Here is a 72,089-nt window from a genome sequence, read left to right as displayed (position 1 = left end):
TATACACACCTTACCCATGCCCTACTATACTATATACACACCTTACCCATGCCCTACTTTACTATATACACACCTTACCCATGCCCTACTTTACTATATACACACACACCTTACCCATGCCCTACTTTACTATATACACACCTTACCCATGCCCTACTATACTATATACACACCTTACCCATGCCCTACTATACTATATACACACCTTACCCATGCCCTACTATACTATACACACCTTACCCATGCCCTACTATACTATACACACCTTACCCATGCCCTACTATACTATACACACCTTACCCATGCCCTACTATACTATATACACACCTTACCCATGCCCTACTATACTATACACACCTTACCCATGCCCTACTATACTATAACACACCTTACCCATGCCCTACTATACTATATACACACCTTACCCATGCCCTACTATACTATATACACACCTTACCCATGCCCTACTATACTATATACACACCTTTACCCATGCCCTACTATACTATACACACCTTACCCATGCCCTACTATACTATATACACACCTTACCCATGCCCTACTATACTATATCACACCTTACCCATGCCCTACTATACTATATACACACCTTACCCATGCCCTACTTTACTATATACACACTTACCCATGCCCTACTATACTATATACACACCTTACCCATGCCCTACTATACTATATACACACCTTACCCATGCCCTACTTTACTATATACACACCTTACCCATGCCCTACTATACTATACACACACCTTACCCATGCCCTACTATACTATACACACCTTACCCATGCCCTACTATACTATATACACACCTTACCCATGCCCTACTATACTATACACACCTTACCCATGCCCTACTATACTATATACACACCTTACCCATGCCCTACTATACTATATACACACCTTACCCATGCCCTACTATACTATATACACACCTTACCCATGCCCTACTATACTATATACACACCTTACCCATGCCCTACTATACTATACACACCTTACCCATGCCCTACTATACTATAACACACCTTACCCATGCCCTACTATACTATATACACACCTTACCCATGCCCTACTATACTATATACACACCTTACCCATGCCCTACTATACTATATACACACCTTACCCATGCCCTACTTTACTATACACACCTTACCCATGCCCTACTATACTATATACACACCTTACCCATGCCCTACTATACTATACACACCTTACCCATGCCCTACTATACTATATACACCTTACCCATGCCCTACTATACTATACACACCTTACCCATGCCCTACTTTACTATACACACCTTACCCATGCCCTACTATACTATACACACCTTACCCATGCCCTACTATACTATACACACCTTACCCATGCCCTACTATACTATACACACCTTACCCATGCCCTACTATACTATATACACACCTTACCCATGCCCTACTTTACTATATACACACACCTTACCCATGCCCTACTTTACTATATACACACCTTTACCCATGCCCTACTATACTATATACACACCTTACCCATGCCCTACTATACTATATACACCTTACCCATGCCCTACTATACTATAACACACCTTACCCATGCCCTACTTTACTATACACACCTTACCCATGCCCTACTTTACTATACACACCTTACCCATGCCCTACTATACTATACACACCTTACCCATGCCCTACTTTACTATACACACCTTACCCATGCCCTACTATACTATATACACCTTACCCATGCCCTACTATACTATATACACACCTTACCCATGCCCTACTATACTATATACACACCTTACCCATGCCCTACTTTACTATATACACCTTACCCATGCCCTACTTTACTATACACACCTTACCCATGCCCTACTATACTATATACACACACCTTACCCATACCCTACTATACTATATACACACCTTACCCATGCCCTACTATACTATATACACCTTACCCATGCCCTACTTTACTATACACACCTTACCCATGCCCTACTATACTATATACACACTTACCCATGCCCTACTATACTATATACACACCTTTACCCATGCCCTACTATACTATATACACACCTTACCCATGCCCTACTTTACTATATACACACCTTACCCATGCCCTACTTTACTATATACACACCTTACCCATGCCCTACTATACTATATACACACCTTACCCATGCCCTACTATACTATACACACACCTTACCCATGCCCTACTTTACTATATACACACCTTACCCATGCCCTACTATACTATATACACACCTTACCCATGCCCTACTATACTATATACACACCTTACCCATGCCCTACTTTACTATACACACCTTACCCATGCCCTACTTTACTATAACACACTTTACCCATGCCCTACTTACTATATACACCCTTACCCATGCCCTACTATACTATATACACACCTTACCCATGCCCTACTTTACTATACACACCTTACCCATGCCCTACTATACTATACACACACCTTACCCATGCCCTACTTTACTATATACACACCTTACCCATGCCCTACTATACTATATACACCTTACCCATGCCCTACTTTACTATATACACACCTTACCCATGCCCTACTTTACTATATACACACCTTACCCATGCCCTACTTTACTATATACACCTTACCCATGCCCTACTTTACTATACACACCTTACCCATGCCCTACTTTACTATATACACACCTTACCCATGCCCTACTATACTATACACACCTTACCCATGCCCTACTATACTATACACACCTTACCCATGCCCTACTATACTATATACACCTTACCCATGCCCTACTTTACTATAACACACCTTACCCATGCCCTACTATACTATATACACACCCTTACCCATGCCCTACTATACTATATACACACCTTACCCATGCCCTACTTTACTATACACACACTTACCCATGCCCTACTATACTATATACACCTTTACCCATGCCCTACTATACTATAACACAACCTACCCATGCCCTACTATACTATATACACACCTTACCCATGCCCTACTTTACTATACACACACCTTACCCATGCCCTACTATACTATATACACACCTTACCCATGCCCTACTTTACTATACACACACCTTACCCATGCCCTACTATACTATATACACACCTTACCCATGCCCTACTATACTATATACACACCTTACCCATGCCCTACTATACTATACACACACCTTACCCATGCCCTACTTTACTATACACACCTTTACCCATGCCCTACTTTACTATATACACACACACCTTACCCATGCCCTACTTTACTATATACACACCTTACCCATGCCCTACTTTTACTATATACACACACCCTTACCCATGCCCTACTATACTATACACACCTTACCCATGCCCTACTATACTATATACACACCTTACCCATGCCCTACTTTACTATATACACACCTTACCCATGCCCTACTTTACTATACACACACCTTACCCATGCCCTACTTTACTATATACACACCTTACCCATGCCCTACTTTACTATATACACACCTTACCCATGCCCTACTTTACTATATACACACCTTACCCATGCCCTACTATACTATATACACACCTTACCCATGCCCTACTATACTATATACACACCTTACCCATGCCCTACTTTACTATAACACACACCTTACCCATGCCCTACTACTATATACACACCTTACCCATGCCCTACTATACTATACACACCTTACCCATGCCCTACTATACTATACACACCTTACCCATGCCCTACTATACTATATACACACCTTACCCATGCCCTACTTTACTATATACACACCTTTACCCATGCCCTACTTTACTATACACACACCTTACCCATGCCCTACTATACTATATACACACCTTACCCATGCCCTACTTTACTATATACACACCTTACCCATGCCCTACTATACTATATACACCTTACCCATGCCCTACTATACTATACACACCTTACCCATGCCCTACTATACTATATACACACCTTACCCATGCCCTACTATACTATATACACCTTACCCATGCCCTACTTTACTATACACACCTTACCCATGCCCTACTTTACTATATACACACCTTACCCATGCCCTACTATACTATACACACCTTACCCATGCCCTACTATACTATATACACCTTACCCATGCCCTACTATACTATATACACACCTTACCCATGCCCTACTATACTATACACACCTTACCCATGCCCTACTATACTATACACACCTTACCCATGCCCTACTATACTATACACACCTTACCCATGCCCTACTATACTATATACACACCTTACCCATGCCCTACTATACTATATACACACCTTACCCATGCCCTACTTTACTATACACACCTTACCCATGCCCTACTATACTATATACACACCTTACCCATGCCCTACTTTACTATATACACACCTTACCCATGCCCTACTATACTATACACACCTTACCCATGCCCTACTATACTATACACACCTTACCCATGCCCTACTTACTATATAACACCTTACCCATGCCCTACTATACTATATACACACCTACCCATGCCCTACTATACTATAACACACCTTACCTATGCCCTACTATACTATACACACCTTACCCATGCCCTACTTTACTATATACACACCTTTACCCATGCCCTACTTTACTATATACACACCTTACCCATGCCCTACTATACTATACACACCTTACCCATGCCCTACTTTACTATACACACCTTACCCATGCCCTACTTTACTATACACACCTTACCCATGCCCTACTTTACTATATACACACCTTACCCATGCCCTACTATACTATATACACCTTACCCATGCCCTACTATACTATATACACACCTTACCCATGCCCTACTTTACTATAACACACCTTTACCCATGCCCTACTTTACTATACACACACCTTACCCATGCCCTACTATACTATACACACCTTACCCATGCCCTACTATACTATATACACACCTTACCCATGCCCTACTATACTATACACACCTTACCCATGCCCTACTTTACTATATACACACCTTACCCATGCCCTACTTTACTATACACACACCTTACCCATGCCCTACTTTACTATACACACCTTACCCATGCCCTACTTTACTATATACACACCTTACCCATGCCCTACTTTACTATATACACCTTACCCATGCCCTACTTTACTATACACACCTTACCCATGCCCTACTTTACTATATACACACCTTACCCATGCCCTACTATACTATACACACCTTTACCCATGCCCTACTATACTATATACACACCTTACCCATGCCCTACTTTACTATAACACACCTTACCCATGCCCTACTATACTATACACACCTTACCCATGCCCTACTTTACTATATACACACCTTACCCATGCCCTACTATACTATACACACCTTACCCATGCCCTACTATACTATACACACCTTACCCATGCCCTACTATACTATATACACACCTTACCCATGCCCTACTTTACTATATACACACCTTACCCATGCCCTACTTTACTATATACACACCTTACCCATGCCCTACTTTACTATACACACCTTACCCATGCCCTACTTTACTATATACACACCTTACCCATGCCCTACTATACTATATACACACCTTACCCATGCCCTACTATACTATATACACACCTTACCCATGCCCTACTATACTATACACACCTTACCCATGCCCTACTATACTATACACACCTTACCCATGCCCTACTATACTATATACACACCTTACCCATGCCCTACTATACTATATACACACCTTACCCATGCCCTACTTTACTATATACACACCTTACCCATGCCCTACTTTACTATATACACACCTTACCCATGCCCTACTTTACTATACACACCTTACCCATGCCCTACTTTACTATATACACACCTTACCCATGCCCTACTTTACTATATACACCTTACCCATGCCCTACTTTACTATATACACACCTTTACCCATGCCCTACTATACTATATACACACCTTACCCATGCCCTACTATACTATATACACCTTACCCATGCCCTACTATACTATACACACCTTACCCATGCCCTACTATACTATACACACCTTACCCATGCCCTACTATACTATATACACACCTTACCCATGCCCTACTATACTATATACACACCTTACCCATGCCCTACTATACTATACACACACCTTACCCATGCCCTACTTTACTATATACACACCTTACCCATGCCCTACTTTACTATATCACACCTTACCCATGCCCTACTATACTATATACACCTTACCCATGCCCTACTTTACTATATACACACCTTACCCATGCCCTACTTTACTATATACACACCTTACCCATGCCCTACTATACTATATACACCTTACCCATGCCCTACTATACTATATACACACCTTACCCATGCCCTACTATACTATATACACACCTTACCCATGCCCTACTATACTATATACACACCTTACCCATGCCCTACTTTACTATATACACCTTACCCATGCCCTACTATACTATATACACACCTTACCCATGCCCTACTTTACTATATACACACCTTACCCATGCCCTACTTTACTATATACACACCTTACCCATGCCCTACTTTACTATAACACACCTTACCCATGCCCTACTATACTATATACACACCTTACCCATGCCCTACTATACTATATACACACCTTACCCATGCCCTACTATACTATACACACCTTACCCATGCCCTACTTTACTATATACACACCTTACCCATGCCCTACTTTACTATATACACACCTTACCCATGCCCTACTTTACTATACACACCTTACCCATGCCCTACTATACTATATACACACCTTACCCATGCCCTACTATACTATATACACCTTACCCATGCCCTACTATACTATATACACACCTTACCCATGCCCTACTATACTATATACACACCTTACCCATGCCCTACTATACTATACACACCTTACCCATGCCCTACTATACTATATACACACCTTACCCATGCCCTACTTTACTATATACACACCTTACCCATGCCCTACTTTACTATACACACCTTACCCATGCCCTACTATACTATACACACCTTACCCATGCCCTACTATACTATATACACACCTTACCCATGCCCTACTATACTATATACACACCTTACCCATGCCCTACTATACTATACACACCTTACCCATGCCCTACTTTACTATACACACCTTACCCATGCCCTACTTTACTATATACACACCTTACCCATGCCCTACTATACTATACACACCTTACCCATGCCCTACTATACTATATACACACCTTACCCATGCCCTACTATACTATATACACCTTACCCATGCCCTACTTTACTATATACACACCTTACCCATGCCCTACTTTACTATATACACACCTTACCCATGCCCTACTATACTATATACACACCTTACCCATGCCCTACTATACTATAACACACCTTACCCATGCCCTACTATACTATAACACACCTTACCCATGCCCTACTATACTATATACACACTTTACCCATGCCCTACTATACTATATACACACCCTTACCCATGCCCTACTTTACTATATACACACCTTACCCATGCCCTACTATACTATATACACACCTTACCCATGCCCTACTATACTATACACACCTTACCCATGCCCTACTATACTATATACACCTTACCCATGCCCTACTATACTATATCACACCTTACCCATGCCCTACTTTACTATATACACACCTTACCCATGCCCTACTTTACTATATACACACCCTTACCCATGCCCTACTTTACTATATACACACACCTTACCCATGCCCTACTATACTATACACACCTTACCCATGCCCTACTATACTATATACACACCTTACCCATGCCCTACTATACTATATACACACCTTACCCATGCCCTACTATACTATATACACACCTTACCCATGCCCTACTATACTATATACACACCTTTACCCATGCCCTACTATACTATACACACCTTACCCATGCCCTACTATACTATATACACACCTTACCCATGCCCTACTTTACTATATACACACCTTACCCATGCCCTACTATACTATATACACACCTTACCCATGCCCTACTATACTATATACACACCTTACCCATGCCCCTACTATACTATACACACCTTACCCATGCCCTACTATACTATATACACACCTTACCCATGCCCTACTATACTATATACACACCTTACCCATGCCCTACTTTACTATATACACACCTTACCCATGCCCTACTATACTATATACACACCTTACCCATGCCCTACTATACTATAACACACCTTACCCATGCCCTACTATACTATATACACACCTTACCCATGCCCTACTATACTATATACACACCTTACCCATGCCCTACTATACTATATACACACCTTACCCATGCCCTACTATACTATATACACACCTTACCCATGCCCTACTATACTATATACACACCTTACCCATGCCCTACTATACTATATACACACCTTACCCATGCCCTACTATACTATACACACCTTACCCATGCCCTACTATACTATATACACCCTTACCCATGCCCTACTATACTATATACACACCTTACCCATGCCCTACTATACTATATACACACCTTTACCCATGCCCTACTATACTATATACACACCTTACCCATGCCCTACTATACTATACACACCTTACCCATGCCCTACTATACTATATACACACCTTACCCATGCCCTACTATACTATATACACACCTTACCCATGCCCTACTATACTATATACACACCTTACCCATGCCCTACTATACTATATACACACCTTACCCATGCCCTACTATACTATATACACACCTTACCCATGCCCTACTATACTATACACACACCTTACCCATGCCCTACTATACTATATACACACCTTACCCATGCCCTACTATACTATATACACACCTTTACCCATGCTCCTACTATACTATATACACACCTTACCCATGCCCTACTATACTATATACACACCCTTACCCATGCCCTACTATACTATATACACCTTACCCATGCCCTACTATACTATATACACACCTTACCCATGCCCTACTATACTATACACACCTTACCCATGCCCTACTATACTATATACACACCTTACCCATGCCCTACTATACTATATACACACCTTACCCATGCCCTACTATACTATAACACACCTTACCCATGCCCTACTATACTATATACACACCTTACCCATGCCCTACTATACTATATACACACCTTACCCATGCCCTACTATACTATATCACACCTTACCCATGCCCTACTATACTATATACACACTTACCCATGCCCTACTTTACTATATACACACCTTACCCATGCCCTACTATACTATATACACACCTTACCCATGCCCTACTATACTATATACACACCTTACCCATGCCCTACTATACTATACACACCTTACCCATGCCCTACTATACTATAACACACCTTACCCATGCCCTACTTTACTATATACACACCTTACCCATGCCCTACTATACTATATCACACCTTACCCATGCCCTACTATACTATATACACACCTTACCCATGCCCTACTATACTATATACACACCTTACCCATGCCCTACTATACTATATACACACCTTACCCATGCCCTACTATACTATATACACACCTTACCCATGCCCTACTATACTATATACACACCTTACCCATGCCCTACTATACTATATACACACCTTACCCATGCCCTACTTTACTATACACACCTTACCCATGCCCTACTTTACTATATACACACCTTACCCATGCCCTACTTTACTATACACACCTTACCCATGCCCTACTTTACTATATACACACCTTACCCATGCCCTACTATACTATATACACACCTTACCCATGCCCTACTTTACTATACACACCTTACCCATGCCCTACTTTACTATATACACACCTTACCCATGCCCTACTATACTATATACACACCTTACCCATGCCCTACTATACTATATACACACCTTACCCATGCCCTACTATACTATATATACACACCTTACCCATGCCCTACTATACTATATACACCTTACCCATGCCCTACTATACTATACACACCTTACCCATGCCCTACTATACTATATACACACCTTACCCATGCCCTACTATACTATATACACCTTACCCATGCCCTACTATACTATATACACACCTTACCCATGCCCTACTATACTATATACACACCTTACCCATGCCCTACTATACTATATACACACCTACCCATGCCCTACTATACTATATACACACCTTACCCATGCCCTACTATACTATATACACACCTTACCCATGCCCTACTTTACTATAACACCTTTACCCATGCCCTACTTTACTATATACACACCTTTACCCATGCCCTACTATACTATATACACACCTTTACCCATGCCCTACTATACTAATACACACCTTACCCATGCCCTACTTTACTATATACACACCTTACCCATGCCCTACTATACTATACACACCTTACCCATGCCCTACTATACTATATACACACCTTACCCATGCCCTACTATACTATATACACACCTTACCCATGCCCTACTATACTATATACACCTTACCCATGCCCTACTTTACTATATACACACCTTACCCATGCCCTACTATACTATACACACCTTACCCATGCCCTACTATACTATACACACACCTTACCCATGCCCTACTATACTATATACACACCTTACCCATGCCCTACTATACTATATACACACCTTACCCATGCCCTACTTTACTATATACACACCTTACCCATGCCCTACTTTACTATATACACACCTTACCCATGCCCTACTATACTATATACACACCTTACCCATGCCCTACTTTACTATATACACACCTTACCCATGCCCTACTATACTATATACACACCTTACCCATGTTCCTACTATACTATATACACACCTTACCCATGCCCTACTATACTATATACACACCTTACCCATGCCCTACTATACTATATACACACCTTACCCATGCCCTACTATACTATAACACACCTTACCCATGCCCTACTATACTATATACACACACTTACCCATGCCCTACTATACTATACACACCTTACCCATGCCCTACTATACTATATACACACCTTACCCATGCCCTACTATACTATACACACCTTACCCATGCCCTACTATACTATATACACACCTTACCCATGCCCTACTATACTATATACACACCTTACCCATGCCCTACTATACTATATACACACCTTACCCATGCCCTACTTTACTATATACACACCTTACCCATGCCCTACTATACTATATACACACCTTACCCATGCCCTACTATACTATATACACACCTTACCCATGCCCTACTATACTATACACACCTTACCCATGCCCTACTTTACTATATACACACCTACCCATGCCCTACTATACTATATCACACCTTACCCATGCCCTACTTTACTATATACACACACCTTACCCATGCCCTACTATACTATATACACACCTTACCCATGCCCTACTATACTATATACACACCTTACCCATGCCCTACTATACTATATACACACCTTACCCATGCCCTACTATACTATATACACCTTACCCATGCCCTACTATACTATATACACACCTTACCCATGCCCTACTATACTATACACACCTTACCCATGCCCTACTTTACTATATACACACCTTACCCATGCCCTACTATACTATATACACACCTTACCCATGCCCTACTATACTATATACACACCTTACCCATGCCCTACTTTACTATACACACACTTTACCCATGCCCTACTATACTATAACACACCTTACCCATGCCCTACTATACTATATACACACCTTACCCATGCCCTACTATACTATATACACCTTTACCCATGCCCTACTATACTATATACACACCTTACCCATGCCCTACTTTACTATATACACACCTTACCCATGCCCTACTATACTATATACACACCTTACCCATGCCCTACTTTACTATATACACACCTTACCCATGCCCTACTATACTATACCACACCTTTACCCATGCCCTACTATACTATACACACCTTACCCATGCCCTACTATACTATATACACACCTTACCCATGCCCTACTTTACTATACACACCTTACCCATGCCCTACTATACTATATACACACCTTTACCCATGCCCTACTATACTATACACACTTACCCATGCCCTACTATACTATATACACACCTTACCCATGCCCTACTATACTATATACACACCTTACCCATGCCCTACTATACTATATACACACCTTACCCATGCCCTACTATACTATACACCTTTACCCATGCCCTACTATACTATACACACCTTACCCATGCCCTACTATACTATATACACACCTTACCCATGCCCTACTTTACTATACACACCTTACCCATGCCCTACTATACTATATCACACCTTACCCATGCCCTACTTTACTATATACACACCTTACCCATGCCCTACTATACTATACACACACTTACCCATGCCCTGCTATACTATATACACACCTTACCCATGCCCCTACTATACTATATACACACCTTACCCATGCCCTACTTTACTATATACACACCTTACCCATGCCCTACTATACTATATACACACCTTACCCATGCCCTACTTTACTATATACACACCTTACCCATGCCCTACTATACTATATACACACCTTACCCATGCCCTACTATACTATACACACACCTTACCCATGCCCTACTATACTATATACACACCTTACCCATGCCCTACTATACTATATACACACCTTACCCATGCCCTACTATACTATATACACACTTACCCATGCCCTACTATACTATATACACACCTTACCCATGCCCTACTTTACTATATACACACCTTACCCATGCCCTACTATACTATATACACACCTTACCCATGCCTTACTATACTATACACACACCTTACCCATGCCCTACTATACTATATACACCTTACCCATGCCCTACTATACTATATACACACCTTACCCATGCCCTACTATACTATATACACACCTTACCCATGCCCTACTATACTATATACACACTTACCCATGCCCTACTATACTATACACACCTTACCCATGCCCTGCTATACTATATACACACCTTACCCATGCCCTACTATACTATACACACCTTACCCATGCCCCTACTATACTATATACACACCTTACCCATGCCCTACTATACTATATACACACCTTACCCATGCCCTACTATACTATACACACCTTACCCATGCCCTACTATACTATATACACACCTTACCCATGCCCTACTATACTATAGCACACCTTTACCCATGCCCTACTATACTATACACACCTTACCCATGCCCTACTATACTATATCACACCTTACCCATGCCCTACTTTACTATATACACACCTTACCCATGCCCCTACTATACTATAACACACCTTACCCATGCCCTACTTTACTATAACACACCTTACCCATGCCCTACTTTACTATATACACACCTTACCCATGCCCTACTATACTATATACACACCTTACCCATGCCCTACTATACTATACACACCTTACCCATGCCCTACTATACTATATACACACCTACCCATGCCCTACTATACTATATACACACCTTACCCATGCCCTACTATACTATATACACCTTACCCATGCCCTACTATACTATATACACACCTTACCCATGCCCTACTATACTATATACACACCTTACCCATGCCCTACTACTATATCACACCTTACCCATGCCCTACTATACTATACACACCTTACCCATGCCCTGCTATACTATATACACACCTTACCCATGCCCTACTATACTATAACACACCTTACCATGCCCTACTATACTATACACACCTTACCCATGCCCTACTTTACTATATACACACCTTACCCATGCCCTACTATACTATACACACCTTACCCATGCCCTACTATACTATATACACACCTTACCCATGCCCTACTTTACTAATACACACACCTTACCCATGCCCTACTATACTATATACACACCTTACCCATGCCCTACTATACTATATACACACCTTACCCATGCCCTACTATACTATATACACACCTTACCCATGCCCTACTATACTATATACACACCTTACCCATGCCCTACTATACTATACACACCTTACCCATGCCCTACTATACTATACACACCTTACCCATGCCCTACTATACTATATACACACCTTACCCATGCCCTACTATACTATACACACCTTACCCATGCCCTACTTTACTATATACACACCTTACCCATGCCCTACTTTACTATACACACACCTTACCCATGCCCTACTTTACTATATACACACACCTTACCCATGCCCTACTATACTATAACACACCTTACCCATGCCCTACTATACTATATACACACCTTACCCATGCCCTACTATACTATACACACCTTACCCATGCCCTACTATACTATACACACACCTTACCCATGCCCTACTATACTATACACACCTTACCCATGCCCTACTATACTATATACACACCTTACCCATGCCCTCTACTATACACACCTTCATGCCCTACTATACTATACACCTTACCCATGCCCTACTATACTATACACACCTTACCCATGCCCTACTATACTATATACACACCTTACCCATGCCCTACTATACTATACACACCTTACCCATGCCCTACTATACTATATACACACCTTACCCATGCCCTACTATACTATACACACACCTTACCCATGCCCTACTATACTATATACACACCTTACCCATGCCCTACTATACTATATACACACCTTACTCATGCCCTACTATACTATAAACACACCTTACCCATGCCCTACTATACTATAACACACCTTACCCATGCCCTACTATACTATACACACCTTACTCCCATGCCCTACTTTACTATACACACCTTACCCATGCCCTACTATACTATACACACCTTACCTATGCCCTACTATTACTATACACACCTTACCCATGCCCTACTATACTATATACACACCTTACCCATGCCCTACTATACTATATACACACCTTACCCATGCCCTACTATACTATATCACACCTTACCCATGCCCTACTATACTTATACACACCTTACCCATGCCCTACTATACTATACACACCTTACCCATGCCCTACTATACTATACACACACCTTACCCAAGCCCTACTATACTATATACACACCTTACCCATGCCCTACTATACACACCTTACCCATGCCCTACTTTACTATATACACACCTTACCCATGCCCTACTATACTATATACACACCTTACCCATGCCCTACTATACTATACACACCTTACCCATGCCCTACTATACTATACACACCTTACCCATGCCCTACTATACTATACACACCTTACCCATGCCCTACTATACTATACACACCTTACCCATGCCCTACTATACTATACACACCTTACCCATGCCCTACTTTACTATATACACACCTTACCCATGCCCTACTATACTATACACACCTTACCCATGCCCTACTATACTATACACACCTTACCCATGCCCTACTATACTATATACACACCTTACCCATGCCCTGCTATACTATACACACCTTTACCCATGCCCTACTATACTATATACACACTTACCCATGCCCCACTATACTATATACACCTTACCCATGCCCTACTTTACTATCACCTTACCCATGCCCTACTATACTATATCACACCTTACCCATGCCCTACTATACTATATACACACCTTACCCATGCCCTACTATACTATACACACACCTTACCCATGCCCTACTATACTATACACACCTTACCCATGCCCTACTATACTATACACACCTTACCCATGCCCTACTATACTATACACACCTTACCCATGCCCTACTATACTATACACACCTTACCCATGCCCTACTATACTATATACACACCTTACCCATGCCCTACTATACTATACACACCTTACCCATGCCCTACTATACTATACACACCTTACCCATGCCCTACTATACTATATACACACCTTACCCATGCCCTACTATACTATATACACACCTTACCCATGCCCTACTATACTATACACACCTTACCCATACCCTACTATACTATACACACCTTACCCATGCCCTACTATACTATACACACCTTACCCATGCCCTACTATACTATATACACACCTTACCCATGCCCTACTATACTATATACACACCTTACCCATGCCCTACTATACTATATACACACCTTACCCATGCCCTACTATACTATACACACCTTACCCATGCCCTACTATACTATATACACACCTTACCCATGCCCTACTATACTATACACACCTTACCCATGCCCTACTATACTATATACACACCTTACCCATGCCCTACTATACTATACACACCTTACCCATGCCCTACTATACTATACACACCTTACCCATGCCCTACTATACTATACACACCTTACCCATGCCCTACTATACTATACACACCTTACCCATGCCCTACTATACTATAACACACCTTACCCATGCCCTACTATACTATACACACCTTACCCATGCCCTACTATACTATACACACCTTACCCATGCCCTACTATACTATACACACCTTACCCATGCCCTACTTTACTATATACACCTTACCCATGCCCTACTATACTATATACACACCTTACCCATGCCCTACTATACTATATACACACCTTACCCATGCCCTACTATACTATACACACCTTACCCATGCCCTACTTTACTATATACACACCTTACCCATGCCCTACTATACTATACACACACCTTACCCATGCCCTACTATACTATATACACACCTTACCCATGCCCTACTATACTATATACACACCTTACCCATGCCCTACTATACTATATACACACCTTACCCATGCCCTACTTTACTATACACACCTTACCCATGCCCTACTATACTATATACACCTTACCCATGCCCTACTATACTATACACACCTTACCCATGCCCTACTATACTATATACACACCTTACCCATGCCCTACTTTACTATACACACTTTACCCATGCCCTACTATACTATACACACCTTACCCATGCCCTACTATACTATATACACACCTTACCCATGCCCTACTATACTATACACACCCTTACCCATGCCCTACTATACTATACACACCTTACCCATGCCCTACTATACTATACACACCTTACCCATGCCCTACTTTACTATACACACCTTACCCATGCCCTACTATACTATATACACACCTTACCCATGCCCTACTATACTATATACACACCTTACCCATGCCCTACTATACTATATACACCTTACCCATGCCCTACTATACTATATACACACCTTACCCATGCCCTACTATACTATATACACACCTTACCCATGCCCTACTATACTATACACACCTTACCCATGCCCTACTATACTATATACACACCTTACCCATGCCCTACTATACTATACACACCTTACCCATGCCCTACTATACTATATACACACCTTACCCATGCCCTACTATACTATATACACACCTTACCCATGCCCTACTATACTATATACACACCTTACCCATGCCCTACTATACTATACACACCTTACCCATGCCCTACTATACTATACACACCTTTACCCATGCCCTACTTTACTATACTACACCCTTACCCATGCCCTACTATACTATATACACACTTACCCATGCCCTACTATACTATACACACTTTACCCATGCCCTACTATACTATATACACACCTTACCCATGCCCTACTATACTATACACACCTTACCCATGCCCTTACTATACTATATACACCCTTACCCATGCCCTACTATACTATATACACACCTTACCCATGCCCTACTATACTATACACACCTTACCCATGCCCTACTATACTATACACACCTTACCCATGCCCTACTATACTATATACACACCTTACCCATGCCCTACTATACTATATACACACCTTACCCATGCCCTACTATACTATATACACACCTTACCCATGCCCTACTACTATACTATACACACACCTTACCCATGCCCTACTATACTATATACACACCTTACCCATGCCCTACTATACTATATACACACACTTACCCATGCCCTACTATACTATACACACCTTACCCATGCCCTACTATACTATATACACACCTTACCCATGCCCTACTATACTATATACACAACTTTACCCATGCCCTACTTTACTATATACACACCTTACCCATGCCCTACTATACTATACACACCTTACCCATGCCCTACTATACTATACACACACTTACCCATGCCCTACTATACTATATACACACCTTACCCATGCCCTACTATACTATATACACACCCTTACCCATGCCCTACTTTACTATACACACACCTTACCCATGCCCTACTATACTATATACACACCTTACCCATGCCCTACTATACTATACACACCTTACCCATGCCCTACTATACTATACACACACCTTACCCATGCCCTACTATACTATATACACACCTTACCCATGCCCTACTATACTATATACACACCTTTACCCATGCCCTACTTTACTATATACACCTTACCCATGCCCTACTATACTATATACACACCTTTACCCATGCCCTACTATACTATACACACACCTTACCCATGCCCTACTATACTATATACACCTTACCCATGCCCTACTATACTATACACACCTTACCCATGCCCTACTATACTATATACACACCTTACCCATGCCCTACTTTACTATATACACCTTACCCATGCCCTACTATACTATACACACACCTTACCCATGCCCTACTATTACTATACACACCTTACCCATGCCCTACTATACTATACACACACTTACCCATGCCCTACTATACTATATACACACCTTACCCATGCCCTACTATACTATATACACACCTTACCCATGCCCTACTATACTATATACACACCTTACCCATGCCCTACTATACTATATGCACACCTTACCCATGCCCTACTATACTATATACACACCTTACCCATGCCCTACTATACTATACACACCTTACCCATGCCCTACTATACTATATACACACCTTACCCATGCCCTACTATACTATATACACACCTTACCCATGCCCTACTATACTATATACACACCTTACCCATGCCCTACTATACTATACACACCTTACCCATGCCCTACTATACTATATACACACCTTACCCATGCCCTACTATACTATATACACACCTTACCCATGCCCTACTATACTATATACACACCTTACCCATGCCCTACTATACTATATACACACCTTACCCATGCCCTACTATACTATATACACACCTTACCCATGCCCTACTTTACTATACACACCTTACCCATGCCCTACTATACTATATACACACCTTACCCATGCCCTACTATACTATATACACCTTACCCATGCCCTATTATACTATACACACCTTACCCATGCCCTACTATACTATACACACCTTACCCATGCCCTACTATACTATATACACACCTTACCCATGCCCTACTATACTATACACACCTTACCCATGCCCTACTATACTATACACACCTTACCATGCCCTACTTTTACACACCTCCCATGCCCTACTATACTATAACACACCTTACCCATGCCCTACTATACTATATACACACTACCCATGCCCTACTCTACTATATACACACCTTACCCATGCCCTACTATACTATATACACACCTTACCCATGCCCTACTTTACTATATACACACCTTACCCCCACCAGTTCCTGCTGAACACGTGGCCTATCAGGGCCAAGAGAAACCACAGCCTCCACCACCCTGTGAAATGTTCAGTAGGGAACAAAACATTTTCCACCGCTAACTGTAATCTGATCCTGACAGACCACAGAAAACTAACGCTGTTATTAACTGAACAGAATAAAGGAACTGAGTTAAACAATGTCTTTATTTCAACTTTAAAAACAACTTGAACAACAAGTATAGTGACATTGACTTGAAGATAGTGGTGATCTCAGCAGGCTGCTGGTATGCTGATAGCTTCAGTCTTCCCACTGCTCTGCTCCACACAGCTCACATGGAGAGATCCGTCCCTGAAACACAGGTTAGACCCAGTAAACACACAGACACGCCACGCTCAGACCAGTCACACAGACACCAGGTCCAGTCCACCACAGGTCAGACCCAGTAAACACACAGACACCAGGTCCAGTCCACCACAGGTCAGACCCAGTAAACACAGACACCAGGTCCAGTCCACCACAGGTCAGACCCAGTAAACACACAGACACCAGGTCCAGTCCACAGCTGGTTAGACCCAGTAAACACACAGACACCAGGTCCAGTCCACAGCAGGTTAGACCCAGTAAACACACAGACACCAGGTCCAGTCCACAGCTGGTTAGACCCAGTAAACACACAGACACCAGGTCCAGTCCACCACAGGTCAGACCCAGTAAACACACAGACACCAGGTCCAGTCCACCACAGGTCAGACCCAGTAAACACACAGACACCAGGTCCAGTCCACAGCAGGTCAGACCCAGTAAACACACAGACACCAGGTCCAGTCCACAGCAGGTCAGACCCAGTAAACACACAGACACCAGGTCCAGTCCACCACAGGTCAGACCCAGTAAACACACAGACACCAGGTCCAGTCCACAGCAGGTCAGACCCAGTAAACACACAGACACCAGGTCCAGTCCACAGCAGGTCAGACCCAGTAAACACACAGACACCAGGTCCAGTCCACCACAGGTCAGACCCAGTAAACACACAGACACCAGGTCCAGTCCACAGCTGGTTAGACCCAGTAAACACACAGACACCAGGTCCAGTCCACAGCTGGTTAGACCCAGTAAACACACAGACACCAGGTCCAGTCCACCACAGGTCAGACCCAGTAAACACACAGACACCAGGTCCAGTCCACAGCAGGTCAGACCCAGTAAACACACAGACACCAGGTCCAGTCCACAGCTGGTCAGACCCAGTAAACACACAGACACCAGGTCCAGTCCACAGCTGGTTAGACCCAGTAAACACACAGACACCAGGTCCAGTCCACCACAGGTCAGACCCAGTAAACACACAGACACCAGGTCCAGTCCACCACAGGTCAGACCCAGTAAACACACAGACACCAGGTCCAGTCCACCACAGGTCAGACCCAGTAAACACACAGACACCAGGTCCAGTCCACAGCAGGTCAGACCCAGTAAACACACAGACACCAGGTCCAGTCCACCACAGGTCAGACCCAGTAAACACACAGACACCAGGTCCAGTCCACCACAGGTCAGACCCAGTAAACACACAGACACCAGGTCCAGTCCACCACAGGTCAGACCCAGTAAACACACAGACACCGGGTCCAGTCCACCACAGGTTAGACCCAGTAAACACACAGACACCAGGTCCAGTCCACAGCTGGTCAGACCCAGTAAACACACAGACACCAGGTCCAGTCCACAGCTGGTTAGACCCAGTAAACACACAGACACCAGGTCCAGTCCACAGCAGGTCAGACCCAGTAAACACACAGACACCAGGTCCAGTCCACCACAGGTCAGACCCAGTAAACACACAGACACCAGGTCCAGTCCACAGCAGGTCAGACCCAGTAAACACACAGACACCAGGTCCAGTCCACAGCAGGTCAGACCCAGTAAACACACAGACACCAGGTCCAGTCCACAGCTGGTTAGACCCAGTAAACACACAGACACCAGGTCCAGTCCACAGCAGGTTAGACCCAGTAAACACACAGACACCAGGTCCAGTCCACCACAGGTTAGACCCAGTAAACACACAGACACCAGGTCCAGTCCACCACAGGTTAGACCCAGTAAACACACAGACACCAGGTCCAGTCCACCACAGGTCAGACCCAGTAAACACACAGACACCAGGTCCAGTCCACAGCAGGTCAGACCCAGTAAACACACAGACACCAGGTCCAGTCCACCACAGGTCAGACCCAGTAAACACACAGACACCAGGTCCAGTCCACCACAGGTCAGACCCAGTAAACACACAGACACCAGGTCCAGTCCACCACAGGTCAGACCCAGTAAACACACAGACACCAGGTCCAGTCCACCACAGGTTAGACCCAGTAAACACACAGACACCAGGTCCAGTCCACCACAGGTTAGACCCAGTAAACACACAGACACCAGGTCCAGTCCACAGCTGGAAGCAGTGTGCTGCTGGGCGTTACCTCTTCATGGTTACCACGGCATCAATGTCATGGTTGTCCTCTTTGGTCTCCAGGTCTCTCAGAACAATCTGCAGACAAGAGGGAGACCTGTTGGTTCTCTGGTGGAGGGGTGTGGGTGCGTGTGCGCGTGCGCGTGCGTGTGTGTGTGCGTGTGCGCGTGCGTGCGTGTGTGCGTGTGTGTGTGTGTGTGTGCGTGTACGTGCGTGTGTGTGTGTGTGTACGTGGGTGTGTGTGTGTGTGTGTGTGTGGGTGTGTGTACGTGCGTGTGTGTGTGTGTGTGTGTGTGTGCGTGTGTGTGTGTGTACGTGCGTGTGTGTGTGTGTGCGTGTGTGTGTGTGCGTGTGTGTGTGTGTGCGTGCGTGCGTGTGTGTGTGTATGCGTGCGTGCGCGTGCGTGTGTGTGTGTGCGTGTACGTGCGTGCGTGTGCGTGTGCGTGTGCGGGTGCGGGTGCGGGTGTGTGCGTGTACGTGCGTGCGTGTGCGTGTGCGGGTGCGGGTGCGTGTGTGTGTGTGGGTGTGTGCGGGTGTGTGGGTGTGCGTGTGTGTGCGTGTGTGTGCGGGTGTGTGCGGGTGTGTGCGGGTGCGTGTGCGGGTGCGTGTGCGGGTGCGTGTGCGGGTGCGTGCGTGTGTGTGCGGGTGTGTGTGTGTGTGGGTGTGTGTGTGTGGGTGCGTGCGTGTGCGGGTGCGGGTGCGTGTGTGTGGGTGTGTGCGGGTGTGTGTGCGTGCGTGTGGGTGTGTGTGTGCGTGCGTGTGGGTGTGCGGGTGTGTGCGGGTGTGTGCGGGTGCGTGTGCGGGTGCGTGTGCGGGTGCGTGTGCGGGTGCGTGTGCGGGTGCGTGTGCGGGTGCGTGCGTGTGTGTGCGGGTGTGTGTGTGTGGGTGTGTGTGTGTGGGTGCGTGCGTGTGCGTGCGTGCGCGTGGGTGCGTGTGGGCGTGTGTGGGTGTGTGTGTGGGTGTGTGTGTGTGGGTGTGTGTGTGGGTGTGTGTGTGGGTGTGCGCGTGGGTGTGCGCGTGGGTGCGTGGGTGTGTGTGTGTGTGTGTGTGTGTGTGTGTGTGTGTGTGTGTGTGTGTGTGTGTGTGTGTGTGTGTGTGTGTGTGTGTGTGTGTGTGTGTGTGGGTGTGGGTGTATGTGTATGTGTGTGTGTGTGTGTATGTGTGTGTGTGTGTGTGTGGGTGTGTGTGTGTACCTTGGCCAGTCTCTCTGGCTGCTCTGTGGTTTTCTGGTAAAGCTCCAGACAGAGGGATGCCAGGCGGCCGGGACCGGACAGGATGTGATGTCGCCGAGCAGGAAGGGGCGTGCCCGAGGGGAGGAGCACAGAGAACACCTCAGCCCCAGTTTCATCCACCTCCTGTCAATCACAAAGATTAGCCAATCAGAAGCTACTCTACTAGTCACTGATCTCTCTGTGTGTGTGTGTGTGTGTGTGTGTGTGTGTGTGTGTGTACCTTGAGCAGAATGTCAGAGACACAGGCTTCCACGGTAACAGACTCGGGGGAGGAGCCAATCTCCCGGCCAACTAGAAGGCCCGCCTCCATCGCTGCGCCGACAGCAATGACCTCATCAGGAGGGGCGGAGCTGAGCAGCTCCACGTCAGCGAACAGATCTTTGATCATCTGCTGCAGCCGAGGAATCCTCGCAGATCCCCCGCATAGAACCACCTAGAACACACACAATTAAAACCCCTGCATAGAACCACCTAGAACACACACAATTAAAACCCCTGCATAGAACCACCTAGAACACACAGAATCCCCACATAGAACCACCTAGAATCCCCACATAAGCAGTTGACACCCAGTTTGGACACTCATCGGTACAACACACAGAACAAAAATATAAACGCAACATGTAAAGTGTTGGTCCCATGTTTCATGAGCTGAAATAAAAGATCCCAGAAATGTTCCATACCCACAAAAAGCTTATTTCTCTACAGTTTTGTGCACAAATTTGTTTACATCTGGCAAAGCACATGATAAAACATGCCAGTGTTTCTTGCTGGTCCCATGATAAAACATGCCAGTGTTTCTTGCTGGTCCCATGATAAAACATGCCAGTGTTTCTTGCTGGTCCCATGATAAAACATGCCAGTGTTTCTTGCTGGTCCCATGATAAAACATGCCAGTGTTTCTTGCTGGTCCCATGATAAAACATGCCAGTGCTTCTTGACAGCATCTCCCACGTTGCGCCAGTTCAAAGTCTATGTGGTTTATATTAACCCTAACCCAGTTCAAAGTCTATGTGGTGGTGAACATTCCAGTGTTCATCTCTTGTTTTCCCTAGTGCCATATTAAAGAGCTTCATCCACACATTGTGGAGGGTAGCCTCTTATCAGAAACCTATTGTGGAGGGTAGCCTCTTATCAGAAACCTATTGTGGAGGGTAGCCTCTTATCAGAAACCTATTGTGGAGGGTAGCCTCTTATCAGAAACCTATTGTGGAGGGTAGCCTCTTATCAGAAACCTATTGTGGAGGGTAGCCTCTTATCAGAAACCTGTTGTGGAGGGTAGCCTCTTATCAGAAACCTGTTGCGCATCTCTGCTGCTTTTTCTAGATAACTCTGGAGTGGCATATACGGCGCGGACTGAAAAACTGGCTACTTCCAAGTCCTCTTTTTAAAAATGTCTCTGGGTGGAAGCGTCCCCCGGTAATATAGTATCTGTCCATTACTCTTCTGTAGAGTTGTAAACAGGGTTCCAATTGATTTCTCAATCCACATATCGGGGTAATGAACACATTTAATACATTTTACACACAGTACCAGTCAAATGTTTGGACACCTACTCATTCAAGGGTTTTTCTTTATTTTTACTATTTTCAACATTGTAGAATAATAGTGAAGACAAAATGAGGTAGTCACCTGGAACGCATTTCAATTAACAGGTGTGCCACCTTAAAAGTTAATTTGTGGAATTTCTTTCCTTCTTAATGCGTTTGAGCCAATAAGTTGTGTTGTGACAAGGTAGGGGGGTATACAGAAGATAGCCCTATTTGGTAAAAGACCAAGTCCATATTATGGCAAGAACAGCTTAAATAAGCAAAGAGAAACGACAGTCCATCATTACTTTAAGACATGAAGGTCTGTCAAGCCGGAAGATTAAGAACTTTGAAAGTTTCTTCAAGTGCAGTCAAAAAAACCATTAAGCGCTATGATGAAACTGGCTCTCATGAGGTCCGCCACAGGAATGGAAGACCCAGAGTTACCTCTGCTGCAGAGGATAAGTTCATTAGAGTTACCAGCCTCAGAAATTGCAGCCCAAATAAATGCTTCACAGAGTTCAAGTAACAGATGTCAACATCAACTGTTCAGAGGAGACTGTGTGAATCAGGCCTTCACGGTCAAATTTCTGCAAAGAAACCACTACTAAAGGACATCAATAAGAAGAAGAGACCTGCTTGGGCCAAGAAACACGAGCAATGGACATTAGACCGGTGGAAATCTGTCCTTTGGTCTGGAGTCCAAATTGGAGATTTTTGGTTCCAACCGCCGTGTCTTTGTGAGACACGGTGTGGGTGAACGGATGATCTCCGCATGTGTGGTTCCCACCGTGAAGCATGGAGGAGGAGGTGTTATGGTGCTTTTCTGGTGACACTGTCTGTGATTTATTTAGAATTCAAGGCACACTTAACCAGCATGGCTAACACAGTATTCTGCAGCGATACGCCATCACATCTGGTTTGCGCTTAGTGGGACCATCATTTGTTTTTCAACAGGACAATGACCCAACACACCTCCAGGATGTGTAAGGGCTATTTTACCAAGAAGGAGAGTGATGGAGTGCTGCATCAGATGACCTGGCCTCCACAATCTCCCAACCTCAACCCAATTGAGATGGTTTGGGATGAGTTGGACCGCAGAGTGAAGGAAAAGCAGCCAACAAGTGCTCAGCATACGTTGGAACTCCTTCAAGACTGTTGGAAAAGCATTCCAGGTGAAGCTGGTTGAGAGAATGCCAAGAGTGTGCAAAGCTGTCATCAACGCAAAGGGTGGCTACTTTGAAGAATATATTTTATTCCTTTCTTGGTTACTACATGATTCCATATGTGTTATTTCATAGTTTTGATGTCTTCACTATTATTCTACAATGTAGAAAATAGTAAAAATAAAGAAAAACCCTGGAATGAGTAGGTGTGTCCAAACTTTTGACTGGTACTGTACGTTATTATAATATTTATGAAATGCACATTGTTCTAACATTAGTTTTTCCTCGACTCCTCCCCCATTCGATGCACTGAATGGATGAGGGTGGAGCAATGTCTACCCAAGGGTGCAAATTAAAAACTCAAAAGCTCTGATGGAGGCCTTGAGGCCGATACGGAAGCTGAATAAAGAACAGTGATACTAGCAGGAGCAGTATGCAGGTTTCTCTTTTTTCACATGATTTGAAAACAAAATATTGTGCTATTATATTTTGGCCATATCAGCCAGCCCTAGCTAACAGCCTAGTACTAGACCATACAGGAGGTGACCAGGACAGAACAATACAACTGGAAAAGAACAGAACACTAGCAACATACACAGATCACATTAAGAGAAAGCCAGTTTGTTGAGCTCAGACTTAAAGGCAGTGGGTCTGGGTCTGGGGCATGCAGAGGTAGAGCCGGGGGCCGAGACAGCAGAACGCTCAGTCACCCATTGTTTTTAGGAGGGTCTCTGGGACTGCAAGGAGACTGATCATTTGACCGGCGTAAATGTGAAGTCTGTTTGGGGCTGCAGAGTTCAATGCCGGCTCTACCTCTGGTCCCCGAGTGGCGCAGTGGTCTAAGGCACTGCATCGCAGTGCTAGCTGTGCCACTAGAGATCCTGGTTCGAATCCAGGCTCTGTCGTAGCCGGCCGCGATCGGGAGACCCATGGGGCGGCGCACAATTGGCCCAGCGTCGTCTAGGGTAGGGGAGGGAATGGCCGGCAGGGATGTAGCTCAGTTGGTAGAGCATGGCGTTTGCAACGCCAGGATTGTGGGTTCGATTCCCACGGGGGGGCCAGTATGAAATAATATATATAAAATAATAATGTATGCACTCACTAACTGTAAGTCGCTCTGGATAAGAGCGTCTGCTAAATGACTAAAATGTAAAATGTATTGGGGACCAGAGGCACTGAGGGGTTTGAAGACTAACAGGAATATTCTGAAGTTGATTCTGGATTGGATGGGCAGCCAGTGGAGAGAGGCTAGCATGGGGGTGATGTTGGCAGATCTCTGGGTTCCTGGTAGGACCCTGGCAGCCCTATTCTGCAGCCAGTGGAGAGAGGCTAGCATGGGGGTGATGTTGGCAGATCTCTGGGTTCCTGGTAGGACCCTGGCAGCCCTATTCTGCAGCCTGTGGAGAGAGGCTAGCATGGGGGTGATGTTGGCAGATCTCTGGGTTCCTGGTAGGACCCTGGCAGCCCCTATTCTGCAGCCTGTGGAGAGAGGCTAGCATGGGGGTGATGTTGGCAGATCTCTGGGTTCCTGGTAGGACCCTGGCAGCCCTATTCTGCAGCCAGTGGAGAGAGGCTAGCATGGGGGTGATGTTGGCAGATCTCTGGGTTCCTGGTAGGACCCTGGCAGCCCTATTCTGCAGCCTGTGGAGAGAGGCTAGCATGGGGGTGATGTTGGCAGATCTCTGGGTTCCTGGTAGGACCCTGGCAGCCCTATTCTGCAGCCAGTGGAGAGAGGCTAGCATGGGGGTGATGTTGGCAGATCTCTGGGTTCCTGGTAGGACCCTGGCAGCCCTATTCTGCAGCCAGTGGAGAGAGGCTAGCATGGGGGGTGATGTTGGCAGATCTCTGGGTTCCTGGTAGGACCCTGGCAGCCCTATTCTGCAGCCTGTGGAGAGAGGCTAGCATGGGGGTGATGTTGGCAGATCTCTGGGTTCCTGGTAGGACCCTGGCAGCCCTATTCTGCAGCCTGTGGAGAGAGGCTAGCATGGGGGTGATGTTGGCAGATCTCTGGGTTCCTGGTAGGACCCTGGCAGCCCTATTCTGCAGCCTGTGGAGAGAGGCTAGCATGGGGGTGGTGTTGGCAGATCTCTGGGTTGCTGTGAGGAACCTGGCAGCCCTATTCTGCAGCCTGTGGATGCTTGAGGGGAGACCACCAAGGAGAGCATTGCAGTAATCGAGTCGGAAGGTGACTAGGGAGTTGACCAGCCTCTCCAGATCAGGTTTAGAGAGAACAGGACTGAGTCGGAAGGTGACTAGGGAGTTGACCAGCCTCTCGAGATCAGGTTTAGAGAGAACAGGACTGAGTCGGTGATGTTTCTCAGGTTAAATAATGATTATTTATGTGGTCGGAGAAAGTCCAAATAGCCAGCTAGCTAGAGAGTCCAAATAGCCAGAAAGTCCACATAGCCAGCTAGCCAGAAAGTCCACATAGCCAGCTAGCCAGAAAGTCCACATAGCCAGCTAGCCAGAAAGTCCACATAGCCAGCTAGCTAGAGTCCAAATAGCCAGCTAGCTAGAAAGTCCACATAGCCAGCTAGCCAGAAAGTCCACATAGCCAGCTAGCTAGAAAGTCCACATAGCCAGCTAGCTAGAAAGTCCAAATAGCCAGCTAGCTAGAAAGTCCACATAGCCAGCTAGCTAGAAAGTCCACATAGCCAGCTAGCTAGAAAGTCCACATAGCCAGCTAGCTAGAGTCCAAATAGCCAGCTAGCTAGAAAGTCCAAATAGCCAGCTAGCCAGAAAGTCCAAATAGCCAGCTAGCTAGAAAGTCCAAATAGCCAGCTAGCTAGAACGTCCGAATAGCCAGCTAGCTAGCTAGCTATCAAGCCAGCTAGCTAGCTAGCTATCAAGGCAAACAAGTTGACTTTTCATCCCGCAAAATAATGTAAATGTTTTTTTTAAGTAACAATATGTCCAGTATTTACAGAGCTCTATGCCTATGCTACTTCAGTGCCATGGCAACTTCCAAGCCCATGTTAGGTAGGTAGGGGTCAGGTAGGTAGGTAGGGGTCAGGTAGGTAGGTAGGGGGTCAGCTAGGTAGGGGGTCAGCTAGGTAGGGGTCAGCTAGGTAGGGGTCAGCTAGGTAGGTAGGGGTCAGCTAGGTAGGTAGGGGTCAGCTAGGTAGGTAGGGGTCAGCTAGGTAGGTAGGGGTCAGGTAGGTAGGTAGGGGTCAGGTAGGTAGGTAGGGGTCAGCTAGGTAGGTAGGTAGGGGTCAGGTAGGTAGGTAGGGGTCAGCTAGGTAGGTAGGGGTCAGGTAGGTAGGTAGGGGTCAGCTAGGTAGGTAGGTAGGGGTCAGGTAGGTAGGTAGGGGTCAGGTAGGTAGGTAGGGGTCAGCTAGGTAGGGGTCAGCTAGGTAGGGGTCAGCTAGGTAGGGGGTCAGCTAGGTAGGGGTCAGGTAGGTAGGTAGGGGTCAGCTAGGTAGGTAGGGGTCAGCTAGGTAGGTAGGTAGGGGTCAGGTAGGTAGGTAGGGGTCAGGTAGGTAGGTAGGGGTCAGCTAGGTAGGGGTCAGCTAGGTAGGGGTCAGCTAGGTAGGGGGTCAGCTAGGTAGGTAGGGGTCAGGTAGGTAGGTAGGGGTCAGCTAGGTAGGTAGGGGTCAGCTAGGTAGGGGTCAGCTAGGTAGGGGTCAGCTAGGTAGGTAGGGGTCAGGTAGGTAGGTAGGGGTCAGGTAGGTAGGTAGGGGTCAGGTAGGTAGGTAGGGGGTCAGCTAGGTAGGGGTCAGCTAGGTAGGGGTCAGCTAGGTAGGTAGGGGTCAGCTAGGTAGGTAGGGGTCAGCTAGGTAGGTAGGGGTCAGCTAGGTAGGTAGGGGTCAGCTAGGTAGGTAGGGGTCAGCTAGGTAGGTAGGGGTCAGCTAGGTAGGGGTCAGCTAGGTAGGGGTCAGGTAGGTAGGTAGGGGTCAGGTAGGTAGGTGAGGGGTCAGCTAGGTAGGTAGGGGGTCAGCTAGGTAGGGGTCAGCTAGGTAGGGGTCAGGTAGGTAGGTAGGGGTCAGGTAGGTAGGTAGGGGTCAGCTAGGTAGGTAGGGGTCAGCTAGGTAGGGGTCAGCTAGGTAGGGGTCAGGTAGGTAGGTAGGGGTCAGCTAGGTAGGTAGGGGTCAGGTAGGTAGGTAGGGGTCAGGTAGGTAGGTAGGTAGGGGTCAGGTAGGTAGGTAGGTAGGGGGTCAGGTAGGTAGGTAGGTAGGGGTCAGCTAGGTAGGGGTCAGGTAGGTAGGGGTCAGGTAGGTAGCTAGGTAGGGGTCAGCTAGGTAGGGGTCAGCTAGGTAGGTAGGGGTCAGCTAGGTAGGTAGGGGTCAGCTAGGTAGGTAGGGGTCAGCTAGGTAGGTAGGGGGTCAGCTAGGTAGGTAGGGGGTCAGCTAGGTAGGTAGGGGTCAGGTAGGTAGGTAGGGGTCAGCTAGGTAGGGGTCAGCTAGGTAGGGGTCAGCTAGGTAGGTAGGGGTCAGCTAGGTAGGTAGGGGTCAGCTAGGTAGGTAGGGGTCAGGTAGGTAGGGGTCAGGTAGGTAGGGGTCAGCTAGGTAGGGGTCAGGTAGGTAGGTAGGGGTCAGGTAGGTAGGGGTCAGCTAGGTAGGGGTCAGCTAGGTAGGTAGGGGTCAGGTAGGTAGGGGTCAGCTAGGTAGGGGTCAGCTAGGTAGGGGTCAGCTAGGTAGGGGTCAGCTAGGTAGGTAGGGGGTCAGCTAGGTAGGGGGTCAGCTAGGTAGGTAGGGGTCAGGTAGGTAGGTAGGGGTCAGCTAGGTAGGTAGGGGTCAGGTAGGTAGGGGTCAGGTAGGTAGGTAGGGGTCAGCTAGGTAGGGGTCAGCTAGGTAGGGGGTCAGCTAGGTAGGTAGGGGTCAGGTAGGTAGGTAGGGGGTCAGCTAGGTAGGGGGTCAGCTAGGTAGGGGTCAGCTAGGTAGGGGGTCAGCTAGGTAGGTAGGGGTCAGGTAGGTAGGTAGGGGTCAGCTAGGTAGGGGTCAGCTAGGTAGGGGTCAGCTAGGTAGGGGGTCAGCTAGGTAGGTAGGGGTCAGGTAGGTAGGTAGGGGTCAGCTAGGTAGGGGTCAGCTAGGTAGGGGTCAGCTAGGTAGGGGTCAGCTAGGTAGGTAGGGGTCAGGTAGGTAGGTAGGGGTCAGCTAGGTAGGGGTCAGCTAGGTAGGGGTCAGCTAGGTAGGTAGGGGTTAGGGTTACCTTGTTGATGTCACTAGTAGAGAGCCCAGTTGTCTCCAGCAGGGTTCTGATTGGTTGGACACTCTTGTTGAACAGGGACGAACACAGCAGCTCAAAACGGGCCCTGAGAAAAAACACAAGAGCATGACTTTCCTGTGGCATTGTATGAAGAGGAGGATTGTGGTGGGTAAGAGAGCAGGGGCTTGTGGGTAGTGTAGTCACCTGGAGACGTTGCAGTCGAAGTCCATGCCGTCGTGTAGAGAGTCAACGAAGCAATTGGCAGAACCCAGCGTGGAGAGAGAATGTTTGGCCATGTCTGCTCCATTCATCAGCTTCAACATGGCCCGCGCACTACGACTAACATCCTGTTTAAACGACCTACAGACAGACACACAGCATTACAACCAGTGGACCAGATGTAGGAGACTAAGTTCCCTCATGTCACCCCGCTCACTACGACTAACATCCTGTTTAAACCACCTACAGACAGACACACAGCATTACAACCAGTGGATCAGATGTAGGAGACTAAGTTCCCTCATGTCACCCCGCGCACTACGACTAACATCCTGTTTAAACCACCTACAGACAGACACACAGCATTACAACCAGAGGATCAGATGTAGGAGACTAAGTTCCCTCATGTCACCCCGCTCCTCTGCACACTCCACTGGCTTCCAGTTGAAGCTCCCATCCACTATAAGACTATGGTGCTTATCTACAGAACAGCAAGAGGAACTGCCCCTCCCTATCTCCAGGCTATGCTCCAACCCTACACCCCAACCAGAGTCCCTATCTCCAGGCTATGCTCCAACCCTACACCCCAACCAGAGCACTCTGTTCTGCCACCTCTGGTCTCTTGGCCCTCCCACCCCTACTGGAGGGCAGCTCCCCTCAGCCCAGTCCCAGCTCTTCTCTGTCCTGGTACCCCAATGGGAGGGCAGCTCCCACTCAGCCCAGTCCAAGCTCTTCTCTGTCCTGGCACCCCAATGGGAGGGCAGCTCCCCCTCAGCCCAGTCCCAGCTCTTCTCTGTCCTGGCACCCCAATGGGAGGGCAGCTCCCCCTCAGCCCAGTCCAAGCTCTTCTCTGTCCTGGCACCCCAATGGGAGGGCAGCTCCCCCTCAGCCCAGTCCAAGCTCTTCTCTGTCCTGGCACCCCAATGGGAGGGCAGCTCCCCCTCAGCCCAGTCCCAGCTCTTCTCTGTCCTGGCACCCCAATGGGAGGGCAGCTCCCCCTCAGCCCAGTCCCAGCTCTTCTCTGTCCTGGCACCCCAATGGGAGGGCAGCTCCCCTCAGCCCAGTCCCAGCTCTTCTCTGCCCTGGCACCCCAATGGGAGGGCAGCTCCCCTCAGCCCAGTCCCAGCTCTTCTCTGTCCTGGTACCCCAATGGGAGGGCAGCTCCCCTCAGCCCAGTCCAAGCTCTTCTCTGTCCTGGCACCCCAATGGGAGGGCAGCTCCCCTCAGCCCAGTCCAAGCTCTTCTCTGTCCTGGTACCCCAATGGGAGGGCAGCTCCCCTCAGCCCAGTCCCAGCTCTTCTCTGTCCTGGCACCCCAATGGGAGGGCAGCTCCCCTCAGCCCAGTCCAAGCTCTTCTCTGTCCTGGTACCCCAATGGGAGGGCAGCTCCCCTCAGCCCAGTCCAACCTCTTCTCTGTCCTGGCACCCCAATAGTGGAAGCAGCTTTCCCCTGAAGCTAGGACAGCAGAGTCCATGCCCCTTTTTTCCTGCTAGAAATGCTCTGAATTTGACAGGCCGAGCTAACAGGCCGAGCTGACAGGCCGAGCTAACAGGCCGAGCTAACAGGCCGCGCTGACAGGCCGAGGTAACTGGCCGAGCTGACAGGCCGAGCTAACAGGCCGCGCTGACAGGCCGAGGTAACTGGCCGAGCTGACAGGGCGAGCTAACTGGCCGAGCTAACAGGCTGCCTAAAGGCGTCAGCATGCTTCAGTTCAGCTGGCTGAAATCGGCTAGCGAACCGAACGAGTGCGCTTGCATACTTCCTTAAAAAAACCTTCAATTGAAAAATGATTGAGACGCCGTAGCCAGTATACGCTTCCTCAATTCATTGACGTTTTTGCAGAGGATCTTAGTCACGCAACTAACTAAGATGTTTGGTGCCGTATTTCTCTATGAAATAATGTGCATGTAAACGAGTTGTCTCTCGTTGAATGACAACAAAGACTATTGAAGAATCCCTACTGTTGACCAATCACCGACGAAGGGCAGTAGACGTCGGCTCCGAACTTCGGCTTGCCTCTAGATTATTATTATTTTTTTGCCTGAGCAGCTGAAAAAACCCTCACCAAAGTCCAAAACGAACAAAAACGTCACATAATGTGGTCATAATATATGCATGAACTCTACCGAACTGTTTCAGCTGGGAAGCATGTGGACGCCTTTCCTGTACGTCATTCCCCAACACTCCATGAAAGTATGAAAACAGGAAGTGAACATATCCAAGTGTTCACTTGTCAGAAAATGTCCAAAATAAAAACTAAACCTCATTCTTCCTGGGGGTGTATATCAACAGATTTTTACATGATTTCATGTTGATAAAACGCTGTCAGTTCCACTTGGACTCTGCAGCCAGGTGTGTGTGTGTGTTACCGTTTGAACTCTGCAGCCAGGTGTGTGTGTGTGTTACCGTTTGAACTCTGCAGCCAGGTGTGTGTGTGTGTTACCGTTTGAACTCTGCAGCCAGGTGTGTGTGTGTGTGTGTGTGTGTTACGGTTTGAACTCTGCAGCCTGGTGTGTGTGTGTTACCGTTTGAACTCTGCAGCCAGGTGCTGGGCCAGGGCGATAGTGAAGCTCTCTCCTCCGATGCTGTGGTCTGTATGTGTGTTCAGAACCCGGAACATTCCACCGTTCACTTGCAGCACCGTCACACTCAGAGACGTCCCACCTAGTTTATACACCAGGACATGGCTATACACACACAATGACCAGTTATACACCAGGACATGACTACACACACACAATGACCAGTTATACACCAGGACATGACCAGTTTATACACCAGGACATGACCAGTTTATACACCAGGACATGACCAGTTTATACACCAGGACATGACCAGTTTATACACCAGGACATGACCAGTTTATACACCAGGACATGACCAGTTTATACACCAGGACATGACCAGTTTATACACCAGGACATGACCAGTTTATACACCAGGGCATGACCAGTTTATACACCAGGACATGACCAGTTTATACACCAGGACATGACCAGTTTATACACCAGGGCATGACCAGTTATACACCAGGGCATGACCAGTTTATACACCAGGACATGACCAGTTTATACACCAGGACATGACCAGTTTATACACCAGGACATGACCAGTTTATACACCAGGACATGACCAGTTTATACACCAGGGCATGACCAGTTTATACACCAGGGCATGACCAGTTTATACACCAGGGCATGACCAGTTTATACACCAGGACATGACCAGTTTATACACCAGGACATGACCAGTTTATACACCAGGACAGGACCAGTTTATACACCAGGGCATGACCAGTTTATACACCAGGGCATGACCAGTTTATACACCAGGGCATGACCAGTTTATACACCAGGACATGACCAGTTTATACACCAGGACATGACCAGTTTATACACCAGGACATGACCAGTTTATACACCAGGACATGACCAGTTTATACACCAGGACATGACCAGTTTATACACCAGGACATGACCAGTTTATACACCAGGACATGACCAGTTTATACACCAGGACATGGCTACACACACAATGACCAGTTATACACCAGGACATGACTACACACACAATGACCAGTTATACACCAGGACATGACCAGTTTATACACCAGGGCATGACCAGTTTATACACCAGGACATGACCAGTTTATACACCAGGACATGACCAGTTTATACACCAGGACATGACCAGTTTATACACCAGGACATGACCAGTTTATACACCAGGACATGACCAGTTTATACACCAGGGCATGACCAGTTATACACCAGGACATGACCAGTTTATACACCAGGACATGACCAGTTTATACACCAGGACATGACCAGTTATACACCAGGACATGGCTACACACACAATGACCAGTTATACACCAGGGCATGACCAGTTTATACACCAGGACATGACCAGTTTATACACCAGGACATGGCTACACACACAATGACCAGTTTATACACCAGGACATGACCAGTTTATACACCAGGACATGACCAGTTTATACACCAGGGCATGACCAGTTTATACACCAGGACATGACCAGTTTATACACCAGGACATGACCAGTTTATACACCAGGACATGGCTACACACACAATGACCAGTTTATACACCAGGACATGACCAGTTTATACACCAGGACATGACCAGTTTATACACCAGGGCATGACCAGTTTATACACCAGGACATGACCAGTTTATACACCAGGACATGACCAGTTTATACACCAGGACATGACCAGTTTATACACCAGGGCATGACCAGTTTATACACCAGGACATGACCAGTTTATACACCAGGACATGACCAGTTTATACACCAGGACATGACCAGTTTATACACCAGGACATGACCAGTTTATACACCAGGACATGACCAGTTTATACACCAGGACATGACCAGTTTATACACCAGGACATGACCAGTTATACACCAGGACATGACCAGTTATACACCAGGACATGACCAGTTTATACACCAGGACATGACCAGTTTATACACCAGGACATGACCAGTTTATACACCAGGACATGACCAGTTTATACACCAGGACATGACCAGTTTATACACCAGGACATGACCAGTTTATACACCAGGACATGACCAGTTTATACACCAGGACATGACCAGTTATACACCAGGACATGACCAGTTATACACCAGGACATGACCAGTTTATACACCAGGACAGGACCAGTTTATACACCAGGACATGACCAGTTTATACACCAGGACATGGCTACACACACAATGACCAGTTTATACACCAGGGCATGACCAGTTTATACACCAGGGCATGACCAGTTTATACACCAGGGCATGACCAGTTTATACACCAGGACATGACCAGTTTATACACCAGGACATGACCAGTTTATACACCAGGACAGGACCAGTATATACACCAGGACATGACCAGTTTATACACCAGGACATGGCTACACACACAATGACCAGTTTATACACCAGGGCATGACCAGTTTATACACCAGGGCATGACCAGTTTATACACCAGGACATGACCAGTTTATACACCAGGACATGACCAGTTTATACACCAGGACATGACCAGTTTATACACCAGGACATGACCAGTTTATACACCAGGACATGACCCGTTTATACACCAGGACATGACCAGTTTATACACCAGGACATGACCAGTTTATACACCAGGACATGACCAGTTTATACACCAGGACATGACCAGTTTATACACCAGGACATGACCAGTTTATACACCAGGACATGACCAGTTTATACACCAGGACATGACCAGTTATACACCAGGGCATGACCAGTTTATACACCAGGGCATGACCAGTTTATACACCAGGACATGACCAGTTTATACACCTGGGCATGACCAGTTTATACACCAGGACATGACCAGTTTATACACCAGGGCATGACCAGTTTATACACCAGGACATGGCTACACACACAATGACCAGTTTATACACCAGGGCATGACCAGTTTATACACCAGGGCATGACCAGTTTATACACCAGGACATGACCAGTTTATACACCTGGGCATGACCAGTTTATACACCAGGACATGACCAGTTTATACACCAGGACAGGACCCGGTTATACACCAGGGCATGACCAGTTTATACACCAGGACAGGACCCGGTTATACACCAGGACATGACCAGTTTATACACCAGGACATGGCTACACACACAATGACCAGTTTATACACCAGGACATGACCAGTTTATACACCAGGGCATGACCAGTTTATACACCAGGACATGACCAGTTTATACACCAGGACATGACCAGTTTATACACCAGGACATGACCAGTTTATACACCAGGACATGACCAGTTTATACACCAGGACATGACCAGTTTATACACCAGGACATGGCTACACACACAATGACCAGTTATACACCAGGACATGACCAGTTTATACACCAGGACATGACCAGTTTATACACCAGGACAGGACCAGTTTATACACCAGGACATGACCAGTTTATACACCAGGACATGACCAGTTTATACACCAGGACAGGACCAGTTTATACACCAGGGCAGGACCAGTTTATACACCAGGGCAGGACCAGTTTATACACCAGGGCAGGACCAGTTTATACACCAGGGCATGACCAGTTTATACACCAGGACATGACCAGTTTATACACCAGGACATGACCAGTTTATACACCAGGACATGACCAGTTTATACACCAGGACATGACCAGTTTATACACCAGGACATGACCAGTTTATACACCAGGACATGACCAGTTTATACACCAGGGCATGACCAGTTTATACACCAGGGCATGACCAGTTTATACACCAGGACATGACCAGTTTATACACCAGGACATGACCAGTTTATACACCAGGACATGACCAGTTTATACACCAGGACATGACCAGTTTATACACCAGGACATGACCAGTTTATACACCAGGACATGACCAGTTTATACACCAGGACATGACCAGTTTATACACCAGGACATGACCAGTTTATACACCAGGACATGACCAGTTTATACACCAGGACATTACCAGTTTATACACCAGGGCATGACCAGTTTATACACCAGGACATGACCAGTTTATACACCAGGACATGACCAGTTTATACACCAGGGCATGACCAGTTTAAACACCAGGGCATGACCAGTTTATACACCAGGGCATGACCAGTTTATACACCAGGGCATGACCAGTTTATACACCAGGGCATGACCAGTTTATACACCAGGGCATGACCAGTTTATACACCAGGACATGGCTACACACACAATGACCAGTTTATACACCAGGGCATGACCAGTTTATACACCAGGGCATGACCAGTTTATACACCAGGACATGGCTACACACACAATGACCAGTTTATACACCAGGACATGACCAGTTTATACACCAGGACATGACCCGTTTATACACCAGGACATGACCAGTTTATACACCAGGGCATGACCAGTTTATACACCAGGACATGACCCGTTTATACACCAGGACATGACCCGTTTATACACCAGGACATGACCCGTTTATACACCAGGACATGACCAGTTTATACACCAGGACATGACCAGTTATACACCAGGACAGGACCAGTTTATACACCAGGACAGGACCAGTTTATACACCAGGGCAGGACCAGTTTATACACCAGGGCAGGACCAGTTTATACACCAGGGCATGACCAGTTTATACACCAGGACATGACCAGTTTATACACCAGGACATGACCAGTTTATACACCAGGACATGACCAGTTTATACACCAGGACATGACCAGTTTATACACCAGGACATGACCAGTTTATACACCAGGACATGACCAGTTTATACACCAGGACATGACCAGTTTATACACCAGGACATGACCAGTTTATACACCAGGACATGACCAGTTTATACACCAGGACATGACCAGTTTATACACCAGAAGGAGTAGTGGGTACCTCTTCCCAGATGGACAGTCCTGTCCGATGCCGTATGCCAGTAAAGCAGCTGCTGGCTCGTGGATCAGCCTCAACACCCGGAACCCTGCCGCCTCCGCAGCCTCCCTCAACGCCACCTTCTGAGCATGTGCGAACTCGAAGGGGACAGTGATGACAGCCTCCGTGACATCAGCACCCAAGGCCGACTGAGCCGTCTCTATGGAAACAACAATAGATGGGAGGTCCAATCCCAGGTGGACCTCTAGTACTACACCCTCCCCCTGGACATCTGACAGCTTTCACAGGTGGAAGCAGTTGGGAACGGAGGAGGAGATGGAGTAGAGGGGGAACGGAGGAGGAGATGGAGTAGAGGGGATGCAGGGGGGAACGGAGGAGGAGATGGAGTAGAGGGGATGCAGGGGGGACGGAGGAGGAGATGGAGTAGAGGGGATGCAGGGGGGAACGGAGGAGGAGATGGAGTAGAGGGGATGCAGGGGGGAACGGAGGAGGAGATGGAGTAGAGGGGATGCAGGGGAACGGAGGAGGAGATGGAGTAGAGGGGATGCAGGGGGGAACAGAGGAGGAGATGGAGTAGAGGGGATGCAGGGGGGAACGGAGGAGGAGATGGAGTAGAGGGGGAACGGAGGAGGAGATGGAGTAGAGGGGATGCAGGGGGAACGGAGGAGGAGATGGAGTAGAGGGGATACAGGGGGGAAACGGAGGAGGAGATGGAGTAGAGGGGATGCAGGGGGAACGGAGGAGGAGATGGAGTAGAGGGGGAACGGAGGAGGAGATGGAGTAGAGGGGATGCAGGGGGAAACGGAGGAGGAGATGGAGTAGAGGGGATACAGGGGGAACGGAGGAGGAGATGGAGTAGAGGGGATGCAGGGGGAACGGAGGAGGAGATGGAGTAGAGGGGGAACGGAGGAGGAGATGGAGTAGAGGGGATGCAGGGGGGAACAGAGGAGGAGATGGAGTAGAGGGGATGCAGGGGGAACGGAGGAGGAGATGGAGTAGAGGGGATGGAGGGAGGAACGGAGGAGGAGATGGAGTAGAGGGGGAACGGAGGAGAGATGGAGTAGAGGGGGAACGGAGGAGGAGATGGAGTAGAGGGGATGCAGGGGGGAACAGAGGAGGAGATGGAGTAGAGGGGATGCAGGGGGGAACGGAGGAGGAGATGGAGTAGAGGGGATGGAGGGAGGAACGGAGGAGGAGATGGAGTAGAGGGGGAACGGAGGAGGAGATGGAGTAGAGGGGGAACGGAGGAGGAGATGGAGTAGAGGGGATGCAGGGGGGAACGGAGGAGGAGATGGAGTAGAGGGGATGCAGGGGGGGACGGAGGGAGGAGATGGAGTAGAGGGGATGCAGGGGGAACGGAGGAGGAGATGGAGTAGAGGGGATGCAGGGGGGACGGAGGAGGAGATGGAGTAGAGGGGATGCAGGGGGAACGGAGGAGGAGATGGAGTAGAGGGGATGCAGGGGGAACGGAGGAGGAGATGGAGTAGAGGGGATGCAGGGGGAACGGAGGAGGAGATGGAGTAGAGGGGATGCAGGGGGACGGAGGAGGAGATGGAGTAGAGGGGATGCAGGGGGGAAACGGAGGAGGAGATGGAGTAGAGGGGATGCAGGGGGACGGAGGAGGAGATGGAGTAGAGGGGATGCAGGGGGAACGGAGGAGGAGATGGAGTAGAGGGGATGCAGGGGGGGAGATGGAGTAGAGGGGATGCAGGGGGGAACGGAGGAGGAGATGGAGTAGAGGGGATGCAGGGGGGAACGGAGGAGGAGATGGAGTAGAGGGGATGCAGGGGGAACGGAGGAGGAGATGGAGTAGAGGGGATGCAGGGGGAACGGAGGAGGAGATGGAGTAGAGGGGATGCAGGGGGGAACGGAGGAGGAGATGGAGTAGAGGGGGGATGCAGGGGGGGAACGGAGGAGGAGATGGAGTAGAGGGGATGCAGGGGGGAACGGGGGAGGAGATGGGAGTAGAGGGGATGCAGGGGGAACGGAGGGAGGAGATGGAGTAGAGGGGATGCAGGGGGAACGGAGGAGGAGATGGAGTAGAGGGGATGCAGGGGGGAACGGAGGAGGAGATGGAGTAGAGGGGATGCAGGGGGGAACGGAGGAGGAGATGGAGTAGAGGGGATGCAGGGGGAACGGAGGAGGAGATGGAGTAGAGGGGGAACGGAGGAGGAGATGGAGTAGAGGGGATGCAGGGGGAACGGAGGAGGAGATGGAGTAGAGGGGATGCAGGGGGAACGGAGGAGGAGATGGAGTAGAGGGGATGCAGGGGGGGAACGGAGGAGGAGATGGAGTAGAGGGGATGCAGGGGGAACGGAGGAGGAGATGGAGTAGAGGGGATGCAGGGGGGACGGAGGAGGGAGATGGAGTAGAGGGGATGCAGGGGGGGGAACGGAGGAGGAGATGGAGTAGAGGGGATGCAGGGGGGGACGGAGGAGGAGAGTCTAGGTGGAAGCAGTTGGAGAATAGTTGTAACTTTCCCTCTGATAAACTAGGTGGAAGTTTCACCATATTGCTTAGACCCATTCAATCATCTCAGTTCTCCACAAGTGCATAGGGCATAGGGGTGGATTTGGGATTGGGCTGGGGACAGAGATGGGAGGAGGCGGGATAGAGATGGGAGGGGGCGGGACAGAGATGGGATTGGGCTGGGGACAGAGATGGGAGGAGGCGGGATAGAGATGGGAGGAGGCGGGACAGAGATGGGATGGGGCGAGACAGAGATGGGAGGGGGCGAGACAGAGATGGGAGGGGCGGGACAGAGATGGGAGGGGGCGGGACAGAGATGGGAGGAGGCGGGACAGAGATGGGATGGGGCGAGACAGAGATGGGAGGGGGCGAGACAGAGATGGGAGGGGGCGGGACAGAGATGGGAGGGGGCGGGACAGAGATGGGAGGGGGCGGGACAGAGATGGGAGGGGGCGGGACAGAGATGGGAGGAGGCGGGACAGAGATGGGAGGAGGCGGGACAGAGATGGGATGGGGCGAGACAGAGATGGGAGGGGCGGGACAGAGATGGGAGGGGGCGGGACAGAGATGGGATGGGGCGAGACAGAGATGGGAGGGGGCGGGACAGAGATGGGAGGGGGCGGGACAGAGATGGGAGGGGGCGGGACAGAGATGGGAGGGGGCGGGATAGAGATGGGAGGGGGGCGGGACAGAGATGGGAGGGGGCGGGATAGAGATGGGAGGGGGCGGGACAGAAATGGGAGGGGGCGGGACAGAGATGGGAGGGCGGGACAGAGATGGGAGGGGGCGGGACAGAGATGGGAGGGGGCGGGACAGAGATTGGGCTGGTGTATATGTTCTAACCTTTCATCTTGTGTAGGATGAGTTTGGCGACATCTTGAGGAGCCACCTGTCTGGTCATCTCTCCGGTCATCTCATACACTGGCTTCTCTCCCTTGTTGACCAACTGACACACATCATCATCATCATCATCTTCTCTATTACACAATATCACTGATAACTTAGTGTTAGGTAGTCTGGAATAGAGACATGTCTACCAGGTACATCACTATAACTTGTGTTAGGTAGTCTGGTGTTACAGGTACATCACTGATAACTTAGTGTTAGTAGTCTGGAATAGAGAATTTCCAGGTCACCCCTGATAACTTAGTGTTAGGTAGTCTGGAATAGAGACTGTCTCCGTACTTTTTTTTAGTCTGGATAGAGACTGTCTACCAGGTACATCACTGATAACTTAGTGTTAGGTAGTCTGGAATAGAGACATGTCTACAGATCCTTATTAGTTTAGGTAGTCTGGAATAGAGACATGTCTACCTCCCTGATACTTAGTGTTAGGTAGTTGGAATAGAGACATGTCTACCAGTACATCCTGTGTAGTCTGATAACATTCTACCAGGTACATCACTGAGGGAGGCTAATAGGGTGTAGATGGTTGTACTCACAGGACATTTACTCTCAGCTCTGTGTGTCTGAACCTCAGGATCCTCAAAGCTGCCAACAGGAAGAGGAAAAAGGAGAGAAGCAACAATGTGAGTTGAGTTCACTCTCCCTAGAACATCACCAACTAACCCAACAATGTGAGTTGAGTTCACTCTCCCTAGAACATCACCAACTAACCCAACAATGTGAGTTGAGTTCACTCTCCCTAGAACATCACCAACTAACCCAACAATGTGAGTTGAGTTCACTCTCCCTAGAACATCACCAACTAACCCAACAATGCGAGTTGAGTTCACTCTCCCTAGAACGTTACCAACTAACCCAACAATGTGAGTTGAGTTCACTCTCCCTAGAACATTACCAACTAACCCAACAATGTGAGTTGAGTTCACTCTCCCTAGAACGTTACCAACTAACCCAACAATGCGAGTTGAGTTCACTCTCCCTAGAACGTTACCAACTAACCCAACAATGTGAGTTGAGTTCCCTCTCCCTAGAACGTTACCAACTAACCCAACAATGTGAGTTGAGTTCACTCTCCCTAGAACGTTACCAACTAACCCAACAATGCGAGTTGAGTTCACTCTCCCTAGAACGTTACCAACTAACCCAACAATGTGAGTTGAGTTCACTCTCCCTAGAACGTTACCAACTAACCCAACAATGTGAGTTGAGTTCCCTCTCCCTAGAACATTACCAACTAACCCAACAATGTGAGTTGAGTTCCCTCTCCCTAGAACGTTACCAACTAACCCAACAATGTGAGTTGAGTTCCCTCTCCCTAGAACGTTACCAACTAACCCAACAATGTGAGTTGAGTTCCTCTCCCTAGAACGTTACCAACTAACCCAACAATGTGAGTTGAGTTCCCTCTCCCTAGAACGTTACCAACTAACCCAACAATGTGAGTTGAGTTCACTCTCCCTAGAACGTTACCAACTAACCCAACAATGTGAGTTGAGTTCCTCTCCCTAGAACGTTACCAACTAACCCAACAATGTGAGTTGAGTTCACTCTCCCTAGAACGTTACCAACTAACCCAACAATGCGAGTTGAGTTCACTCTCCCTAGAACGTTACCAACTAACCCAACAATGTGAGTTGAGTTCACTCTCCCTAGAACGTTACCAACTAACCCAACAATGTGAGTTGAGTTCCCTCTCCCTAGAACATTACCAACTAACCCAACAATGTGAGTTGAGTTCCCTCTCCCTAGAACGTTACCAACTAACCCAACAATGTGAGTTGAGTTCCCTCTCCTAGAACGTTACCAACTAACCCAACAATGTGAGTTGAGTTCCCTCTCCCTAGAACGTTACCAACTAACCCAACAATGTGAGTTGAGTTCCCTCTCCCTAGAACGTTACCAACTAACCCAACAATGTGAGTTGAGTTCACTCTCCCTAGAACGTTACCAACTAACCCAACAATGTGAGTTGAGTTCCCTCTCCCTAGAACGTTACCAACTAAGAACACAGACACTCACCTCCTCCCCAGCACCTGTTTGACTTTAACCACAGTGTTGGCTGCATTACGGACTCGACCCTGCTTAGCTGCAATCCCTACTATCTGCAGGGCAGAGACAGAGACAGAGAGACGGAGATGAGGACAGAGGGAGCGAACAGGGAGGTGGAGGGGGGGTTACAGAGTGAGATGACAGAGGGATGGAGGGAGGACAGAGGGAGATGACAGAGGGATGGAGGGAGGACAGAGGGAGATGACAGAGGGAGGACAGGTGATCATGATAAGAGATATGATCCTACATCCCCTGTACGCCACCGCCCTAATAATGCCCTGTACGCCGCCACCCTAATAATGCCCTGTACGCCACCACCCCCCTAATAATGCCCTGTACGCCGCCGCCACCCTAATAATGCCCTGTACGCCGCCACCCTAATAATGCCCTGTACGCCGCCACCCTAATAATGCCCTGTACGCCACCACCACCCTAATAATGCCCTGTACGCCACCACCACCCTAATAATGCCCTGTACGCCACCACCACCCTAATAATGCCCTGTACGCCACCACCCCCCTAATAATGCCCTGTACGCCGCCGCCACCCTAATAATGCCCTGTACGCCACCACCCTAATAATGCCCTGTACGCCGCCACCACCCTAATAATGCCCTGTACGCCGCCACCACCCTAATAATGCCCTGTACGCCGCCACCACCCTAATAATGCCCTGTACGCCGCCACCCTAATAATGCCCTGTACGCCACCGCCCTAATAATGCCCTGTACGCCGCCACCCTAATAATGCCCTGTACGCCGCCACCCTAATAATGCCCTGTACGCCGCCACCCTAATAATGCCCTGTACGCCACCACCCTAATAATGCCCTGTACGCCACCACCCTAATAATGCCCTGTACGCCGCCACCCTAATAATGCCCTGTACGCCACCGCCCTAATAATGCCCTGTACGCCGCCACCCTAATAATGCCCTGTACGCCGCCACCCTAATAATGCCCTGTACGCCACCGCCCTAATAATGCCCTGTACGCCACCGCCCTAATAATGCCCTGTACGCCGCCACCCTAATAATGCCCTGTACGCCACCGCCACCCTAATAATGCCCTGTACGCCACCGCCACCCTAATAATGCCCTGTACGCCGCCACCCTAATAATGCCCTGTACGCCGCCACCCTAATAATGCCCTGTACGCCGCCACCCTAATAATGCCCTGTACGCCACCGCCCTAATAATGCCCTGTACGCCACCACCCTAATAATGCCCTGTACGCCACCACCACCCTAATAATGCCCTGTACGCCGCCACCCTAATAATGCCCTGTACGCCGCCACCCTAATAATGCCCTGTACGCCACCGCCCTAATAATGCCCTGTACGCCACCACCCTAATAATGCCCTGTACGCCACCACCACCCTAATAATGCCCTGTACGCCGCCACCCTAATAATGCCCTGTACGCCACCGCCCTAATAATGCCCTGTACGCCGCCACCCTAATAATGCCCTGTACGCCACCGCCACCCTAATAATGCCCTGTACGCCACCGCCACCCTAATAATGCCCTGTACGCCACCGCCCTAATAATGCCCTGTACGCCACCCTAATAATGCCCTGTACGCCACCACCCTAATAATGCCCTGTACGCCCGCCACCCTAATAATGCCCTGTACGCCACCCTAATAATGCCCTGTACGCCGCCACCCTAATAATGCCCTGTACGCCACCGCCTAATAATGCCCTGTACGCCACCACCCTAATAATGCCCTGTACGCCACCACCACCCTAATAATGCCCTGTACGCCGCCACCCTAATAATGCCCTGTACGCCGCCACCCTAATAATGCCCTGTACGCCGCCACCCTAATAATGCCCTGTACGCCGCCGCCACCCTAATAATGCCCTGTACGCCGCCACCCTAATAATGCCCTGTACGCCACCACCACCCTAATAATGCCCTGTACGCCACCACCACCCTAATAATGCCCTGTACGCCGCCACCCTAATAATGCCCTGTACGCCGCCACCCTAATAATGCCCTGTACGCCACCACCCTAATAATGCCCTGTACGCCGCCACCCTAATAATGCCCTGTACGCCACCACCCTAATAATGCCCTGTACGCCGCCACCCTAATAATGCCCTGTACGCCACCGCCCTAATAATGCCCTGTACGCCACCGCCCTAATAATGCCCTGTACGCCACCACCCCCCTAATAATGCCCTGTACGCCACCACCCTAATAATGCCCTGTACGCCACCACCACCCTAATAATGCCCTGTACGCCGCCACCCTAATAATGCCCTGTACGCCACCGCCCTAATAATGCCCTGTACGCCACCACCCCCCTAATAATGCCCTGTACGCCACCACCCTAATAATGCCCTGTACGCCACCACCACCCTAATAATGCCCTGTACGCCACCCCCCTAATAATGCCCTGTACGCCACCACCACCCTAATAATGCCCTGTCCGCCGCCACCCTAATAATGCCCTGTACGCCACCACCCTAATAATGCCCTGTACGCCACCACCCCCCTAATAATGCCCTGTACGCCACCACCCTAATAATGCCCTGTACGCCACCACCACCCCTAATAATGCCCTGTACGCCGCCACCCTAATAATGCCCTGTACGCCGCCACCCTAATAATGCCTCTACGCCACCACCCCCCTAATAATGCCCTGTACGCCACCACCCCCCTAATAATGCCCTGTACGCCACCACCCTAATAATGCCCTGTACGCCACCACCACCCTAATAATGCCCTGTACGCCGCCACCCTAATAATGCCCTGTACGCCACCACCCTAATAATGCCCTGTACGCCACCACCCTAATAATGCCCTGTACGCCACCACCCTAATAATGCCCTGTACGCCACCACCCTAATAATGCCCTGTACGCCGCCACCCTAATAATGCCCTGTACGCCACCACCCTAATAATGCCCTGTACGCCGCCACCCTAATAATGCCCTGTACGCCGCCACCCTAATAATGCCCTGTACGCCGCCACCCTAATAATGCCCTGCACGCCGCCACCCTAATAATGCCCTGTACGCCGCCACCACCCTAATAATGCCCTGTACGCCGCCACCACCCTAATAATGCCCTGTACGCCGCCGCCACCCTAATAATGCCCTGTACGCCACCACCCTAATAATGCCCTGTACGTCACCACCCTAATAATGCCCTGTACGCCACCACCCTAATAATGCCCTGTACGCCGCCACCCTAATAATGCCCTGTACGCCACCACCCTAATAATGCCCTGTACGCCACCACCCTAATAATTCCCTGTACGCCGCCACCCTAATAATGCCCTGTACGCCGCCACCACCCTAATAATGCCCTGTACGCCACCACCCTAATAATGCCCTGTACGCCACCACCCTAATAATGCCCTGTACGCCGCCACCCTAATAATGCCCTGTACGCCACCACCCTAATAATGCCCTGTACGCCGCCACCCTAATAATGCCCTGTACGCCGCACCCAATAATGCCCTGTACGCCACCGCCCTAATAATGCCCTGTCACGCCGCCACCCTAATAATGCCCTGTACGCCACCGCCACCCTAATAATGCCCTGTACGCCACCGCCACCCTAATAATGCCCTGTACGCCACCGCCCTAATAATGCCCTGTACGCCGCCACCCTAATAATGCCCTGTACGCCACCACCCTAATAATGCCCTGTACGCCGCCACCCTAATAATGCCCTGTACGCCACCACCCTAATAATGCCCTGTACGCCGCCACCCTAATAATGCCCTGTACGCCACCGCCCTAATAATGCCCTGTACGCCACCACCCTAATAATGCCCTGTACGCCACCACCACCCTAATAATGCCCTGTACGCCGCCACCCTAATAATGCCCTGTACGCCGCCACCCCTAATAATGCCCTGTACGCCGCCACCCTAATAATGCCCTGTACGCCGCCGCCCACCCTAATAATGCCCTGTACGCCGCCGCCACCCTAATAATGCCCTGTACGCCACCACCCTAATAATGCCCTGTACGCCACCACCACCCTAATAATGCCCTGTACGCCACCACCCTAATAATGCCCTGTACGCCACCACCACCCTAATAATGCCCTGTACGCCGCCACCCTAATAATGCCCTGTACGCCACCACCCCCCTAATAATGCCCTGTACGCCACCACCCTAATAATGCCCTGTACGCCACCACCACCCTAATAATGCCCTGTACGCCACCCCCCTAATAATGCCCTGTACGCCACCACCACCCTAATAATGCCCTGTACGCCGCCACCCTAATAATGCCCTGTACGCCGCCACCCTAATAATGCCCTGTACGCCACCACCCTAATAATGCCCTGTACGCCACCACCCCCCTAATAATGCCCTGTACGCCACCACCCTAATAATGCCCTGTACGCCACCACCACCCTAATAATGCCCTGTACGCCACCACCCTAATAATGCCCTGTACGCCGCCACCCTAATAATGCCCTGTACGCCACCACCCCCTAATAATGCCCTGTACGCCACCACCCCCCTAATAATGCCCTGTACGCCACCACCCCCCTAATAATGCCCTGTACGCCACCACCACCCTAATAATGCCCTGTACGCCGCCACCCTAATAATGCCCTGTACGCCACCACCCTAATAATGCCCTGTACGCCACCACCCTAATAATGCCCTGTACGCCACCACCCTAATAATGCCCTGTACGCCACCACCCTAATAATGCCCTGTACGCCGCCACCCTAATAATGCCCTGCACGCCACCACCCTAATAATGCCCTGTACGCCGCCACCCTAATAATGCCCTGTACGCCGCCACCCTAATAATGCCCTGTACGCCGCCACCCTATCCTCGCCTAATAATGCCCTGTCGCGCCACCACCCTAATAATGCCCTGTACGCCCCCACCACCCTAATGCCCTGTACGCCGCCGCCACCCTAATAATGCCCTGTACGCCACCACCCTAATAATGCCCTGTACGCCACCACCCTAATAATGCCCTGTACGCCACCACCCTAATAATGCCCTGTACGCCGCCACCCTAATAATGCCCTGTACGCCACCACCCTAATAATGCCCTGTACGCCACCACCCTAATAATTCCCTGTACGCCGCCACCCTAATAATGCCCTGTACGCCGCCACCACCCTAATAATGCCCTGTACGCCGCCACCCTAATAATGCCCTGTACGCCACCACCACCCTAATAATGCCCTGTGCGCCACCACCTAATAATGCCCTGTACGCCGCCACCCTAATAATGCCCTGTACGCCACCACCACCCTAATAATGCCCTGTACGCCGCCACCCTAATAATGCCCTGTACGCCACCACCCTAATAATGCCCTGTACGCCACCACCCTAATAATGCCCTGTACGCCGCCACCCTAATAATGCCCTGTACGCCACCACCACCCTAATAATGCCCTGTACGCCACCACCCTAATAATGCCCTGTACGCCGCCACCCTAATAATGCCCTGTACGCCACCACCACCCTAATAATGCCCTGTACGCCGCCACCCTAATAATGCCCTGTACCGCCACCACCTAATCCCAATGCCCTGTACGCCGCCACCACCCTAATAATGCCCTGTACGCCGCCACCACCCTAATAATGCCCCTGTACGCCGCCACCACCCTAATAATGCCCTGTACGCCGCCACCACCCTAATAATGCCCTGTACGCTCGCCACCACCCTAATAATGCCCTGTACGCCGCCACCCTAATAATGCCCTGTACGCCGCCACCCTAATAATGCCCTGTACGCCGCACCACCCTAATAATGCCCTGTAACGCCACCACCAACCTAATAATGCCCTGTACGCCACCACCCTAATAATGCCCTGTACGCCACCACCCTAATAATGCCCTGTACGCCACCACCCTAATAATGCCCTGTACGCCACCACCCTAATAATGCCCTGTACGCCACCACCCTAATAATGCCCTGTACGCCACCACCCTAATAATGCCCTGTACGCCACCACCCTAATAATGCCCTGTACGCCGCCACCCTAATAATGCCCTGTACGCCGCCACCCTAATAATGCCCTGTACGCCGCCGCCACCCTAATAATGCCCTGTACGCCGCCGCCACCCTAATAATGCCCTGTACGCCGCCGCCACCCTAATAATGCCCTGTACGCCGCCACCACCCTAATAATGAACTGTACGCCACCACCACCCTAATAATGCCCTGTACGCCACCACCACCCTAATAATGCCCTGTACGCCACCACCACCCTAATAATGCCCTGTACGCCACCACCACCCTAATAATGCCCTGTACGCCACCACCACCCTAATAATGCCCTGTACGCCACCACCACCTAATAATGCCCTGTACGCCGCCGCACCACCCTAATAATGCCCTGTACGCCGCCACCACCCTAATAATGCCCTGTACGCCACCACCCTAATAATGCCCTGTACGCCACCACCCTAATAATACCCTGTACGCCACCACCCTAATAATGCCCGGTACGCCGCCACCCTAATAATGCCCTGTACGCCACCACCCTAATAATGCCCTGTACGCCACCACCCTAATAATTCCCTGTACGCCGCCACCCTAATAATGCCCTGTACGCCGCCACCACCCTAATAATGCCCTGTACGCCGCCACCCTAATAATGCCCTGTACGCCACCACCACCCTAATAATGCCCTGTACGCCGCCACCCTAATAATGCCCTGTACGCCACCACCCTAATAATGCCCTGTACGCCGCCACCCTAATAATGCCCTGTACGCCACCACCCTAATAATGCCCTGTACGCCGCCACCCTAATAATGCCCTGCACGCCACCACCCTAATAATGCCCTGCACGCCACCACCCTAATAATGCCCTGTACGCCGCCACCACCCTAATAATGCCCTGTACGCCGCCCACCACCACCTAATAATGCCCTGTACGCCGCCACCACCCTAATAATGCCCTGTACGCCGCCACCACCTAATAATGCCCTGTACGCCGCCGCCACCCTAATAATGCCCTGTACGCCGCCACCCTAATAATGCCCTGTACGCGCCACCCTAATAATGCCCTGTACGCACCCCCCTAATAATGCCCTGTACGCCACCCTAATAATGCCCTGTACGCCGCCACCCTAATAATGCCCTGTACGCCGCCACCCTAATAATGCCCTGTACGCCGCCACCCTAATAATGCCCTGTACGCCGCCACCCTAATAATGCCCTGTACGCGCCACCCTAATAATGCCCTGTACGCCACCACCCTAATAATGCCCTGTACGCCACCACCCCTAATAATGCCCTGTACGCCACCACCCTAATAATGCCCTGTACGCGACCACCCTAATAATGCCCTGTACGCCACCACCCTAATGCCCTGTACGCCGCCACCCTAATAATGCCCTGTACGCCACCGCCCTAATAATGCCCTGTATGCCAACGCCCTAATAATGCCCTGTACGCCACCGCCCTAATAATGCCCTGTACGCCACCGCCCTAATAATGCCCTGTACGCCACCGCCCTAATAATGCCCTGTACGCCACCACCCTAATAATGCCCTGTACGCCGCCACCCTAATAATGCCCTGTACGCCACACCACCCTAATAATGCCCTGTACGCCGCCACCCTAATAATGCCCTGTCACGCCACCACCCTAATAATGCCCTGTACGCCACCACCCTAATAATGCCCTGTACGCCACCACCCTAATATGCCCTGTACGCCACCACCACCCTAATAATGCCCTGTACGCCACCACCCCTAATAATGCCTGTCCACACTAATGACCCCTGTACGCCACCACCCTAATAATGCCCTGTACGCCACCACCCTAATAATGCCCTGTACGCCACCACCCTAATAATGCCCTGTACGCCGCCACCCCTAATATGCCCTGTACGCCACCCTAATAATGCCCTGTACGCCACCACCCTAATAATGCCCTGTACGCCCCACCCTAATGCCCGTACGCCGGCCAACCCTAATAGCCCTGTACGCCACCACCACTAATAATGCCCTGTACGCCACCACCCTAATAATGCCCTGTACGCCGCCACCACCCTAATAATGCCCTGTACGCCGCACCACCCTAATAATGCCCTATACGCCACCACCCTAATAATGCCCTGTACGCCGCCACCCTAATAATGCCCTGTACGCCACCACCACCCTAATAATGCCCTGTACGCCACCACCCTAATAAGCCCTGTACGCACCACCCTAATAATGCCCTGTACGCCACCACCCTAATAATGCCCTGTACGCCACCACCCCTAATAATGCCCTGTACGCCACTACCCTAATAATGCCCTGTACGCCACCACCCTAATAATGCCCTGTCGCCACCACCCTAATAATGCCCTGTACGCCACCACCCTAATTGCCCTGTACGCCGCCACCCTAATAATGCCCTGTACGCCGCCACCACCCTAATAATGCCCTGTACGCCGCCGCCACCCTAATAATGCCCTGTACGCCGCCGCCACCCTAATAATGCCCTGTACGCCGCCACCACCCTAATAATGCCCTGTACGCCACCACCACCCTAATAATGCCCTGTACGCCACCACCACCCTAATAATGCCCTGTACGCCACCACCACCCTAATAATGCCCTGTACGCCACCACCCTAATAATGCCCTGTACGCCGCCACCACCCTAATAATGCCCTGTACGCCACCACCCTAATAATGCCCTGTACGCCGACCACCCTAATAATGCCCTGTACGCCACCACCCTAATAATGCCCTGTACGCCACCACCCTAATAATGCCCTGTACGCCACCACCCTAATAATGCCCTGTACGCCACCACCCTAATACCCTGTCGCACGCCACCCCCCTAATAATGCCCTGTACGCCGCCACCCTAATAATGCCCTGTACGCCACCACCCTAATAATGCCCTGTACGCCACCACCTAATAATGCCCTGTACGCCCACCCTAATAATGCCCTGTACGCCGACCACCCTAATAATGCCCTGTACGCCGCCACCACCCTAATAATGCCCTGTACGCCGCCACCACCCTAATAATGCCCTGTACGCCGCCACCACCCTAATAATGCCCTGTACGCCGCCACCACCCTAATAATGCCCTGTACGCCACCACCCTAATAATGCCCTGTACGCCGCCACCACCCTAATAATGCCCTGTACGCCGCCACCCTAATAATGCCCTGTACGCCACCACCACCCTAATAATGCCCTGTACGCCACCACCCTAATAATGCCCTGTACGCCGCCCCCCTAATAATGCCCTGTACGCCACCACCCTAATAATGCCCTGTACGCCACCACCCTAATAATGCCCTGTACGCCACCACCCTAATAATGCCCTGTACGCCACCACCCTAATAATGCCCTGTACGCCACCACCCTAATAATACCCTGTACGCCGCCACCCTAATAATGCCCTGTACGCCGCCACCCTAATAATGCCCTGCACGCCGCCGCCACCCTAATGCCCTGCACGCCGCCACCCTAATAATGCCCCTGTACGCCGCCACCCTAATAATGCCCTGTACGCCGCCACCACCCTAATAATGAACTGTACGCCACCACCACCCTAATAATGCCCTGTACGCCACCACCACCCTAATAATGCCCTGTACGCCACCACCACCCTAATAATGCCCTGTACGCCACCACCACCCTAATAATGCCCTGTACGCCACCACCACCCTAATAATGCCCTGTACGCCACCACCCTAATAATGCCCTGTACGCCGCCGCCACCCTAATAATGCCCTGTACGCCGCCACCACCCTAATAATGCCCTGTACGCCACCACCCTAATAATGCCCTGTACGCCACCACCTAATAATGCCCTGTACGCCACCACCCTAATAATGCCCTGTACGCGCCACCCTAATAATGCCCTGTACGCCACCACCCTAATAATGCCCTGTACGCCACCACCCTAATAATTCCCTGTACGCCGCCACCCTAATAATGCCCTGTACGCCACCACCCTAATAATGCCCTGTACGCCACCACCCTAATAATGCCCTGTACGCCACCACCACCCTAATAATGCCCTGTACGCCGCGCACCCTAATAATGCCCTGTACGCCACCACCCACATAATGCCCGTACGCCACCACCCTAATAATGCCCTGTACGCCGCCACCCTAATAATGCCCTGTACGCCACCACCCTAATAATGCCCTGCACGCCACCACCCTAATAATGCCCTGTACGCCGCCACCACCCTAATAATGCCCTGTACGCCGCCACCACCCTAATAATGCCCTGTACGCCGCCACCACCCTAATAATGCCCTGTACGCCACCACCCTAATAATGCCCTGTACGCCGCCACCCTAATAATGCCCTGTACGCCGCCGCCACCCTAATAATGCCCTGTACGCGCCGCCACCCTAATAATGCCCTGTACGCGCCGCCACCCTAATAATGCCCTGTACGCGCCACCCTAATAATGCCCTGTACGCCGCCACCCTAATAATGCCCTGTACGCCGCCACCCTAATAATGCCCTGTACGCCGCCACCCTAATAATGCCCTGTACGCCGCCACCCTAATAATGCCCTGTACGCCGCCACCCTAATAATGCCCTGTACGCCGCCACCCTAATAATGCCCTGTACGCCACCACCCTAATAATGCCCTGTACGCCACCACCCTAATAATGCCCTGTACGCCACCACCCTAATAATGCCCTGTACGCCACCACCCTAATAATGCCCTGTACGCCACCACCCTAATGCCCTGTACGCCGCCACCCTAATAATGCCCTGTACGCCACCGCCCTAATAATGCCCTGTATGCCAACGCCCTAATAATGCCCTGTACGCCACCGCCCTAATAATGCCCTGTACGCCACCGCCCTAATAATGCCCTGTATGCCACCGCCCTAATAATGCCCTGTACGCCACCACCCTAATAATGCCCTGTACGCCGCCACCCTAATAATGCCCTGTACGCCACCACCACCCTAATAATGCCCTGTACGCCGCCACCCTAATAATGCCCTGTACGCCACCACCCTAATAATGCCCTGTACGCCGCCACCCTAATAATGCCCTGTACGCCACCACCCTAATAATGCCCTGTACGCCACCACCCTAATAATGCCCTGTACGCCACCACCACCCTAATAATGCCCTGTACGCCGCCACCCTAATAATGCCCTGTACGCCACCACCCTAATAATGCCCTGTACGCCGCCAGCCTAATAATGCCCTGTACGCCACCACCCTAATAATGCCCTGTACGCCACCACCCTAATAATGCCCTGTACGCCACCACCTAATAATGCCCTGCGCCACCCACCCTAATAATGCCCTGTACGCCACCCCCTAATAATGCCCTGTACGCCGCCCCCTAATAAGTGCCCTGTACGCGCCCCCCTAATAATGCCTGTACGCCGCCCCCTAATAATGCCCTGTACGCCGCCCCTAATAATGCCCTGTACGCCACCACCCTAATAATGCCCTGTACGCGCCCCTAATAATGCCCTGTGCGCCACCACCCTAATAATGCCCTGTACGCCGCCACCACCCTAATAATGCCCTGTACGCCACCACCCTAATAATGCCCTGTACGCCGCCACCACCCTAATAATGCCCTGTACGCCAGCACCCTAATAATGCCCTGTACGCCACCACCCTAATAATGCCCTGTACGCCGCTGCCACCCTAATAATGCCCTGTACGCCGCCACCCTAATAATGCCCTGTACGCCGCCACCCTAATAATTCCCTGTACGCCGCCACCCTAATAATGCCCTGTACGCCGCCACCCTAATAATGCCCTGTACGCCGCCACCCTAATAATGCCCTGTACGCCGCCACCCTAATAATGCCCTGTACGCCACCACCCTAATAATGCCCTGTACGCCACCACCCTAATAATGCCCTGTACGCCACCACCCTAATAATGCCCTGTACGCCACCACCCTAATAATGCCCTGTACGCCACCACCCTAATAATGCCCTGTACGCCACCACCCTAATAATGCCCTGTACGCCCGCACCCTAATAATGCCCTGTACGCCACCGCCCTAATAATGCCCTGTACGCCACCGCCCTAATAATGCCCTGTACGCCACCGCCCTAATAATGCCCTGTACGCCACCGCCCTAATAATGCCCTGTACGCCACCGCCCTAATAATGCCCTGTATGCCACCACCCTAATAATGCCCTGTACGCCGCCGCCACCCTAATAATGCCCTGTACGCCGCCGCCACCCTAATAATGCCCTGTACGCCGCCGCCACCCTAATAATGCCCTGTACGCCGCCGCCCTAATAATGCCCTGTACGCCGCCGCCCTAATAATGCCCTGTACGCCGCGCCCTAATAATGCCCTGTGCGCCTTGCCACCCTAATAATGCCCTGTACGCCGCCACCCTAATAATGCCCTGTACGCCGCCACCCTAATAATGCCTGTACGCCGCCACCCTAATAATGCCCTGTACGCCACCACCCTAATAATGCCCTGTACGCCACCACCCTAATAATGCCCTGTACGCCACCACCACCCTAATAATGCCCTGTACACCGCCACCCTAATAATGCCCTGTACGCCACCACCCTAATAATGCCCTGTACGCCACCACCCTAATAATGCCCTGTACGCCACCACCACCCTAATAATGCCCTGTACGCCACCACCCTAATAATGCCCTGTACGCCACCACCCTAATAATGCCCTGTACGCCGCCACCACCCTAATAATGCCCTGTACGCCGCCACCACCCTAATAATGCCCTGTACGCCGCCACCACCCTAATAATGCCCTGTACGCCACCACCACCCTAATAATGCCCTGTACGCCGCCACCCTAATAATGCCCTGTACGCCACCACCCTAATAATGCCCTGTACGCCGCCACCCTAATAATGCCCTGTACGCCGCCACCCTAACAATGCCCTGTACGCGCCACCCTAATAATGCCCCTGTACGCCGCCACCCTAATAATGCCCTGTACGCCACCACCCTAATAATGCCCTGTACGCCGCACCACCCTAATAATGCCCTGTACGCCACCACCCTAATAATGCCCTGTACAACGCCACCCTAATAATGCCCTGTACGCCACCACCACCCTAATAATGCCCTGTACGCCACCACCCTAATAATGCCCTGTACGCCGCCAGCACCCTAATAATGCCCTGTACGCCAGCACCCTAATAATGCCCTGTGCGCCACTCACCCTAATAATGCCCTGTACGCCGCTGCCACCCTAATAATGCCCTGTACGCCCGCCACCCTAATAATTCCCTGTACGCCGCCACCCTAATAATGCCTATTACGCCACCCTAATAATGCCCTGTACGCCGCCACCCTAATAATGCCCTGTACGCCGCCACCCTAATAATGCCCTGTACGCCGCCACCCTAATAATGCCCTGTACGCCGCCACCCTAATAATGCCCTGTACGCCGCCACCCTAATAATGCCCTGTACGCCACCACCCTAATAATGCCCTGTACGCCACCACCCTAATAATGCCCTGTACGCCACCACCCTAATAATGCCCTGTACGCCACCACCCTAATAATGCCCTGTACGCCACCACCCTAATAATGCCCTGTACGCCGCCACCCTAATAATGCCCTGTACGCCACCGCCCTAATAATGCCCTGTACGCCACCGCCCTAATAATGCCCTGTACGCCACCGCCCTAATAATGCCCTGTACGCCACCGCCCTAATAATGCCCTGTACGCCGCCACCCTAATAATGCCCTGTACGCCACCACCCTAATAATGCCCTGTACGCCACCACCCTAATAATGCCCTGTACGCCACCACCACCCTAATAATGCCCTGTACGCCGCCACCCTAATAATGCCCTGTACGCCACCACCCTAATAATGCCCTGTACGCCACCACCACCCTAATAATGCCCTGTACGCCACCACCACCCTAATAATGCCCTGTACGCCGCCACCCCTAATAATGCCCTGTACGCCGCCACCCCTAATAATGCCCTGTGCCACCGCCACCCTAATAATGCCCTGTACGCCACCGCCCTAATAATGCCCTGTACGCCACCGCCCTAATAATGCCCTGTCGCCGCCACCCCTAATAATGCCCTGTACGCGCCACCCTAATAATGCCCTGTACGCCGCCACCCTAATAATGCCCTGTACGCCGCCACCCTAATAATGCCCTGTACGCCGCCACCCTAATAATGCCCTGTACGCCGCCACCCTAATAATGCCCTGTACGCCACCACCCTAATAATGCCCTGTACGCCACCGCCCTAATAATGCCCTGTATGCCACCGCCCTAATAATGCCCTGTACGCCACCACCACCCTAATAATGCCCTGTACGCCACCACCCTAATAATGCCCTGTACGCCACCACCCTAATAATGCCCTGTACGCCGCCACCACCCTAATAATGCCCTGTACGCCACCACCCCTAATAATGCCCTGTCACGCCACCACCCTAATAATGCCCTGTACGCCACCACCACCCTAATAATGCCCTGTACGCCCACCCTAATAATGCCCTGTACGCCACCACCACCCTAATAATGCCCTGTACGCCGCCACCCTAATAATGCCCTGTACGCCACCACCCTAATCCCTAATAATGCCCTGTACGCCGCCACCCTAATAATGCCCTGTACGCCACCACCCTAATAATGCCCTGTACGCCACCACCACCCTAATAATGCCCTGTACGCCACCACCACCCTAATAATGCCCTGCCCCACCACCCTAATAATGCCCTGTACCACCCTAATAATGCCCTGTACGCCGACCACCCTAATAATGCCCTGTACGCCACCACCCTAATAATGCCCTGTACGCCACCACCCTAATAATGCCCTGTACGCCACCACCCTAATAATGCCCTGTACGCCACCACCCTAATAATGCCCTGTACGCCACCACCCTAATAATGCCCTGCACGCCGCCACCCTAATAATGCCCTGTACGCCGCCACCCTAATAATGCCCTGTACGCCGCCACCCTAATAATGCCCTGTACGCGCCACCCTAATAATGCCCTGTACGCCACCACCCTAATAATGCCCTGTACGCCGCCACCCTAATAATGCCCTGTACGCCGCCACCACCCTAATAATGCCCTGTACGCCGCCACCACCCTAATAATGCCCTGTACGCCGCCACCCTAATAATGCCCTGTACGCCACCACCCTAATAATGCCCTGTACGCCGCCACCACCCTAATAATGCCCTGTACGCCACCACCCTAATAATGCCCTGTACGGTATACGTATTTTCCAGACGTTGAAGTTGGAGTCAATTTAGGCTCTGAATGAAAGGTGAAAATACATATTTTCCAGGACGTTGAAAAGGCGTCTTTTCCAGACGTAGAAAAATATTTATTTTCCCGATGTTGAAATCAGGCTCATTTTAGATGTTGAATGAAAGTTGAAAATCTGTAATTTATAGACGTCTATGTTTGGGCCAAATCAGGGATGGTCCAGTCCGGACAAAATCTGAACCAAACATAGAGCGTCTGTGATTGGTTCAGATTGTTCGGTCTGGACCAAAAACCAATGTCTGTGGATGTGGAACTCAAGGCGGGTCCGGACTGGACCAAAACAAGAAGTCCAAAAGGCGTTGGTGTCGGTCCGTGCTTCCTGAGGTGGAGCCTATAGTGTTGCCTGAAATGTCCTTTTATGAATGCCCATCTCCTGAGTGGCCAGTGGTCTAAGGCACTGCATCGCAGTGCAAGCTGTGCCACTAGAGATCCTGGTTCGAATCCAGGCTCTGTCGTAGCCGGCCGCGACCGGGAGACCCATGGGGCGGCGCACAATTGGCCCAGCGTCGTCCAGGGTAGGGGAGGGAATGGCTGGCAGGGATGTAGCAACGCCAGGGTTGTGGGTTCAATTCCCACGGGGGGGCCAGTATGAAAAAATAATAAATAATGTATGCACTCACTAACTGTAAGTCGCTCTGGATAAGAGCGTCTGCTAAATGACGTAAATGTAAATGATGCGGTAAGCCTACCATTTGAAACACATGACCAAAAAAAGACATTTGCTCGTGCTTACTGGGGTGTAGCCTACCACGTTATCCTCAATGGAATTGTATGAATGCCCCCCATGTGGTAGGCCCACCATTTATAAAACAGGCCCGTTACATTGGCTTTATTAGTCCGGGATTCCTGTGACTAATCAACTTGGCTATTTAAGCTGAATATCAGCTACCCAACTTTATCAGGAGCTATCGTGAGCCTATTTGCAACGTGTTTACACAGCGGGAAATGCATTAGGATTTTATTTTTCGCCATGATCAGCTTGTCAAAAATTGACGGATACAAACTTGAACCCACTGATCAACGGGGTGAAACTCCTGGAGAACAGTGGGGATTGTCCATTCCATATAGACCATTTTACTTTGACCAGTCCTGTTTTTAGGATATGTTGTTAACATGACAGTGCATTTTCTATTTGATCGGAGAAACCTGCATGATGTAAAAAGTGTCCATCTCATTACATTGTCATACATTTTATCTCCAGCCTGTAGGCTTCAGAAGACGACCAGTCTTTCTACCATATCCTACATCTGCTACATGATTTATGTTTGATAATTTTTTTGACGGAACGTTGGTGGAGTGCTGCAGCAATACGTCTCTCCTACAGCACCCTGGAGAGGCGCGCTGGGAATGGATAAGCTAAATATTTGGCACCCGCCTTTGACAAAGTGGCCATTATTGATCACAGGGCTGTATCAGCGCTCACCTAAAATGCCCATATGCCACTGGTTGAGAGACACTGTCATTGTTTTTGGGCAGAATTATGTGAGGTTTTGTGTTTGTTGTTGGAGGTGCGTCTTGGTCAGTTTAGTTCAGAAAATACTGCCCTCGTCAATCTGCTGCCATAGGCGGCCGTCTAATCCTGCCTAATGAGCGGGCCGGCCCTGGTGACGAGATCCTGAGGCCCATTGTGGTGCCATTCATCCATGTTTCAGCATGATAATGCACAGCCCCAAGGATCTGGACACATTTTACATTTACATTTTAGTCATTTAGCAGACGCTCTTATCCAGAGCGACTTACAGTTAGCACATACATTATTTTATCGAACCCACAACCCTGGCGTTGCAAACGCCATGCTCTACCAACTGAGCTACATCCCCTGCCGGCCATTCCCTCCCCTACCCTGGACGACGCTGGGCCAATTGTGCGTCGCCCCATGGGTCTCCCGGTCGCAGCCGGCTACGACAGAGCCTGGATTCGAACCAGGATCTCTAGTGGCACAGCTAGGACTGCGATGCAGTGCCTTAGACCACTGCGCCACTCGGGTCCTGGAAGCTGAAAATGTCCCAGTCCTTCCATGGCCTGCACACTCAGACATGTCACCCATTGAGCATGTTTGGGATGCTCTGGATCGACAGCGTGTTCCAGTTCCTGCCAATATCCAGCAACTTCACAGCCATTGGAGGAGTGGGACAACATTCCACAGGCCACAATCAACAGCCTGATCAACTCTATGGGAAGGAGATGTATCACGCTGCATGAGGCAAATGGTGGTCACACCAGATACTGACTGGTTTTCTGATCCAAAAAGGTATCTGTGACCAACAGATGCATATCTGTATTCCCAGTCATGTGAAATCCATAGATTAGGGCCTAATTTCCTTATATGAACTGTAACTCAGTAAAAATCTTTGAAATTGTTGCATGTTGTGTTTATATTTTTGTTCAGTGTACATCTGTCTTTGAAAAGCGAGTCAGGTAAAGAGCCATTTTGTTTTAAAGGGGCATTGTCCTATTTCTAAACAGGCTTGAAGGCATAGGGTAGTATACATGTTTGTATGATTCTCTGTATGGTAATAATAATGATTTTAATTTTGTATAGTGGTTTCTTGCATCATATAATACAATTTCAGTCCCCTATTTGGCCAATTATGTTAGATAATTTCTTATATTTATGAAGTGATTTGAGTTTAGACAAGTAAAACATCAGTCCTAAAATGGTTAATGTCAAGCCATACATTAACCATTTTAATTTAAAATCAGTAAGGTACTTAATTGTTACCCAGAAATGATTTGATACTGAGTTCAAAACGGCTGCATTGGACCTTTAAAGCAGTTACAGCCTCAGTGTTCTGTGTGCTTAAAATTAAAGGTTTCGTTAACAAGACCTGAAATTTGCACAGTGGCGAAAGAAATGACAGGGATTGTCCAAAGGTGTTCAGAGCATGCTAGATAGCTCATTAACACAGGTGTTCAGAGCATGCTAGATAGCTCATTAACACAGGTGTTCAGAGCATGCTAGATAGCTCATTAACACAGGTGTTCAGAGCATGCTAGATAGCTCATTAACACAGGTGTTCAGAGCATGCTAGATAGCTCATTAACACAAGTGTTCAGAGCATGCTAGATAGCTCATTAACACAGGTGTTCAGAGCATGCTAGATAGCTCATTAACACAGGTGTTCAGAGCATGCTAGATAGCTCATTAACACAGGTGTTCAGAGCATGCTAGATAGCTCATTAACACAGGTGTTCAGAGCATGCTAGATAGCTCATTAACACAGGTGTTCAGAGCATGCTAGATAGCTCATTAACACAGGTGTTCAGAGCATGCTAGATAGCTCATTAACACAGGTGGTCGCCTCGTCTTCCGTCTGTTTTCCGAAAACAAGCGCTGCCACATGGAGATGTGGCCGTGTGGGAACACTAACCTTATCAAGGTGTTTCTCAATGTAACTTTTTTTGTTTCGCTGATATGAAAGATAAAGGTCCTTGTGCTTCCAAAACCATACCGCAAGTGATACATGTTAATGTTCAGACCGAGCGTCAGGGATCTTAAACTCCCCCTACAGAAGACGCCTTCCTTCAGTGACTAATATTATAATTTAGTATGTTAGTTGGCTAGTTGTAGGGTTAGGGTCACATATTTAGCAGATTTAACAGTTGAGGTACCTAATATTAAATAGTTATATAGGATGTTAGTTGGCTAGTTGTAGGATACCTGCTCCGTGTCTCTGTAAGCCACCACCGCAGGAGTGACTCGGTCTCCGGCGTCATTGGCGACCACCTCCGCTCGGCCATCCTGCACAAAACACACAATACTGTCAAAAACCTTCCACACTGGCTTGCCCGATGAGAACAACATTTCAAAAGCCAAGCAAGTTATTTTCTAGTTAACGTTAGCTTACTAGATGACTAACACTGGCAACAACTCATTCACTCCATGCTAACGTTGGCTAGCTAGCTGGCTACCACCGGTAACGTTGACTAGCTAGCTGGCTACCACCAGTAACGTTGACTAGCTAGCTGGCTACCACCAGTAACGTTGACTAGCTAGCTAGCTGGCTACCACCGGTAACGTTGACTAGCTAGCTGGCTACCACCAGTAACGTTGACTAGCTAGCTGGCTACCACCAGTAACGTTGACTAGCTAGCTAGCTGGCTACCACCGGTAACGTTGACTAGCTAGCTGGCTACCACCAGTAACGTTGACTAGCTAGCTAGCTGGCTACCACCGGTAACGTTGACTAGCAGGTTTAACCGCCTTAAGGATATTTGCGGGCCACCTAAATAGAGCTTCTTCATAACGAAAAAAACAGAATAGTCCCACCACTAATACCGTTACTAAAGGCAGCACAATACCTTGAAAATAGCTACACAGGCACATGTGTATCCGAAATGTACTCCTATCGCCGCCATGCTTGTTGAAATAATGATTCTTCTTCTTCTGTGGGTTTTATGACGGACTACATCCACAAGTTGAATTGTCGCCACCAACTGGACGGTTTCAAACCACAAAATATATACAATAAAAAATATATCCATACTTAATAGTGATACTAACTTACTCCACCCTAATAAAAATAGTACATTGCCAAAACAAACAAAACTCCCATTTCTTCCCTCTTTTAGTTCTCCATATCTCCCTTCTCGGGCTTTAGGACCTGAGAGAGTGATACGGCTTTTGACAATATTCCATGTAACTCTTTTGCCGAGAAATTGTTCTACCCCAGTAACTGTTCCGCCGCAACCACAATGATTTCTATCTTCCTAGATCTTTTCTCAACCTTGGCAGTGCCATTAATCACCATTGTGATAAAGGCCACAAAGTCCACCTTTTAACCTTTAAAAATGTCAGGATCCTGTTGGTGAAAAGCAACCCTTGCAGCCTGCAGTGAAGGCCTATCCACCACCATGGACTCTTCAGGAGCACCATTCAAACCCTCAACCCTTTTAACAGCTGCTGCATATGAAATGCTCTGGACAGCCCTGACTTGGGCCACCTCACTCTCATTCATCCTTGTCGGGCATTCAAAAGACGTGGCTTCATGGTTCCCACCACAATGGCAACATTTCACTTTTTTCATCACTTTTATAACACATTAAATAATATTTTCCACAACTTGGCCTTCTTGGTTTCTCCCTTGTGCAAAGCCTTGACACATGACCTAAAGCTTTACAGTGATCACACTGCATTGGTCTTGACACATGACCTAAAGCTTTACAGTGATCACACTGCATTGGTCTTGACACATGACCTAAAGCTTTACAGTGTTAACACACTGCATTGAGGATCTGATGGTTCACAGTATCAAAGGCAGCAGATAGGTCTAGAAGGATCACACTGCATTGGTCTTGGCATAAATGCTCTGACTTTGTAGTTTATATACCCCAACTCTTCACTTTTTCATAATTCACAACTTGATTCATGCCCCTTACTGGTAAAAACAGAGAAGGCAAAAAAACCTGCTGTCAAAATAAAAGTCACACTAAACTGTAAAATATACAGTGAGGATTGAAAGCTCATTCAAAGAAAATAAAAGTTCAAATATAGAGCACATTGTGATCTGACACTCGTTTAATGGGTTCATTTAGAAGTAGTACAGAGTTAGGTAGGAGGATTTAGATGTAAACCTAATGTAAACCGTGATTGGCCACACACTCCAGCACATTAGACGGCGACATGCACCTTAAAGCGGCAATCAGCAGTAGAAACAATAACAAAGGCTACACCCCGCCCCTGGTTCTGTAAAAAGTTGAGGGATGGGGCTGGAGAAATGTAATTACTCTCAAATTCATAGACAGAGCTATGTGTAACGAGTATTAATATTGTCTTATGTGTATTTCACTTAAATCCTTTCATTAGTTTTCCATATCCATGGATTGTGAGAGTATCGATTGCTCTGTGGTGTATTGCTCTAGCCTGCAGGACCTTCAAGTCAGCAGCGGGAGTTTCTCCTCGGTCTGTGTTGATTGCTCTAGCCTGCAGGACCTTCAAGTCAGCAGCGGGAGTTTCTCCTCGGTCTGTGTTGATTGCTCTAGCCTGCAGGACCTTCAAGTCAGCAGCGGGAGTTTCTCCTCGGTCTGTGTTGATTGCTCTAGCCTGCAGGCCTTCAAGTCAGCAGCGGGAGTTTCTCCTCGGTCTGTGTTGATTGCTCTAGCCTGCAGGTTCAAGTCAGCAGCGGGAGTTTCTCCTCGGTCTGTGTTGATTGCTCTAGCCTGCAGGACCTTCAAGTCAGCAGCGGGAGTTTCTCCTCGGTCTGTGTTGATTGCTCTAGCCTGCAGGACCTTCAAGTCAGCAGCGGGAGTTTCTCCTCGGTCTGTGTTGAGGTATGTGTTCAAATGTACATATGGTATAAACGTTTGGAAGAAGTAAAACTTCATGTAATTTTGATAGAATGTATTCCAACATTGTTGTGTTGCTAGCGAACCTTTTGATGAAATATTATGAAGCTGAAAGAGTTTTCTACCGAGTGGTGTAATGTTAGGCTAGCTAGCTACAGTACATGCTAGCAGGCTATCTGTAACCTAGCTTCCCCTGTGTTGACTTGACTTGTCCTCACGTTAGGTGAACATTGTGTGTCACATTGAGAAGTTGACCATGTTGACTTGACTTGTCCTCACGTTAGGTGAACATTGTGTGTCACATTGAGAAGTTGACCATGTTGACTTGACTTGTCCTCACGTTAGGTGAACATTGTGTGTCACATTGAGAAGTTGACCATCCATTGTATTCACGGCCGGCCCGCTCATTAGACGGCAGATTGATGACTGCGGCCTTCTTCTGAGTTAAACTGACCAAGACGCCCCCCCCAAAATGACAGTTTCTCTCAACTAGTGGCATATGGGCTTTTTAGGTGAGCGTTGATACCGCCCTGTGATAAACAATGGTCACTTTGTCAAAGGCAGGGACGCAAAATATTTAGCTTGTCCATTCCCAGAGTATTGTTGGAGATGTATCGCTGCCGCACTCCACCAGAGTATTGTTGGAGATGTATCGCTGCCGCACTCCACCAGAGTATTGTTGGAGATGTATCGCTGCCGCACTCCACCAGAGTATTGTTGGAGATGTATCGCTGCCGCACTCACCAGAGTATTGTTGGAGATGTATCGCTGCCGCACTCCACCAGAGTATTGTTGGAGATGTATCGCGCCGCACTCCACCAGAGTATTGTTGGAGATGTATCGCTGCCGCACTCCACCAGAGTATTGTTGGAGATGTATCGGGCTGCCGCACTCCACCAGAGGATTGTTGGAGATGTATCGGCTGCCGCACTCCACCAGAGTATTGTTGGAGATGTATCGCTGCCGCACTCCACCAGAGTATTGTTGGAGATGTATCGCTGCCGCACTCCACCAGAGTATTGTTGGAGATGTATCGCTGCCGCACACCACCAGAGTATTGTTGGAGATGTATCGCTGCCGCACTCCACCAGAGTTCCGTTAAAAACATAATCGAACATAAATCATGTAGCAGATATAGGATATGTTAGAAAGAGTATATGGCCATTTCTGTAGCCTACAGGCTGGAGATAAAATGTATGACAATGTAATGATGGACACTTTTTACATCATGCAGATTTCTCCTCCCGATTGGCGCAGCAGTCTAACGCTTTGAACACACCGACTGTGTCATTGTGCAAAATTGTATGCAGCATCATCTGGATATGTGTGCAACGAAAGTTAAACATTCACCTTCTGCTACCATTTCTGTCAACCCGTTCACGCATACAGTTTGATGCATAAGTTCGTTAAATCCAACGTATGCACCACACAGAACGCACTGCAACTGCCTCTGCAATGCTGCAAGGCAAGCGCTAGCGTTCCATTGGAAATTAATGAACTTCAGGAGTCCCATAGGGGCGGGTTAGGGGGATCATGGCGACTAGCTGATCATGGCGAAAAATAAAATCCTAATGCATTTCCCTGCTGTGTAAACACATTACAAATAGGCTCACGATAGCTCCTGATAAAGTTGGGTAGCTGATATTCAGCTTAAATAGCCAAGTTGATTAGTCACAGGAATCCCGGACTAATAAAGCCAATGTAACGGCCTGTTTTATAAATGGTGGGCCTACCACATGGGGGGCATTCATACAATTCCATTGAGGCCAACATGGTAGGCTACACCCCAGTAAGCACGAGCAAACGTCTTTTTGGTCATGTCAAATCAAGTCAAATGTTATTTGCCACATGCGCTGAATACAACAGGTGTAGACCTTACAGTGAAATGCTAACTTACAAGCCCTTAACCAACAATGCAGTTTTAAGAAAAAAAGTGTTAAGTAAAAATTAATTAAAGAGCAGCAGTAAAATAAAATAACAGTAGGGAGGCTATATCCAGGGTTACCGGTACAGAGTCAATAGTGCGGGGGCACCGATTAGTCGAGGTAATATGTACACGTGTCCAGACCGGACCTCTTTTTTTTGTTGGTGTTTTTACAAATGGTACTTACAACATAGATGGGCATTCATAAAGGACATTACAGGCAACACTATAGGCTCCACCTCAGGAAGCACGGACCGACACCAACGCCTTTTGGACTTCTTGTTTTGGTCCAGTCCGGACCTGCCTTGAGTTCCACATCCACAGACATTGGTTTTGTCCAGTCGGACAAAATCTGAACCAATCACAGACGTCTATGTTTGGTTCAGATTGTTCGGACTGGACCATCCCTGATTTGGCCCAAACATAGACGTCTATAAATTACAGATTTTAAACTTACATTTCAGAACCGAAAATGAACCTGATGTCACCATCTGGAAAATACGTATTTTTAAACCTACGGAAAATCGTCTTCACCTTTCATTCAGAGCCTAAATTGACTCCAACTTCAACGTCTGGAAAATTTTACACGTCTTTTCAATGTCATCTTAATAATAATAATAAACGCCATTTAGCAGACGCTTTTATCCAAGCGACTTACAGTCATGCGTGCATACATTTTTGTGTATGGTGGTCCCGGGAGATCGAACCCACTACCTTGGCGTTACAAGCGCCGTACTCTACCAGCTGAGCTACAGAGGACCACATCTTCCTTACTGGGATTATTCTAGTTTTGCAGTGAGCCATTTTTTGACCGTTTTGTCTCTCCAAGGCGGCAGAACAGCATAGACTGGCCCTGATTGTATTGCATTTATTTCATCCAGTTCAGGTATGTACACTGAACAAAAATAGAAATGTAACGTGTTGGTCACATGTTTCATGAGCTGAAATAAAAGATCCCAACATTTTTCCATTTGCACAAAAGCTTATGTCTCTCAATTTTGTGCAGAAATGTGTTTGCATCCCTTTTAGTGAGCATTTCTCCTTTGTTTACATTTACATTTGAGTCATTTAGCAGATGCTCTTATCCAGGCGACTTACAGTTAGTGAGTGCATACATTTTTCATACTGGCCCCGTGGGAAACTGAACCCCACAACCCTGGCGTTGCAAGCCATGCTCTACCAACTGAGCTATAGGGGACTAAGATAATCCATCCACCTGACAGGTGTGGCATTACAAGAAGCTGATTAAACAGCATGATCATTACACATGCACTTTTTGCTGGGGACAATAAAGGCCACATCTAAAATGTGCAGTTTTGTCACAACACAATGCCACAGATGTCTCAAGTGACGAGATCCTGAGGCCCATTGTTGTGCCATTCATCCTCCGTCATCTCATGTTTCAGCGTGATAAAGCACGGCTCCATGTCGCAAGGATCTGTAAACAATTCCTGGAAGCTGAAAATGTCCCAGTTCTTCCATGGCCTGCATACTCACCAGACATGTCACCCATTGAGCATGTTTGGGATGCTCTGGATCGACGTGTACAACAGCGTGTTCCAGTTCCCGCCAATATCCAGCAACTTCACAGCCATTGAAGAGGAGTGGGACAACATTCCTGAGCCACAATCAACAACCTGATCAACTCTATGGGAAGGAGATGTCACGCTGCATGAGGCAAATGGTGGTCACACCAGATACTGACTGGTTTTCTGATCCAAAAGGTATCTGTGACCAACAGATGCATATCTGTATTCCCAGTCATGTGAAATCCATGAGATTAGGGCCTAATTTATTTATTTAAATTGACTGATTTCCTTATATGAACTGTATCGATGGGGCTGTAGTGGGCGGGTCGAGAGTTTCAAGTTCCTTGGTGTCCACATCACCAACAAATTATCATGGTCCAAACACACCAAGACAGTCATGAAGAGGGCACGACAATGCCTTTTCCCCCTCAGGAAACTGAAAAGATTTGGCATGGGTGCCCAGATCCTCAAAAGGTTCTACAGCTGCACCATCGAGAGCATCCTGACCGGTTGCATCACCCCTGGTATGGCAACTGCTCGGCATCCGACCGTAAGGCGCTACAGAGGTATTGCGTGCGGACCAGTATCACTGGGGCCAAGCTTCCTGCCAATCAGGACCTATATACTAGGCTGTTTCAGAGGAAGGCCCAAAAAATGGTCGAAGACTCCAGCCACCCTAGTCATAGACTGTTCTCTCTGCTACCGCATGGCCAAGCGGTCCCGGAGCGCCAAGTCTAGGTCAAAGGCTCCTTAACAGCTTGCAACCCCAAGCCATAAGACTGCTGAACAATTAATCAAATGGCCACCGGACTATTTACATTGACCCCCCACCCCCTCCCCCTTTGTGTTTACACTGCTGCTACTCGCTGTTTATTATCTATGCATAGTCACTTTACCTACCTACGTACAAATTACCTCGTCTAACCTGTAGCCCCACACATTGACTCGGTGCAGTACCCCTGTATATAGCCTCATTATTGTTATTTTATCTTTTACTTTTATTTAGTAAATATTTTCTTAACTCTATTTCTTGAACTGCATTGTTGGTTGGGCTTGTAAGTAAGCATTTCACTAATGTCTACACCTGTTGTGTTCGGCGCATGTGACAAATAAAATTTGATTTGAACTCAGTAAAATCTTTGAAATTGTTGCATGTTGCATTTTATTTTTGTTCAGTACAGTTGTATTGTCTATTGCATTTCTATGTGGCCAGTTTGTCACTGTTTTCTAATATAGCTGGTGGCCTTTTGTAATGTGAAATGTTTGACACGTGTATTTGTAGAATGCAGAACTTTTATCACAACTAGAATATTATTACTTTGGAGTAATATTTAGATTCCTTGAATGTACAGTATCTGTCTGTTGTGATTCTACTGAGGAGAGGTGTGCACTGTCCAGCATTGAGAAGCTCACCACTCAATGTATTGCATTTATTTGATATGATATACAGTTGAAGTCGGAAGTTACATACACTAAGTTGACTGTGCCTTTAAACAGCTTGGAAAATTCCAGAAAATGATGTCATGGCTTTAGAAGCTTCTGATAGGCTAATTGATATAATTTGAGTCAATTGGAGGTGTACCTGTGGATGTGTTTCAAGGCCTACCTTCAAACTCAGTGCCTCTTTTGCTTGACATCATGGGAAAATCAAAGAAATCAGCCAAGACCTCAGAAAAGAAATTGTAGACCTCCACAAGTCTGGTTTCGTCCTTGGGAGCAATTTCCAAACACCTGAAGGTACCACGTTCATCTGTATAAACAATAGTAGGCAAGTATAAACACCATGGGACCACGAGCCGTCATACCGCTCAGGAAGGAGACGCGTTCTGTCTCCTAGAGATTAACGTACTTTGGTGCGAAAAGTGCAAATCAATCCCAGAACAACAGCAAAGGATCTTGTAAAGATGCTTGAGGAAACAGGTACAAAAGTATCTATATCCACAGTAAAACAAGTCCTATATCGACATAACCTGAAAGGCTGCTCAGCAAGGAAGAAGCCACTGCTCCAAAACCCGCCATAAAAAAGCCAGACTACGTTTGCAACTGCAGATGGGGACAAAGATCGTACTTTTTGGAGAAATGTCCTCTGGTCTGATGAAACAAAAATAGAACTGTTTGGCCATAATGACCATCGTTATGTTTGGAGGGAAAGGGGGAGCTTGCAAGCCGAAGAACACCATCCCAACCGTGAAGAACGGGGGTGGAAGCATCATGCTGTGGGGGTGCTTTGCTGCAGGAGGGACTGGTGCACTTCACAAAATAGATGGCATCATGAGGAAGGGAAAATTATGTGGATATATTGAAGCAACATCTCAAGACATCAGTCAGGGGAAGTTAAAGCTTTGTCGCAAATTGGTCTTCCAAATGGACAATGACACCAAGCATACTTCCAAAGTTGTGGCACAATGGCTTAAGGACAACAAAGTCAAGGTATTGGAGTGGCGCCATCTCAAAGCCCTGACCTCAATCCTCATAGAAAATTTGTGGGCAGAACTGAAAAAGCGTGTGCGTGCAAGGAGGCCTACAAACCTGACTCAGTTACAACAGCTCTGTCAGGAGGAATGGGCCAAAATTCACCCAACTTATTGTGGGAAGCTTGTGGAAGGCTACCAAACGTTTGACCCAAGTTTAAC

General features: G+C 48.6%; 1 protein-coding gene across 2 annotated transcripts; it reads right to left on the bottom strand.

Annotated features, from left to right (window-relative positions):
* Positions 1 to 20,071: 20,071 nt before the first annotated feature.
* On the bottom strand, positions 20,072 to 64,119 carry LOC121553784 (heat shock 70 kDa protein 14). Of its 2 annotated transcripts, XM_041867180.2 has the most exons (13): positions 64,021 to 64,119; positions 63,380 to 63,460; positions 44,488 to 44,570; positions 43,005 to 43,053; positions 42,406 to 42,508; positions 39,097 to 39,292; positions 34,173 to 34,334; positions 31,633 to 31,788; positions 31,432 to 31,534; positions 23,809 to 24,021; positions 23,550 to 23,711; positions 22,367 to 22,434; positions 20,072 to 20,234 (listed from the first exon to the last, which is right to left on the bottom strand). In XM_041867180.2, the coding sequence occupies exons 1-13, from the start codon at positions 64,075 to 64,077 to the stop codon at positions 20,156 to 20,158; spliced, it is 1,512 nt and encodes a 503-aa protein (XP_041723114.1). In that variant the 5' UTR covers positions 64,078 to 64,119; the 3' UTR covers positions 20,072 to 20,155. The 2 variants fall into 2 exon arrangements, with proteins under 2 accessions (XP_041723114.1, XP_041723124.1); XM_041867190.2 differs by lacking the exon at positions 22,367 to 22,434.
* Positions 64,120 to 72,089: the final 7,970 nt, after the last annotated feature.

Source organism: Coregonus clupeaformis, unplaced genomic scaffold (assembly GCF_020615455.1).
Source record: "Coregonus clupeaformis isolate EN_2021a unplaced genomic scaffold, ASM2061545v1 scaf1741, whole genome shotgun sequence".
Taxonomy (NCBI): Eukaryota; Metazoa; Chordata; class Actinopteri; order Salmoniformes; family Salmonidae; genus Coregonus; species Coregonus clupeaformis.
This window is presented reverse-complemented; position numbering and strand designations above follow the sequence as displayed.

Excerpts from the sequence above, each read along its gene's own strand:
- LOC121553784 (XM_041867180.2), bottom strand. The coding sequence starts at position 64,077 with ATGGCGGCGATAGGAGTACATTTCGGATACACATGTGCCTGTGTAGCT. Across the intron at positions 31,789-34,172 it reads CTGGCTGCAGAGTTCAAACG|GTCGTTTAAACAGGATGTTA; the intron begins GTAACACACACA and ends GTCTGTCTGTAG. Across the intron at positions 22,435-23,549 it reads AGCCAGAGAGACTGGCCAAG|ATTGTTCTGAGAGACCTGGA; the intron begins GTACACACACAC and ends TCTTGTCTGCAG.